Genomic DNA, 71,816 nt, shown 5'->3' with positions numbered 1-71,816 from the left:
CTGTATATTGATTCCCCAACATATTTGATTGAAATAGAAAACTTACTGTGCAGATCTTGGTGGATTTTTTTTCCCAACGTATGATCCATTCAGCCATCCAGCACCAGGATTCGTTGGTCAATATCTACCAGAATCTAGAAGCTAAAGGCACAGGCATCTGAGAATCCTTTCCTCCTTCATTTTGAGACTGCTCAGCCAGAACTTGACTCAGACCTGTTGGCTTTGCAGATGAGCTGGGTGTAGCTGGCGTTGAACATCACCAGCATTAAAGGACCGATGCTGCGGGAAGGTGATTTATTCATGTCATGTCCTAAGGGCTAGCGGGACTCACTCCCTGGAGCCCTGCACAGCTCAGCTGCACAGGCCCACAGGCAAGTGCACAGATGCCTAGGTGATAAAGGCAAAAGAGCCATTCTGATCCTCTAGTCTGCATCTAACATAGCACAGGCCTAAGATTTCCCCCTGGCGTTCCCTGATTCCAGCACAGCTTTTATGTTATCTGTGAGCGAGGATCACAAAGATGAAGACAGGCACCTACGGGGATTTATCAATGCTCCTAAGTGAGTTAGGTGGCCAAGTCCCATGGTCATTCAATGGGAGTGAGGAGCTTAACCTGCTTAAATGCTATTGTAAATCCCAATAGGCAGCTATCTCCTCCTTTAGGTCCCTAAACCCCTTTGTAATCCTGACCCTGTGTCTCTCGTTAACTTCCAAGGCCTGGGCTTCCCCTGAATTGCCGGAAATGGTGCCTGGGATTTGCAAAGGAGCCTATGGCAGTAAGGCATGTACATCTTGGGCTCCTAAATCCCTTAGACACCCTTGAGAATCACAGCCTGAAATGATAACTAGGACAGCCTGGTGTCTAGAGAAAGAAGGCTGAGATGCTAAGAACTCCTGTGATGGAAGCCCAGCTATGCAGCTATGTTACCTCAACTCTCTGTGCCTCACTTTACCAAAATCTGTGGGATAATAATTGAGACTGGATGAAAATTTTATGGAGAAGCATTTATTTAGAGATGATTCATGATTCACCCACTGAACCCATCTTACCCTAGACCCTGAGTGTTTCCCTCCCTCTCCCTCACCTAACCCAGACCCCCAAGCAAACACCCATAGCCCTTAATCTTCTCCCACCCTTCTCACAACCACCACCCCACAGACCCTGTCAGCCCGTTCTTTGAGATTCCCCCTCCCATGGCAGAGTCAATTCTCACCCAGAGTTTGTGACTCAACTTCCTCAGAGATCCCTGCTTAACCCCTCTGTCCACCAGTCCCCTCCTCTGCCCACCAGTTCTCTCCTCTCTCAGCCCCACTCCCTTGACATGGCCCAAGCTCCAAGGAACAGCCACTAACCCCTGTCTCCAAACACCTGCCCATTCTCTCCTCCTCCTCCCCATTAGCAAGCCCTGGCCACCACTTTCTTCCTTCCCCACTCTCCTCCTTCCTCTTCCTGGCCAAGCCCCTTTTCTGAAGAGTATTTCCAGGGTGGCCTCTGCTCACTGCCAACCAGGAACTCACTTCCACAAAGTATTGCTGAGACAAAAAGGTCAGCAGGGTGAGACATTGGTATGGATCACGAGAGCCTTCGTGGTTACATTAGATCAGAGAATGAAGTAAACTGCCATGATGCAGGTCTCCAACCAGCCATTAACTCACAGGGAACCTCCCTGAAATGGAGATCAGTGCAGAATTGTTCACTGGGGGTGTCCCTGTCCCTCTATTTTCAGCAGCTGGTGGTGGTCCCTCCAAGAGTCACAGCTCTGATCTGGGCTGTTCCCAGGAGCCTGTGGAAAGAGGCACATTTACTCCCATAAAGCTCTGCTGACTCCCAGGGCTAGATTCAAACACTCCAGGGCCATGCATGGAGGTGGAGAGTGCTTCAAAGAAAGGCTGGGACAATGGCATGGGACCCTGCTCTGTCCCAGAAGAGTATCTGGTGATTGTCCCCCAACCCCTTGGGACCAGCTCGGTGCCCACAGACAGGCAGAAGGCAGTCATGGTCCCCACAATCCTTACCCCCCAAGCCAGGATGTGTCTGCTACGGTGAGGCGGTCAGGACTGCTGTGCTCTTCCCCTCCCCTGCACAGAGAGCCCCCTGCATTGGTGGGGTTGTTGAGGTTCTCCAGAGCACAGGTACTGGGAATTCAAACGCCATGGACAGGGCCGGCTTTAGGCCGATTTGCCCGATTCCCCTGAATTGGGCCCCACGCCTGAGAGGGCCCCACGCCCACAACGTCTCTCCCGGAAGCAAAGTTCTGCGACTCCCAGAAGCAGCAGCTGTTGTTGCTAGGCAATGAGAGACGCTGGCCGGCGTAAGGCTGAGGCAGAGGCAGCCGCGTGGGTGTTGCAGGTCAGGAGGGGGGAGGGGGTGAGAAGGCACATGTGCTTTGCAGCCTTCCTTCCCCTCCCCTCCGCTCCCCCCAGCACTTACCTGGAGGAGACACCGAGGGAGCTTTTGGTCCTGTGGGAGACAGGAATCTCTGCAGTGGACCTCACTCACCTGAGCAGCTGCTGGGGCTTCCAGCGGTGAGTGTTTGACCCTGTGGTTCTCCCTAGGTTTGTAAGATTGGGTTGGTTTTGTGGTTTTTGTGGTGTTGCTGTTTGAGGGTGAGTTTGTGCCTGCCTGGGTCTGTTTCAAAACTAAAGTCGGGATCATGTCATGTAACCCAGGAAAAAAGCCCTGAGCCAGTACTTAGTGCTGTCAACTCCAGGTGAGAGACAGAGGGAGGTTTGGAGGAGGAAATCAAATACATGATCAAGAGGGGAGACTGCGAAAGGTCTGCAACATGGCAGGCTGAGACTTTTATCTACCCCATCCACCCACAAGAGGGAAACTGAGGCACAGAGTGATCTGATTCCCTTCTCCAAATTATTTTGCAAAGGAAGGAGATTGGGGCTCCTATCCAAACCAGTTCCCTTCCCATCAACTCTGCTTTCCCTGCTGCAAGACAGCTGTAGGGACTGAATATTTCCATTATACTATAGCTCCTTCATTTGCCCTACAACAATAAATTAGACTGGCTTGGGGGGGGGCTATTCCCCCCCCAAAGCTGTGTGGATATTAAGGTTTTTTTGAGGGGGGGCATGATAATATTTCAGATCGATTAAATGCCCAGCTCAGCTTTCTAGCCATCCAGCAGCTCTAGGGCAGGGAAGGAAGGTGCTCTTGGTGCAGAGTGGTTGCAAAACAGGGGTGAATTTAGCTGCAGGGGGCGTGGTCCGGTTGAAATCCCGCCTGATGCAGCCATACAGAATCACTGGCAGTGCTGGGAGAGAACAGGAGTGGAAACAGGTGGCCTGGAGATGTGGGAACATTTGCCCTCAGTCCTGGGCTCTGGGATGGACTAGGCTGGGTGGTGGATTCAGTCTAGTCTTCCAGCCTGTTGCTCTCACTGGGGTTTGTGGTTTTCATCTGGCTCCACCGAAAAGATCAAACATGCCTAGTAGAAAAGTGGGATGAGAGAGGCGGGAATGGGTGTGTAAGGGGTTAAAGTGAACCATCAATGAAAGAGTAAAACCAGTTTGACTTGGTTTCCCCCCAGCCACCACTCCTGCAAACACTGGGCAAGGGGCAGCTCCATTCCACACCGAGGCTATGGTGAGGGGCAGCAGAGGAGGAAGGAAACCACATGTGATGGCAGTCCCCTGCTCTTCCACCCCCCAAGCACCCACCACCCCCTCTCCGGCCCCCAAACTCTGTCCCAGAGCCTGCACCCACCCCTCTGCACTCCCTCCCAGAGCCTGCACCCCTCCACCCTTCCTGCACCCCATCCCGTGCCCCAGCCCTGAGCCTGCACCCAGCATCCAAACTCTGGCCCACTCAGCCTGGGCAAAGCTCTTCTTAGTCTGGGTCCCAGCTCCTCTTCAAGGGTTGCAGCTGTCTGGAGGTGCTGCCTTCCACACCTTCCTAATTCACACCTCATTCATTCAACAAGGCAATAGATTACAAAGTTGGGGGAAGATCTTATTCTACTCCTAGCAAAAAGACATTTTTCTTTTACCTTAATTACACTACCTTTGGGGCCTGCTATAACATATTACCAAGGTTCAATACAAAGTCATATAAAAGTTATACAAAAATGCATAATGCAGAGATTTATCTACAACTGCACTGACTGATTGCTGTGTGCAGTAATATAGTGACCCCTGGGTCTTTGAATGAGGCTTTATACTTCGGGGGGAGGGTGAGGGGGCAAGTGGCGGGTGGGCAAAGAGGCAAGCAGTGAGCCAGCAGGAGTTCTAGGGGCAGGCATGGGGGTTTCTGGCAGGGGAGGGAGAAGGTGAAAGGAGGCGAGTGGTGGGTGGAGGACTGACTAGGAGGGATGCAGCAAGCCAGCAGGGGGCTAGGAGGTGAAGAGGGGTGTGATGGTGGGGCTGAGCAGGGAGGGGGTAGGTCCTATTTTACTGCTGTGATCTGATAACCCCTGTGTGCGGTTTCTTCCCGCCCCCTCCCCCAACCTTGTTTTGACGCGGCGGAGCTGGGGAAGGAGGGTTTGTTTCCACAGGGCTGGGCAGAGCTGAGGGGGAAGGAGGGGACAATTTTATATTAATAAGGAAATATTTTATAAATTTTAATAAAATAAATATTAGTGAAGAAAATCAGTTGTACAACTATCAAAACAAATTATTTTCCTAATATGAAAGTGCAAATCAGTTAATTAATATATGATGCAAGGTATGTAATATATAATTTTGTTATTATTTATATAGTCATGGAAAGTAAATAATACATGGAAGAAATGAAAGGGTTTTTTAAAGTATTTTCTTGTTTTAGTCATCCCTGCTGGGGCCCCATCGAAACTGTTCGAATTGGGCTCCGCACTTCCTAAAGCTGGCCCTGGCCTGGAGATGCCTGGGGCAGTTCCCTTCTCCCAGAGCCATTGTCTCAGACTCTCTTCAGACTCAGGCAGACAATGCGGCAGCTGCTGCACTGGGAGCAGATCTCCCCATTCTACCCCTACTGTTCCAGGCTGTGGGTAGTGCAGCATCTGTTGCTGGCCCCAGTCAGACCAAGGGCACTGGACACCCCCACCCATCGTACCCCAGCATATCCCATTCCTGGTATCTAGCCATGCTGTCCTTGATGCGGTACTGCAGGCACTCTGATATCAGTGGGTGCTCCTTGAGATTCACCAGGTGGGGAGTTTACTGAGGCGGAGCAGAGGGATAGTGAAATAAGGTAGGAGACGCTGTGATTAGTGGGGGGCTGAAGGGCAGAACACCTCATAGAGAACGGCCATGCCCCATGGGATTCTGGGTTTGAAGGGCCCAAGACCACACAGAAGGTCCACACCTCAGCAGGGGCTGGAGTCAAAGGACATGCATCTCCTCTTCCTTTGACCGGACATACTCCATTGTAACACCCTGGGGTGAGTGAGGGGGAAATCAGCCCCATTCAGTACAAAGGAGTTACTTCTGATTTACACCAGGGTGAGTGAGAGGTAATCAGCCCTATCCACTCCAAAGGAGTCACTTCTAACTTTTCTTAATGTTGGTGTGTTTTGGTGCTGATTTATTGTGCACAGACAGAAATCAAACCAGGGCTCAGATCTTCATAGCAGGGGGCATTTCCAGTGCTCAAGGGCCACTCACCAACTCTTTGGAGGAAATAAAGTGACAGCGTTATTAGCCAAAGGGATTAGCTCTCAGTTAGGTCCGCCAACCTTCGAAGAGCTTGGAGTCGCACCAAATGGATTACGCTGAGCACGTGCATGGAAAGAGGATGAACAGGTTCAAAGCTACCTCTGGCTCACAGGCTATGAGTCTTTGAAGGGGGAATGTCCAGTAGTGGCTGACAAACCCGCATGCCATCTGGGCACTTTGAGTTCAGACCAAACCCTGAGCCGAAATCTGAACCTAAGAATAAGGAGGCACCTGGCTTTGTCTGAGGGTTTCTAATTGTAGGGCAATGTCACCTGGGCACCACAGGATATTTAGATGGTAATGAAACAATTTTTGAAATACACTTACCTGCTGGGAGAGGAGGATGGTGAGGGTGGAAGAGCTGGTGGGAATTGTGGGAGTAGGGTTTAGAGGGCAGAGAGGAGAGGGAGGTTATGGGGAAAGGGACGAATAGGGTGGTTGGGTAGGAGATGGGTTGGGGGTCAGGAAATGAGGGGGTGGGACACTGTGAAGAGGGGACATGAGGGTGAGTGACAGGGGACTGAGAGAACAGAGGGGTGTGATGTCCTATCTCTTTCAATCTTCAGAGGGCTCTATGTTCTCTTCCCTCCCCAGTGCAAAGCCTCACTTTCCTGTTAGGTCCAGTTTTGCAGCGTGAACAATAAAGCGAGCACAGCACCGAGCTGTGTTTCCATCAGCGCTCTCTGCACCTGTGTGCCTATCTCCTACCCTGCTGGATCCAGAACTAGAATGAGGAGCAGGGCGCCTGACAGCCCCACATTCACCTCCCTTGAGTGTGCCAGTATCAGGGGGCTCACAATGCATCTATGGTGTCGGAAACCCCTCCCTCTCCCTCTTTTGTGATCTTGGGGGCTTTCTCCTTCCCTTTTGACAGGAGGGGGAACTGAGCCTCTCCCTAATCACCCGTCCCAATGTGTGCCAGGGTCTGGGGAAGCACCGCCGCTCAGGGCGTGAAGCTGAGAGGAACCCAGAATGACCAAGTAGTGCACAGAATACAGCTCCTTTCTAGAAAAATGTGTTGCTTCTTAAAAGAGCAATTTACTTCACTCATCATCCATATCCACGGCCACCTGCAGCAGCCACAATAACACTAACTCCAATCAACAAGCTTCCTTTCTGTTGAAAAACTAGGAAATAAAATGGCAAAAAACATTATTAACACAGAGTTAACGTTGCCCAGTGACAGCTCGTGCTTGTGCAGAAGGTCGAGTTCAGCTAACTCATGCTGCTAACAAGGAAATGCAGAAATGAATTAAATGCCCTCATAATTTAGATAGATAGATAGATTCTTATCTAATTCACAGTAGAGTAATTCCACTGACTTCAGTGAACTTAGTCTGCATTATTACTACTGTGAACACATATTTGCATAAAAAGCCTGAACATCACATTCCCATGGAGACAATAATGTCATCAGTTGATTATATCTTTAAAGAAGCACAAAATAAAAACATGGTCATGGGAGAAATCTGGAAATTTTATTCTTTTTGGATAACTTCCCCTCAGTTAGTTTCCTCAGGGCACCTTTTATCTCCTTGTTCCTCATGCTGTAGATGGCTGGATTCATCACTGGAGGGATCACGGAATAAAGAACAGCCACTATGACATCCAGACCTGATGATGAGCTGGAGGTGGGTTTCATGTAGGCAAAGGTGGCAGTGCAAACTAACAAGGAGACCACAGTGAGGTGGGGGAGGCAGGTGGAGAAGGCTTTATTTCGACCCTGCTCAGAGGGGATTCTCAGCACGGTTATGAAGATCTGAACATATGACACAATTATAAAAGCAAAGCAACTTAAGCCTAAGAACAAGATAAAAGAAGTAATAACAACCTCACTGAGGTATGCGTCATTGCAAGTGATCTTGAGCAGTTGGGGGATATCACAGAAGAACTGATCCACTTTGTTACCACCACAAAAAGGTAATGCAAATATGTTCCCGGCCTGCATAGTAGAAATGGGAATTCCACTGATCCAGGCACTGGCTGCCATTTGGACACAAGCTCCCCTGTTCATTATAGTCTCATAGTGCAGTGGTTGGCAGATGGCAACGTACCGGTCATATGCCATGATGGTGAGAAAAGCAAAGTCAACAACAATGAAGAAAATGAAGAGAAAGACTTGGGCAACGCAGCCAGCATAAGAAATCGACCTGGTGTTCAACAGGGAGTTGGCCATGGACTTGGGGACTGTGACGGAGATGGAGCCGAGGTCTAGTATGGACAAATTCATCAGGAAGAAGTACATGGGGGTGTGAAGATGGTGGTCGACCACTACAAGGATGATAACAAGGAGATTTCCCACCAGGCCTGCCAGGTAAATCCCTAGAAACACCATAGAGTGTAAAACCTGCAGCTCCCGAACCTCAGAGAACCCCAGGAGAAGGAACTCGGTCATGGTGGTTAGGTTGGACATTTTCTTTCTCAGGACATCACGGACTGTCTGTGGAAAGAAGGGCAAGGGCAGTGGTCAGGCTAATGTCCTCCCACCTCCTCATCTCTGACAATCACACCACCAGTGAGGAGCATTGTCACACCAGTGTAAATTGCCACAGCTCCCTTACAGTCAATGGATGGCGTCCGTTTCCTCCATCTGAGGATCTGGTCCAAGATGAAGCTTGATAAAACGCAGTGTAAATATGGAACAAGTTATAACCCAAACCCAACAATCTTAGGAATGATGGTCATCCTATTGCGAAAATAGAGAGGTAGTTTAGGAAAGAAGAATAAGTCTACATCTAAACTATGAGCTAGGAAAGAGATTCTGAGATCACATACACTACTTGTAATACCTCAAGGATGACTAACACAAGTCTGAAAATCGTATAGCCAAGGCAGAAGGGGAAACTGTGCTGAATACAGTACATAGCCCCAGAGTTCAAGTGGGTTTGTATTGTGCATGCCTACCGCAGGTACACTGCTATTTATGCTCACAAAGCTAGCACACGAGTATGTCCATGCAAGCTGGTGAATCACAGCCCTAGCTTGCTGAGTAGATGTAGCCTAAAAGAGTTTGGCTGATTACCTGAGCAAAATGCCAGCTGAGAGGGGTTATGATCACTCTCTATAAACACATCGAGGGGGTAAACACCAGGGAGGGAGCAGAGCTATTGCTGCTAAAGGAGAATGTTGGCACAAGAAGGAATGGGGATAAATTGTCCTTGAATAAATTTAGCTTGGAAATGAGAAGAAAGTTTGTCCCCATCAGAGGAGGGACGATACAGAGCAACCTCCCAATAGGAGATATTGGGGACAAACAATCTAACTGGTGTTAACACTGAGATTTGTCTGTTTAGGATGGGGATTATATGACTGGGTTGCCAGTGAGAGCAGGGGATGTGACTCAGTGACCCAGGTCCCTTCTAGTCATATCTTCCTAGCAGAGCCAGCTCTAGGTATTTTGCCGCCCCAAGCACGGTAGGCAGACTCTCTTCAGTGCCTTGCCTGATGGAGGTCCGAGGAAGCCGCAGGACCAGCAGACCCTCCACAGGCATGCCGCCGAAGGCAACCTGCCTGCCGCCCTTGTGGCGACTGGCAGAGCGTGCCCCATGGTTGCCGCCCCAGGCATGCACTTGGTGTGCTGGTGCCTGGAGCCACCTCTACTTCTTAGGACAAACAGCAGGCTAACAACTTGGACAGGAAACTAAACTTCTAAACCAGCAGCACAGCCTGATCCCCTCTTCCCAGGGAACACGACACACACATACCCAATGGCCCGAGCACCAGCTCATCTGTGATGATTCCACACTGAGTTCTGTGCAGAGATGTGCTGCTACCTGCTTACAGATTGATTCATGGCCCCTGATATCTGCTGCACTTGTGTCTCTGTGTAATGATGGGACAGGAGAATCCCTCTGTTACTGCTATGGTTTATCATTTCCCTCTCTACCTTCATGTCTGCGCTGTGCAGGTCAATGGCAATCAGGAGACCTGGGTTATGTTCTTGTCTTTGCCACTGACCTTCTGGGTGACTTTGGGCAAGTCGCTTCCCCTTTCTGTGCCTCTGTTTCCTCTTCCCTACTTTCTCTGCCTTGTCTACAAGGACTATGATCTTGGTTAGGGAGGGGCTGAGTTTTACTATTTGTATGTTCTGTGCACCTGTTTACAGCTTTGGTGTTCAGGTGGCAGCAGTGTGGAACAAAGGGTATGAGGCTAGAGCAGGAGGTCTTGATGCTCTCCCCTTCATTTCCTCTGTGTCCTTGGGCAGGATTGAGACAGACAGGCTTCAGGTGGCTAGTGCAAACCTGACTGAGTTTACAGTTTACAGGTGCTAGAGTGTACAAAACACAATCTGCAGGCTTTGCTGCTATCCTGTTTTTGCTGCTGTGCTGTTTTTTTACCTTTCTATAACTATTCCTTTGAAACAGAAATAAACACAGTTGCAATAGAAAAAGCAGGTTTGAATTGGCTGTATTATTAAATATAAGAATAATGTTTCCCAACTTTGTTTAAAGCTTAATTTCCAATTAGAGGCGGTCGGAGATTTCCTGCCCATTTTTGTTTTTAAAAAATGTCCAGGTAAAATTTCTGCTATACTTGAAACAATTTTTTTAAACTGAAAACCACAAATTTCTTTTGTTGGCAATGTAACTTTTTCACTTGACACTAGTATTTTGCTAAAAACAAATATATGTTTGGTTGCCAAATCCTGATTTTTTTCTGACTTTGGGTATCTGATGCAAAGTCAAAGTTTTGCACTGATTTTTAATCTGACTGGCTCTAGCTCTGTGACTTAACTGATAGCTAAAGCCTTAAAGGGTTCAAATGATAATTTATGTTTAGTGTCTTACATTTGCTCTGTATCTTAAACCACAACTGTATTTAATTGAAATAATGAATTAACTGTGCTGTTCACTGATGATTTTTCCCCAACTTGTAATATATTCGATCTTCCAGCACCAGGATTCTTTGATCATTATTTTTCTATTTCCCTACCTCTGTAATATCTAGAAGCCAAAGACACAGCTATGTAAGAACCCTTTCACCCCTCACTCTGCATCGATGTACCGGGTCTGGTGAAGACACACCACATCAATGGGAGACCATTTTTCCGTCGAAGTCGGTAATCCACCTCAACGAGAGGTGGAAGATACATCGAGGGGAGAGCATCTGCCTTTGACATAGCATAGTGTGGACACTGTGGTAAGTGGATCTAAGCTACGTCGACTGAAGTTACATTGTTTATGTAACATAAGCAGTGTATCTCGGATTGACTTAGCATGGTAGCGTAGACCAGATTTAACAGTTCAGATTGTAATTTCACATTTATGTTCTTAAATATTAATAGCCCAAAATATGTAATTGAAATACCAAACTTACTGTGGTGGTCTTTGTGGAATTTGTCTCAGCTTGTGATGCAGACAATTCGCAGGCATCAGAATTGTTTGGACATTATCTATCTATCTATCTATCTATCTATCTATCTATCTATCTATCTATCTATCTATCTATCTATCTATCTATCCCTGTGTTATCCAGCAGCCCTTTGCTGTCCCCTTGCTGTATGTCCTGAGTTGCTGGCTCTCTCTGAAGTTCCTAGCAGATCAGGATCTATTCCACAGACGGGCGCTCCCTGCTCCCCTCCCAGGGTAGGCTTGGCTGAGAGGCAATGGACTAAATGGGACCAGGGACTGAAAGCCCCTTTCAGCTCTAGCGATTATTCCAGTTTGTGCAGGCTTCAGACGTGGTCACAGCCCAGAATGTCCCTGCTCTGGGGTTAAACAGCTGAATCCAGTCTGCAGGGCTGTGAGCCCAGCTCTGATCTCACCTCTGGAGCAAATCACCCTGACAACCTGCACTAGCTGATCCTAACCCCACAGATGTGAAACAGCATCCACCCTGGATCTCTCATGATGGCAGCAACCCTGGAAGAACCCTTGGCTAAAAACAAGGCAGGGCAGAGTCTGAAAGGGTACCCCCAAGGTGTTTGCAGAAATAAAATATATAGCACAGACATCTAATTTGCAATAGCTAAGAGCCCAGTGGCACCAGAGCCTCAGCTGGCCTAAAATACCCTCTTCCTTCATTAATCTCACAGAATTACCTCTGGGAGAACAGAGATATTTTTGTCTCTTGCATTGCACCAGCATCTCCTGGGATGCAGCCACCAGATGTACCTGCTGCTCAGGCTGACCCAGTTGCTTGAAGCAGATCACTAGGAGGTACCCAGAGGCAAAGACTAAAAACTAAGGGCCAGTTACAAAGCCAGTGGAAATTGATACAGTTCCATTGACTTTAGCGTAGTTTGGACTATTTACTCCAATTCGGAATCTGGTCCTGTGATTTGAATGGAGATATGCTGGTTTACACCAGCTGGGGATCTGGCCCACCACAGAAATTCAAATCTATATTCTTTTCATGTGAACCTGATCTGAAACTGATTCCAAAGTTCCTAACCTGTCTGCACTTTCTTAGCTCTTTGCCCCTTGGGATTAATTACAAGTGAAACTTTTAATGGCTATGGAGACTTTCATTTCTACTCAGGATAGAACTTTGGAGGAATTCAGTGTTGCTAAGATTTTCTGTATCTGATCTTCAGCTTCTGTTGGGATGAATGGCCCAGAATCTTTCTTTCTTTCTTTCTTTCTTTCTTTCTTTCTTTCTTTCTTTCTTTCTTTCTTTCTTTCTTTCTTTCTCAACATTTACATTGTTTTTCCTCTTACTGCAAACAGCACTAAACTAAAAGGCTCATTGGGCTGCAGATGCAACGCTGCATGACATTTTGAAAATCTGTAATTCATATTAGTTGCCCAGCATGTGTAAATTGGCTGTAGCTCCTTTGGAGTCTGCATCCATGATGCCTACTCTGCAGAGTCTTAATCACCTACTTCATGTTAATTATCCACTTCATTTTAAGTGGTCTCCTACAACATGTGTGATCTCATTAGTGTAACAATATATCCTCTCTTGTGTTTAGCTTGGACACTCTGGTTCTCTTCTCTAAGACCCAAGAAAGAGAGCTCTAAGAAGTGTGAAAGCTTATGCCTTCCACCAGCAGAAATTGTTCCAATAAAAGATGTTACCTCACCTACCTTGTCTATCTCAAAATCTTGACAAGTCTTGCCCTACAGGAAACCCTTTTCCCACCCAACTTTATTCTTCAAGTATTCTTCTGTGCTCTCTTTCTGGTCACCATGTACGTGTAGACAGCAATAAAATTTAGATGTCGATCTCAAAGTGATTAATCAAGCAGGGTCAGTATCATCAGTCACATTTTCCAGATTGCACAGAGAGGGGAAATGACTGGTCTGAGGTCACACAGTTGCTCAGAGGAACAGAACTCAGGTGTACTGAGTCCCAGTCCTTTAGTCATGTTGCAAAGACTGAGGAAGGATGGTGCATTCATTCGGATGCTAACCTGGAATCTGGGAGACCCAGCTCATTTCCCTGCTTTGCCACAAATTTCCTGTGTTATCTTGGGCACATCACTCTCCGGGCCTCAGTTCCCATCTGTAACATGGGTATAACAGCACGACCCTGCCTTATAGGGGTGGGCTGAGGATAAATATAGTAAAGAGGTGGTTGAAAATATTTGTTCTTTATGAAAATTTTGACTTTTTCTAAAACTGAACATTTTAGTCTGAAAATTGCCAAAAACTATTAAATTAATTTTTCAGCCAAAATGTTTATTTTTTTCATATTTCATTATTTTAAAGAAAAACTGAAAAATTACAAGCATAGAAGAAGTATCATTTAAAACCTCATAGTTTGTTGACCAGTAATATCATGGCAAAATGTATGTAGCAGTGTTATATGTGAAGTTATAAACATAAGATGAGCTCATGACTTAAAGTATGTTTTCTATATAAGCCTGAGGAGTGGACAAACCAGTTCCTCAAAGACCAAGAATAAGCCAACGCCTCAGCCAGGTGTCAACAAGGTTGATGGGCCATTATCTGCTAAGTGGCCATGCTTTGGCAGAAAAGGGGACAGGGGCAAAATTCTACATTTTAGCAAAGAAACAGCATGGAGTTCCTTTCCACAAAGACTGTCTGTTGCCTTGCTCCTGGATGGAAATGCTTCTCAAAAAGGGGACAGAACTATAAAAAGAAGGGTCAAACACCCCAAGATACCAGTCTCTCTCTCTCTCCCTGTCCATGGCATTCACTGCATCTAAGGAAATAAAGCAAGCTGCTGTTGGACTCTGGAGGACGGACCCTGACTTAAGAGGTTTGGTCATTCAAACTGCTGGAAGCATGTGATGAGAAAACTTTGCTTTGAATGTAATAAAGTTTGTTAAGTTAGGCAGCATATTATCTTTATTTTTCTTGTATCCATTTCTGACTTTTATACCTCATTACTGGTACTCACTTCAAATCTATCTCTTTGTAGTTAATAAATTTATTTTATTGTTTTATCTAATCTAGTTTGTTTAAATTGAAGTGTCTGCATAACTATTTAAAATAATAAGCTGATATATTATTCCCTTAAAGGAATAACCAACTTAATATATTTGGACTGTCCAGGAGAGGGCTGTGTTAAAGCAGGAGAGCTTGAGAGTGGCACCATGTAGCAGAAAAAAATGGTCAGTGAGGTTAAGACCACAATATGAAAGTCAAGCCACCCAGAGAGTGGGCAGAATCAAGGCCAGAAAATCCAGGTATCTGATAATCGCAGAGTGGTCAAAGGACATGACAGCAAGGATGAAAAACTCCATGGAGCCCACCAGGAAGAGGAAGTAGGCCTGAGCATAGACTCATAGACTCTAGGACTGGAAGGGACCTCGAGAGGTCATCGAGTCCAGTCCCCTGCCCTCATGGCAGGACCAAATACTGTCTAGACCATCCCTGATAGACATCTATCTAACCTACTCTTAAATATATCCAGCGATGGAGATTCCACAACTTCCCTAGGCAATCTATTCCAGTGTTTAACTACCCTGACAGTTAGGAACTTTTTCCTAATGTCCAACCTAAATCTCCCTTGCTGCAGTTTAAGCCCATTGCTTCTTGTTCTATCATTGGAGGCTAAGGTGAACAAGTTTTCTCCCTCCTCCTGATGACACCCTTTTAGATACCTGAAAACTGATATCAGGTCCCCTCTCAGTCTTCTCTTTTCCAAACTAAACAAACCCAATTCCTTCAGCCTTCCTTCATAGGTCATGTTCTCAAGACCTTTAATCATTCTTGTTGCTCTTCTCTGGACCCTCTCCAATTTCTCCACATCTTTCTTGAAATGCGGTGCCCAGAACTGGACACAATACTCCAGTTGAGGCCTAACCAGCGCAGAGTAAAGCGGAAGAATGACTTCTCGTGTCTTGTTTACAACACACTTGTTAATGCATCCCAGAATCATGTTTGCTTTTTTTGCAACGGTATCACACTGTTCACTCATATTAAGCTTGTGGTCCACTATGACCCCTAGATCTCTTTCTGCCATACTCCTTCCTAGACAGTCTCTTCCCATTCTGTATGTGTGAAACTGATTGTTCCTTCCTAAGTGGAGCACTTTGCATTTATCTTTATTGAACTTCATCCTGTTTACCTCAGACCATTTCTCCAATTTGTCCAGATCATTTTGAATTTTGACCCTGTCCTCCAGAGCAGTTGCAATCCCTCCCAGTTTGGTATCGTCCACAAACTTAATAAGCATACTTTCTATGCCAACATCTAAATCGTTGATGAAGATATTGAACAGAACCGGTCCCAAAACAGACCCCTGCGGAACCCCACTTGTTATACCTTTCCAGCAGGATTGGGAGCCATTAACAACTACTCTCTGAGTACGGTTATCCAGCCAGTTATGCACCCACCTAATAGTAGCCCCATCTAAATTGTACTTTCCTAGCTTATCTATAAGAATATCATGCGAAACTGTATCAAATGCCTTACTAAAGTCTAGGTATATCACATCCACCGCTTCTCCCTTATCCACAAGGCTCGTTATCCTATCAAAGAACGCTATCAGATTAGTTTGACACGATTTGTTCTTTACAAATCCATGCTGGCTATTCCCTATCACCTTACCACCTTCCAAGTGTTTGCAGATGATTTCTTTGATTACCTGCTCCATTATCTTCCCTGGCACAGAAATTAAACTAACTGGTCTGTAGTTTCCTGGGTTGTTTTTATTTCCCTTTTTATAGATGGGCACTATATTTGCCCCCTTCCAGTCTTCTGGAATCTCCCCTGTCTTCCATGATTTCCCAAAGATAATAGCTAGAGGCTCAGATACCTCCTCTATTAACTCCTTGAGTATTCTAGGATGCATTTCATCAGGCCCTGGTGACTTGCAGGCATCTAACTTTTCTAAGTGATTTTTTACTTGCTCTTCCCTTATTTTCTCTTCTAAACCTACCCTCTTCCCGTAAGCATTCACTATACTAGACATTCCTTCAGACTTCTCAGTGAAGACCGAAACAAAGAAGTCATTAAGCATCTCTGCCATTTCCAAGTCTCCCGTTACTGTTACCCCCTCCTCATTGAGCAGTGGGCCTACCCTGTCCTTAGTCTTCCTCTTGCTTCTAATGTATTGATAAAAAGTCTTCTTGTTTCCCTTTATTCCCATAGCTAGTTTGAGTTCATTTTGTGCCTTTGCTTTTCTAATCTTGCCTCTGCATTCCTGTGTTATTTGCCTATATTCATCCTTCGTGATCTGACCTAGTTTCCATTTTTTATATGACGCCTTTTTATTTTGTAGGTCACGCAAGATCTCAAGGGTAAGCCAAGGTGGTCTTTTGCCACATTTTCTATCTTTCCTAACCATCGGAATAACTTGCTTTTGGGCCCTTAATAGCGTCCCTTTGAAAAACTGCCAACTTTCCTCAGTTGTTTTTCCCCTCAGTCTTAATTCCCATGGGACCTTGCCTATCAGCTCTCTGAGCTTACCAAAATCCGCCTTCCTGAAATCCGTTGTCTCTATTCTGCTGTACTCCTTTCTACCCTTCCTTAGAATTGCAAATTCTATGATTTCATGATCACTTTCACCCAAGCTTCCTTCTACTTTTAAATTCTCAACAAGTTCCTCCCTATTGGTTAAAATCAAGTCTAGAACAGCTTCCCCCCTAGTAGCTTTTTCAACTTTCTGAAATAAAAAGTTGTCTGCAATGCAGTCCAGGAACTTATTGGATAATCTGTGCCCCGCGGTGTTATTTTCCCAACATATATCTGGATAGTTGAAGTCCCCCATCACCACCAAATCTTGGGCTTTGGATGATTTTGTTAGTTGTTTGAAAAAAGCCTCATCCACCTCTTCCGCCTGATTAGGTGGCCTGTAGTAGACTCCCAGCACGACATCACCTGTGTTTTTTACCCCTTTTAGCCTAACCCAGAGACTCTCCACCCTTCCGTCTCCTAAGTCCATCTCCACCTCAGTCCAAGTGTGTACATTTTTAATATATAAGGCAACACCTCCTCCCTTTTTCCCCTGTCTATCCTTCCTGAGCAAACTATACCCATCCACACCAACATTCCAGTCGTGTGTATTATCCCACCAAGTTTCAGTAATGCCAATAATGTCATAGTTGTATTTATTTATTAGCACTTCCAGTTCTTCCTGCTTATTACCCATACTTCTTGCATTTGTATAAAGGCATCTAAGATACTGGTTTGATCTTGCCTCCCAGCTTTGCCCTGACCCTCCTTCCTCTCTGCCATTATAGCCCGTGCTCCCTCCTGTTTCCAACCCATCTCCCAGGTCTTGTTCCCCACTTACCTGTGGGCTTTGCTCACCTGTCCCCGTCGAACCTAGTTTAAAGCCCTCCTTACTAGGTTAGCCAGTTTGTGCGCAAATAAGGCCTTTCCCCGCTTCGAAAGGTGAACACCATCTGTTCCTAGCAGTCCTTCCTCAAACGGCATCCCGTGGTCGAGGAAGCCAAAGCCCTCCTGGCGACACCATCTTCGCAGCCAGGCATTCACCTCCACGATGCATCTGTTTCTGCCCGGACCCCTACCTTCAACAGGAAGAATCGAAGAGAATACCACCTGCGCTCCAAACTTCTTAACCCGTACTCCCAGAGCCCTGTAGTCACTCTTGATCTGCTCAGCGTCACACCTCTCAGTATCATTTGTGCCCACATGGATGAGTAGCATGGGATAGTAGTCAGAAGGCCGGATAATCCTCGACAAAGCCTCTGTAACATCTCGGATACGGGCCCCTGGCAGGCAGCATACCTCCCGGGATGAACGGTCAGGGTGACAGATGGGTGTCTCCGTCCCCCTCAGCAGAGAGTCTCCAACCACCACTACCCTACGTTTCTTATCAGTGGTGGCAGCAGACCTCCCAGCCTTAGGGGTACGAGGCTTCACCCCCTTAACTGTTGGGGGTGATTTCTTCTCTCCTGTATCAAGAAGAGCATAATGGTTATCTTTTACCACAACAGGAGGGTTCGCAGCAGCGGTGGAGCACTGCCTGCTGCTAGAAGTAACCAGCTGGCTGTGTCCACCCTGAGCCTCCTCCTCCACTGGTGTGTCAGATACACCCTCAGGCATCTCCTCCTTCACTGGAGTGTCAGTAGTCCTGTCAACTGGGACAGCACCATCAGCTGTCTCCACATGGATACTGTCCAGGAATTGCTCATGGACATAGATGTTCCTCAGCCTGGCCACCTCCTCCTGTAGCTCTCCCACCTGCTGCCTGAGAGATTCCACCAGTAGGCACCTTTCACATTGGATGCCACCCCCAGCCTGGATATCAGTAGCTAGAGAAGGAAATTCACCATATTGGTCAATATCTTGGGGATGAGCATGCTGGTGAGCAGGCCCTCCAGGAGGGAGAAGTTGGTGATGAAGGGACATTATGGACTGGTCAGTCCGGAGAAGAAGGTCCAGAGATTCTGGCTTTGAGATTAACTTGATATTTTATGTTAATACTCCAGACTCCAGAAGGGGAGAATAATTTCAATGCATCAATTGTAGGGCTTTCTTTGACTGAGAAAGGAGAGAAACTGAGGAAGTGTCAGAGTCTGACACCTGTTTGGTATTAGCCTTAAGTTCTATCCATAATCCTAACCCATATACAGCAGGGATTTAAACATCGCTTTATCTTTAAATCTTCAGTGGGCCTACTCATGCATTTAATGTTAAGAATGTGCTGAAGCGGCTTGTGGACTCAGGACCTTTGTACAGAATATTCAAAGGAAGTGAGTTTTGTTCAGTGCAGATCCTCAGCTGATGTACAGTCTCAGATGTCTATTGACTTCAGTGGAGTTAGAACCACGTATACCTGCTGAGGACTGACTCCTTGATTTTTAAGGATCCCAAGTGTGATACTTTCATTTACTCAGAGAAGCGAAAGAGATCATATTAAAAATGTATACAGTCAAAACTGCTAAAAGTTCAAAACAACAAGTACTTTTGATAAGTTGTTTGCAAATGAGCAATGGTGTAAGAGATAGTCATAAAAATCTTCACTAAATAACATTTAATAAGGACTACTTATAGGACAATCATGCTCTGGACATAGACAATCATTAACAGGAAAAGATACACATTAATGTTCATAAATTATCTATCTACCTATCAATCTAGCTAGTTAGCTAACATAATTCACAATCAAATAAAAATCCATATCTATGACAAAAGGAGGTTGTGTGTTAGGACAGGGAATGGTCCTAGGGAAGGTGAGAGAGATTCTCAAACCTGAGCCATTCTTTTTGGGTGACAGATCTGAGGAACTGTCCCAAATTGAGGTGTCATTAGAGGAGGTTTTGGAACAAATTGATAAACTAAACAGTAATATATCTGCAGGACCTGATGGTATTCACCCAAGAGTTCTGAAGGAACTCAAATGTGAAATTGCAGGATTTTTAACTGTAAGCAGAATCATGATAAGCTCTACCCTGACATCTGGTGGAAAGAATTTCAGAGGGTGTATTTGCATAGGCACACCTACCCTATCCCAGACTGCTGAGCTGTGGGACTGCTCGGTGACAAATGACTCACCCTCAGTTGGGTGGTGCTTGCTAGACAAGGGACATGGGTTCCAAACCCAGTGAATTGAGAGGCTGGGGACAGGTATCTGTGCCTGGTGGTGCAGTCTCCTTGTGGAGCCAGAAGCACCAGTTCCACCCCCTTCTCTCTCTCCACTGTGGAATGTCAGAGTTGATTTTTTTATTCCCTCAAGAATCTAAATACAGGTTACTGAGCTGAATTCACTTTGGGCTAATGGTGCACTAGCACTGGGGCTCCCCTACTAAGAGCTGAGATCACTAAGAGTTGAAATCACTAAAGAGCTGAAATTACTGAGCTGAGAGCACTGAGTACTGTGCTAACTAGTGGGGGAGCCTGAATATATGCTGTGGAACAGAGCGGCTGGCGGAGTGGAGCAGTTGTGGGGACGGCTGGAGGGTGGCCGCGGAGCGGCTGGCAGAGCGGAGTAGATGTGGGACGGGTGGAGTGGCCCACAGAGTGAGCGGAGCCGAGCAGTTTGCAGGGAGAACTAGAGCAGCTGGTGGAGCGGAGCAGTTTCTGAGGACGGCTGGAGGAGCAGAGTGGAGCGGCTGGTGAAGAGGAGCAGTTCATGGAGAAGGCAGAAGCAGAACCCACGGAGAGGCAGGGCAGTTGGCCCTGGACCACGTAAGGTGCCCCTTTCTACCCAGGCTGGGGGGAGGGACCTCTACAGATAAACTCTCGAACTCGGGGGTGGCATTGACCAGAGACTTTTGGGTTGTTGGATTTTGGGGTGATTGGACTTAAAACCCTAAGGGGAAAAAGGACAGTGCCAAATGTACTTGGAGGTGGGTTTTTGTTTATGGTTTGTGTTATAACCCTGTTTGTAGTGTTTCTCCAATGGGATGCCACATTGATTTCTTCCTTTATTAAAAAGATTTTGCCACACTCAGACTCCGTGCTTGCGAGAGGGGAAGTATTGCCTCCTAGAGGCGCCCAGGGGGGTGTGATATGTGGGTGTCCCAGGTCACTGGGTGGGGGCTCGAGCCGGTTATGCATTGTGTTACTGAAACGGAACCCCTGGATACTGAACCCGGCCTTTGTTGCTGCCAACTCAGAGGAGCAGAAGGGTTACATAACTCTCATCTGTAACCTATCATTTAATTCAGCTTCTATACCAAATGACTGGAGGATAGCTAATTTAACACCAATTTTTAAAAAGGGTTCCAGAGATGACCCTGACAACTACAGGCCAGTAAGCCTCACTTCATTACCGGGCAAATTGATTGAAACTATCATAAAGAACAAAATTGTTGGACACATAGATGAACAAAATTTGTTGGGAAACAGTCAATATGTTTTGTAAAGGGAAATCATGCCTCACCAATCTACTAGAATTCTTCGAAGGGGTCAACAAGCATGAGGACAAAGGAGATCCAGTGGATATAGTGTATTTTGATTTTCAGAAAGCCTTTGACAAGGTCCCTCACCAAAGGCTCTTAAGCAAAATAAGCAGTCATAAGATAAGAGGGAAAGTTCTCTCATGGATTGGTAACTGGTTAAAAGATAGGAAACAAAGGGTAGGAATTAATCATCAGTTTTCAGAATGGAGAGAGTTAAATAGTGGTGTCTCCCAGGGATCTGTACTGGGCCCAGTCCTATTTAACATATTCATAAACGATTTGGAAAAAGGGGTAAACAGTGAGGTGCCAAAATTTACAGATGATACAAAACTACTCAAGATAGGTAAGTCTCTGGCAGACTGTGAAGAGCTACAAAAGGATTTCACAAAACTGAGTGACTAGGCAACAAAATGGCAGATGAAATTTCATGTTGATAAATGCAAACAAATTCTTTGGAAAACATAATCCTAAGTATATACATACAACGATTGGGTCTAAATTAGCTGTAACCACTCAAGAAAGAGATCTTGGAGTCATTGTGGATAGTTCTCTGAAATCATCCACTCAATGTACAGCGGCAGTCAAAAAAGCGAAGAGAATGTTGGGAATCATCAAGAAAGGGATAGAAATTAAGACAGAAAATATCATATTGCCTTTATATAAATCCATGGTACACCCACACCTTGAATTCTGCATGCAGATGTGGTCACCCCATCTCAAAAAAGATATATTGGAATTGGAAAAGGTTTAGAAAAGGGCAACAAAAATAATTAAGGGTATAGAACAGCTTCCGTATGAGGAGACATTAATAAGACTGGGACTTTTCAGCTTGGAAAAGAGGCGACTAAGGAAAGATATGATAGAAGTCTATAAAATCATGAGTGGTATAGAGAAAGTAAATAAGGAAGTGTTATTTACTTCTTCTCATAATACAAGAACAAGGGGCCACCAAATGAAATTAATAGGTAGCAGGTTTAAAACAAACTCAAGAAAGTATTTTTTCATGCAATGCACTGTCAATCTCTGGAACTCCTTGCCAGACAGTGTTGTGAAGGCCAATTCTATAACAGGGTTCAAAAGGGAGCTAGATAGATTAATGGAAGATAGGTCCATAAATTGCTATTAGGCAGGATGGGCAGGAATGGTGTCCCTAGCCTCTGTTTGCCAGAAGCTGGGATTGGGTGACAGGGCGTGGATGACTTGATGATAACCTATCTGTTCATTCCCTTTGGGGCACCTGCCATTGGCCACTGTCAGAGGACAGGATACTGGGATTGATGGACCTTTGGTCTGACCCAGTATGGCTGTTCTTATGGGCCTATCTGTCTGTCTGTCTATCTAATCACATGCTATTACATATATACTGGATTCATAGACTCATAGACTCTAGGACTGGAAGGGACCTCGAGAGGTCATCGAGTCCAGTCCCCTGCCCTCATGACAGGACCAAATACTGTCTAGATCATCCCTAATAGACATTTATCTAACCTACTCTTAAATATCTCCAGAGATAGAGATTCCACAACTTCCCTAGGCAATCTATTCCAGTGTTTAACTACCCTGACAGTTAGGAACTTTTTCCTAATGTCCAACCTAAATCTCCCTTGCTGCAGTTTAAGCCCATTGCTTCTTGTTCTATCATTGGAGGCTAAGGTGAACAAGTTTTCTCCCTCCTCATGATGACACCCTTTTAGATACCTGAAAACTGCTATCAGGTCCCCTCTCAGTCTACTCTTTTCCAAACTAAACAAACCCAATTCCTTCAGCCTTCCTTCATAGGTCATGTTCTCAAGACCTTTAATCATTCTTGTTGCACTTCTCTGGACCCTCTCCAATTTCTCCACATCTTTCTTGAAATGCGATGCCCAGTACTGGACACAATACTCCAGTTGAGGCCTAACCAGCGCAGAATAAAGCGGAAGAATGACTTCTCGTGTCTTGTTTACAACACACCTGTTAATGCATCCCAGAATCACGTTTGCTTTTTTTGCAACAGTATCACACTGTTGGCTCATATTAAGCTTGTGGTCCACTATGACCCTTAGATCTCTTTCTGCCATACTCCTTCCTAGACAGTCTCATCCCATTCTGTATGTGTGAAACTGATTGTTCCTTCCTAAGTGAAGCACTTTGCATTTATCTTTATTGAACTTCATCCTGTTTACCTCAGACCATTTCTCTAATTTGTCCAGATCATTTTGAATTTTGACCCTGTCCTCCAAAGCAGTTGCAATCCCTCCCAGTTTGGTATTGTCTGCAAACTTAATAAGCGTACTTTCTATGCCAACATCTAAATTGTTGATGAAGATATTGAACAGAGTCGGTCATGCCATATGGATGGCATATGGAACACCAAATCAGTGCATGTGATGGCACTTTTCTACTTACACTAAGATTAGAACAAAATGACCCCAGACAAGTTACTTACACCAATGTTCATACTACTACTGAGTGTAGCCCAGAGACTTGGGCCAGAATATCATCAGTATTATAGTGGTGATGTCAGTGGATCTACTCTGCATTGGTGCTGGTCTACCTGAGTTGGAAAATGTGACCCTTACATCTCTGTCACCCTCACTTTTTCCAGGATGCTGTCAGCCAAATCTGGATCCTTGTGTGTACTGGTCATTGGCCAAACTCTGATCTTTTTGAAGTGATGGCGAGACCCCAGTAACTTGAATGGGATCCAATTTTGGCCTCATTATCCTGAGTCAGATTTTCTTTAGGAGACACTGGAAAAAGTTTCTCTTCAGAACAGCCTTTCCACCACAGCACCAATGACACAGCTTTTAGATAATAATTTAAGTCAAAGTGATAAAAACATGCCTCCCTGAGGTTCTTTGTTCTCCAGTACATCATTAATAATACAATAATACCCCAACAATATAAACATAATCATTTAAGCAGGAATTCAACCATGCAGAAACCTCTTTTGCACCCTTTTATCATTGTGGGGAGCAAACCTTCAGTGTTCTCAGAAAAAAATGATCAAAGAGATGATATATGGGCACACCTGTCGGACCAAACACTCACTGTGTCCCTGGGCCATTCCACCTCCAAAACCACCTGGAACAAAGAAACAAATCAAACCACCAACCAACCAGCTAAACAAAAATAAATTAAAAAACAGAGAAACAAACAACATGTGCATTGATACCTCAATCAGAATTTTTAGTCCCTGAAATAAGAAGAGCCAGAGACCCCACTAGAGACTTTTGCTATGGCTACTGACATTATGTGCTAAGTGCTCATATAGTATGGTGATGGGTAACAGGATATAAACACTAGATAGATAGATAGATAGATAGATAGATAGATAGATAGATAGATAGATAGATAGATAGATAGATAGATAGATAGATAGATAGATAGATAATGATCTTATTTACTTTCGTGTATATGTATAATAACTCTTTTTTTCTCTTCAGTCAAGTTTGGATTTTTACTAGTGTAAATACCCAATTCTGCATGAAGAGATATCATGCTAAGTTCTCATGGAGACAATAATATTGTCAGATAACTATATTTCTAAAGAAACACAGAATGAAATCATGATCAAAGGATAAATATGGACATTTAATTCCTAATAAATAACCTCCAATCTTTCAGTTTATTCAGTGCACCTTTGAGCTCCTTGTTCCTCATGCTGTAGATGATCAGATTCATCATTGGTGGCAACGCAGAATAGAGAACAGCCACCAAGAGATTTTGAACTGATGGAGAGCTGGAGATGGGTTTCAGGTATGCAAAAATGGCAGTACAAAGGAACAAGGAGACCACAATGAGGTGAGGAAGGCAGGTGGAGAAGGCTTTATGTCGGCCCTGCTCAGAGGGAATTCTCACCACTGTTGTGAAGACCTGAACATATGACACAATTATGAAAACAAAGCAGCTTAACCATAAGAATAAACTAAAACTGAGAAATCCAAGTTCACTGAGGTCTGAACCAGAGCAGGCGAGTTTGAGGAGCTGGGGGATTTCACAGAAGAACTGATCCACCATGCTGCCGCCACAAAAGGATATTGCAAATGTGTTTCCAGTGTGCACTGCAGAATAAAGACTAACACTGATCCAGGAACTGGCTGCCATTTGGACACAAGCTCTCCTGTTCATCACAGTCTCATAGTACAGTGGTTGGCAGATGGCGATGTATTGATCATACGCCATGATGGTCAGTATGGCATAATCTGCTGAAGCAAAGAAGGCAAAGATAAAGACTTGGGCAACACATCCAGAATAAGAAATCCATCTGGTGTTGATGAGGGAATTGGCCATGGATTTGGGGATGGTGACAGAGACAGAGCCGAGGTCTAGGATGGACAGATTCATGAGGAAGAAATACATGGGGGTGTGAAGGTTGCGGTCGAGGGCTATGGCTTTGATAATGAGAAGGTTCCCCAGCAGGGATATCAGGTAAAGCAGTAGAAACACCACAAAGTGTAAAATCTGAAGGTCCTGAATGTCAGAGAATCCCAGGAGAAGGAACTCGGTTACAGCGGTTTGGTTGGACATTTTCTTCCTCAGTACATCGTGTGATGACTGTGGAGGGAATGAGAAGGACAATGATCAGCATTAGAGTGACAGAGAGAATGACCCTGTTTCTCCTTACCCTAATACCTCATTATATGAATGTCAAAGGTACACAGAACTCGTCACTTGCAGTGATTAGGTATTGTTAGTGCTCCTTGCCTCTGACACTTAATCAGTCTGTTATCGCAGTAATGTAAATTGGATCAGCTCCTTTAAAGTTAATGGAGCTTTGTCACTTTACCACATCTGAGGATTTGGCCCAAGGTGTGGTTTGATAAAATGCAGTGTGAAGGATGTAACAAAGCACACTCCAAACCCAACAGTTTTTTCAAAGAAGGTCCCTCTATTGCGACCATCACCAAGCTCACAGTTTGGTCTAGATATTAACAGATTAAAATGCCAACACAGCCTGATTCCCACTTTGCAGAGCAATATGACATAGACTCCTCCAGCATTGTAAGTAGCAGCTCATCTGTAATGTTTCTACTCCAAGCTCTGTGCTTAGATGGCTGGCTGGCTGCTTCCAAACTGATTTATGGCTACAACTCCCAGCTGCACTTCTGCCTGCATGTAACAATGTACTAGCAGCATCCCTCCATCATTGCTATAGTGTATCGTTTACTCTGTGCAGTGTGGTGCACTGGCTATCAGGACACCAGGGCTCTGTTCTTGTCTCTGCCAGTGACCTGCTGTGTGACCTTGGACAAGTCACTTCCCCTTTTTCTGCCTCTGTTCCCCACCCTCTTTTTTGCTGTGTCTGCTAGGACTGTAAGGGCTTTCGGAAAGGGGCAGGGGGGCAGATTTTCAAAGGCATTGAGGCACCTAGTGGGATTCTCAAAATATCCAGGCCCTCAACACCCTTTGAAATCAACGAGCTGTGAGCTCCTAGGTGCTTCTGAAAATCCCACTAGGTGCCGAAATACCTTTGGAAACATGGCCCAGTGTCTTGTTATGTGTAAGTTCTGCACACTCATTTCCACCATACATACTCAGCCAGCAGCAGTGTGAAGCTAGGCCAGGAGTTCAGGGTTCTACTCCCAGTGACCTCCCATATGTCCTTGAACGGGGTCAGGATAGACAGTGTTTGGTTGCTTGGTTCAGCTCTACCTCAGGGTTAAAAGGGGCTAGTCTGTATAAAACACAGTCTCTGCACTATCAACTTTACCAGTTATTCAATTGTTAACTTCTTGCAACTATCCCTTTGAAAGAGAAATCACACAGATGCAATAGAATAAATGGACTTGAAATTAATATTTTACCAGAGAATATTAATGTTCCACAACTTATTTAAAGTTTAAGGCTGCTTGGAAATTTTTAGCTGTGTCTTTTATAATGGAGATTGTTTTTTTCAGCTAAACAACAACAAATCTCAGAGTCTGTCTTCTTTTCTCAAACTTTTTGGGTTTATTGATTAAAGAATCTGAAAACTCAAAAAACAAACATTTTTGATTTGATTAAAAAAATCCAGTTTTCAGTAGAAAGTTTTCATTTGGCAAAAATTAAAAAAAAATAGATTTTGCATTTTCAGTGAAAAATCAACCTTTTCCTGAGAGGCAGAAAAATTCCTATCAGCAGTAGATAATTGATTAAACTGAGAGTAAAGTCTTAACGAGTTCATATTGTAATTCATATTTATCATCTTAATTTTCCCTTGTATGTTGATCCCCAAACATATTTAATTGAAATAATAAACTTACTGTGCTGATCTTTGTGGATTTTTTCCCCAGCATATGAAGCATTCAGTCATCCAGCACCAGGATTCTTTGCTCAATATCTATATACCACCTAGAAGCTACAGGCCAAGGTATCTGAGTGTCCTTTCACCCCTCACTCTGTGACTGAACTAGACTCTGATCTGTTGCTTTCTGCAGGTGAGCCATGTGTACCTGGCTTTGATTTGCAATAGCATTAAAGGACCCATGCTGCAGGAAGGTGATTTATTCACTTCTATTTTCTAAGGGCTAGCGGGACTCACTCCCTGGAGCCCTGCACAGCTCAGCAGCAAAGGGCCAGAGGCAAATGCATAGATGCCTTGGTGACAAAGCCAAAAGGGTCCTTCTGATCCCCTGCTTAGCACAGGGCCTACAATTTCCCCCAGGGTTCCCTGCTTCCAGCCCAGCTTCTGTGTTATCTGTTGGCCAGGATTACAAATAGATTTAGGCATCTAATTAGATGGAGACAGGCTCTGACTGGCATTTATCAATGCTCCTATGTGAGCTAAGTGCCTAAATCCCATGAGCATTCAGTGGGAGTTGGGTGCCTAAACTGTGGATGCTATTGTAAATCCCAGTAGACACCTATCAGCTTCTTTAGGTGCCTAAACCCCTTTGTAATCCTGGCTCTGCATCTATTTTGTTGACTTCTGAGGCCTGAGCTTCTCTGCAATTCCAGAAAATGACAGCAGGGTTTTGTAAAGGAGCCCAATGGAGTAAAGCATGTACATCTTGGGCTTCTAACTCCCTAAGACTCCAGTAAGAATTGCAACCTCAAATGATAGCATATAGAGCAGTCAGCAGTGGCTAGAGAAAGAAGGTCAAGACGCTGGGAGGTCCTGTGATCTAAGCCTGGGTATGCACTATATTACCTCAACTATATGTGCCTCAGTTTACCAAAACAATTAATCTGAGGAATATTAACTGAGATGGGAAGCACAATTTATAAAGAATCATTTATTTAGAGCTGATCCATGATTCAGTTTTGTTTGAGCTTTTAATGAATTTTCACAGATCTGGGTGAAATATCTGTCAAGTTATTTTTTTCAAACAGATTTTCCTTGTTTTCCACAGGAACATAGGAATTGCCAGAGACCAGTGCCCTGGGTCTGACTGGGGCCAGCCCCAGATCATGTACCACCCACAGCCTGGAGCAAAGGTCTGATCTGTCCCCAGTGCAGCTGCTCCAGCATTGACTACCTGAGTCTGCAGAAAGCCTGAGACAATGGCTCTGGGAGAACGGAACTGCCGCACACATCTCCATGGCATTTGAACTCCCAGCCCCACTTCTCTGAAGACCCCAACAACCCCACCCCATCAGGGGGCTCAGTGTGCAGGGGGAGGGGAAGAGCACAGCAGTCCTGACTCCATCACCCACGCAGATACACCCTGGCTGGGAATGTAAGGACTAGGGAGGCCATGATTGCCCTCTGCCTGTCTGTGGGCAACTTGCTGAGCCCAAGGGGTGGGAGAGAGTCACCCATGTCTCTTCTGGGAGGGAGCAGGGGTCCCATGCCACCATCCCAGCCACCACTGACATTCCACGTGAGCACAGAGTCAATGGGGTAGAGCCCCATACATGGCCCTGGAGTGTCTGAACCCAGCCCAGAGAGTCAGCCTCTTTCCACAGGCTCAGGGAAGTGACTCCTGGGGGGACCATAAGGGTGGTTCCCTGTGAATTAGTGGCTGGTTGGAGACCTGCACCATAGCAGTTTAATTCATTCTCTTATCTAATGTAACCTTGAAGATTCTTGTAATCCATGCCAATGTCTCACCCTGCTGAGCTCTTTGTCTCAGTGATACCTTGCGGCAATGAGTTCCCCAGGTCAATGGATTTATGAGCTCTTCAGGAGAGCTTCTTGAACATTTTCTATCTAAACGTTTTGTTGGTCAGAAAATGCCATTTCATCAAAACAAAAACTTTTCTCGGGAAAGGGTTGGATTCAATGAATCTTCTGATTTAATTTGTATTTGTTAAAGGTGCAAAAATGGCTGAAATATCATGTTCTGACATTTTCCAGCTTAAAATGTTTTTTTCATTTTGATGTCTCAGTTAATTTTTACTAAAGAAAAGGTGAAAATAATTAAAAAGGTCAAAATCAAAGCAAAACTTTCGTCTGGTACATGGAGCATGTTGCCTGGTGGGACGCACTGGCCATGCCTCAGCTGATCAGTTCCCTGCCTTGGACACTGGTGGCATCTCTGTCTCTCCCAGTCTTTGCCTGTGGCGAGAGTGCAGTCTGCTGAGGACTGAAATGCTTTAATTTAACTAAAGTCTTTGGGCTCAAGATGGAGGTAACTGAGTGAAGTTAAATGGCCTGTAATACACACAAGGTAAGAAGAGATGATCAAATGTCCCCTTCTGGCCTTAAACTCTGTGAAACTATGAAAATTATCAAAACAAAATGTTTCCATTGACTGAATGAATTTATTTATTTATTTTTAGATTCTCTCTTAATCACTTACTGCTTAAACATCCAGGGTAACAGTTCCCTCATCACCTAAGTTTCTGACTTTAGCATAAGCAATACCATCTCCTGCTAGGTGTTTGGAGTGATCCACAAACCAGAGAAGATAGGCATTCACCTGCATAGTGTTCATGAGGGGCCCAGTCTGGCAGATGTGCTTAGAGGACACCTACCAGATCTGGTCCCATTCAGACCCTGTCTGCCAGGGGCAGAGGAAAGGTTGATGAACTTGAAATCTTGCCCCATCCATCAATATTATATGGTCCAATCAAAGATATCACCTACCTTGTCTCTCTCTCATAAAATGTGTTTAGCTGGTCAAAAATTTTGTGGGATTTTTTTCTTTGAAAAACCGCATTTTAATTAAAGTTAAAAATATGAAAAAGTATTTTCAGAAATTGTGCAAACTTTTTTCAAAGGACAACAAAAAACTGGGGAAAACCACATTTTTTGTGTTCCCTCCAATGGTCCCCCTGGTCCTCTATGTTCAGCTCTTTTTATAAGGAAAACAATCTAATATTAATAATACTACTGATAATAATAATTAATAAGATTGAAATACAAAAACCTGAATATTTTCAGTTAAAATCTTCGTGAAAATTTTCAAACATTGGAAAAATGGTTCTTTTTCTAAACTTAAATATTAAAATATTTTTGAAATATTTCAAAAATAATTATAACAAATGTTTTAATTCCTGAACGACTCTATATTTTTAATAGTTGAAAGCTCGGTAAAGTGATTCAGTAAAAATGGCCTCTTCTTACTCAACGCACAGATCTACTAACCATGTGTAGCTGAGTAAGATTTTCAGCAACAAATAGAAATAAATAAATTGTAAGTACTGTTACTCCTGTCGGCCCTTCAAAGTCAGCACAGATCTGGGAAACTGGCTGGTGGCTATTCCTGGCTGGCATACTGGCAACAGAATTGTGAACTGGTTTTTCATCAATGACTCCTTTGCAAAATGACAGGAAGCAGCAGGAGTGCAGCGGGGTACATGACAGCAGGGTGTGAAGGATTCTGGCGGCCTGGGGCCATCGGCGGCAGGCGGCTCCGGTGGACCTCCCCCAGGCGTGCCTGCGGAGGGTCCGCTGGTCCCGCGGCTCCGGTGGAGCATCCTGCGGGAGGTCCACCGGAGGCGCGGGACCGCGGCGAAATGTTTAGAGCCGGCCCTGTTCGGCGGCGGGGGGCCCTTCCATTCTGGGACCCGCCGCTGACGTGCTCCGAAGACCCGCGGCGGGGCCCCCCGCTGGCGAATTACCACCGAAGCGGGACCCACCGCCGAAGTGCAGCCCCCTCTTCGGCGGTAATTCGGTGGCTGGGGGCCCCCGCCGCGGGTCTTCTGGGCACTTCGGCGGCGGGTCTCGGAATGGAAGGGCCCCCCGCCGCCGAATTACCGCCGAAGAGCGGGCTGCACTTCGGCGGTGGGTCCAGCTTCGCGGTAATGCGATGGCGGGGGGCCCTTCCGCCCCGGAGCGGAAGGACTCTGCCGCCAGCGAAGACCGGGAGCGGAAGAAGCTCGGGGGCCCGGTCCGCAAGAGTTTTCTGGGGCCCCCGAGCGAGTGAAGGACCCCGCTCCAGGGCCCCCCACGAGAGTTTTTAGGGGCCCCTGCGGGGCCTGGGGCAAATTGCCTCTTGCCCCCCCCGGGCGGCCCTGGTGTGAAGGAGATGGGGCTGCACAGGGGTACACGTAGGCAGGGTGTGAAGGAGATGGGGCTGCACAGGGGTACAGATAGGCAGGGTGTGAAGGAGAGGGGGCTGCACAGGGGTACACGTAGGCAGGGTATGAAGGAGAGGGGGCTGCACAGGGGTACACGTAGGCAGGGTGTGAAGGAGAGGGGGCTGCACAGGGATACACGTAGGCAGGGTGTGAAGGAGATGGGGCTGCACAGGGGTACAGATAGGCAGGGTGTGAAGGAGAGGGGGCTGCACAGGGGTACACGTAGGCAGGGTATGAAGGAGAGGGGGCTGCACAGGGGTACACGTAGGCAGGGTGTGAAGGAGATGGGGCTGCACAGGGATACACGTAGGCAGGGTATGAAGGAGAGGGGGCTGCACAGGGGTACACGTAGGCAGGGTGTGAAGGAGAGGGGGCTGCACAGGGGTACACGTAGGCAGGGTGTGAAGGAGAGGGGGCTGCACAGGGGTACACGTAGGCAGGGTGTGAAGGAGAGGGGGCTGCACAGCTTAAAGCTTGGAATTGCCTATAGAGCGTTTGTTGCTGGTGATGATGACAGAGAAGTTGATGATGACAGAGAAGTTGAGACACAGCTTCACGCTCAGGTCCCAGGCTGAGCTCACAGAACACGTAGGTAGGGAATTAAAGTTTAATTCTTAAACCGATGCAATGCCCAAATGGCCCGGATAAAATCATTTTACAAGCACATTTCAGAAAGTTGTACAACAGAGCCTAGAAGCTGTCCTCAGTGAGCAGAGGGTGGGATGTCAAAGGAGTCTGATGGATCTGAATATTTTCCCTTTAATAGCCACTCGTGATTTTTGTTGTTGTTTTGTTATGTTGGTGCTTTAGTGTTTATGAGCCCCAATCCTGGACCAGGACTCCGTTGTGCAAGGTGCTGTACAAACACAGAACAAAAAGACCATCTCAGCCCCAAGGAGCTTAACTCCATGCCCTTCAGGAACTAGCCTAGGACCCAGTAGGATTGAATCCTTTCCTCCTGCTCTAACCCTGGATCACATTTCTGTCCCAGTGCCAGCAATAAAACTCACTGGAATTCCCTCAGACTGGGGCCGCTCAAATGTTCATTTCTTTCCCTGCATCCCAAATACTTCCCTTGTGTCCACCCTGCCCAGCAGGGGAACTCCAGAGCAGACTGAGTTTGGGTGACTAAAATAAACATGTAACAGAATCTAACCACTCCAGGGATTTCTTAATGATTCCTCTTGTGGCAGACTCCCTAAATCTCCAAAGAGTCAGGTCTCCTCATCCTGCCAGGAAAGCAGAGGGAGATTTCAGAGACTCTTTCATCCTAGAGCCAGCCTTACCTCATGTATCAGCTATTATATCAGATGAAGATTTCTGGGGCTGTCTCATTTTTGGAACCAGGTCCACTTCCCCAGCCTCTCAGCACAGCAATGATCAACTCTGAGATGTGACTTCCTCAGCCCTTCTTGCTCATTTGGAGGCAGCTGGCTGAGACCATAACAGCAGGTTATACGAGGTATTGACTCTTGAATCCTAAACTGTGCAATGTGATATTAGGGATAAGTACTGTTACTCCCGGATAGGGGGACGCTCAGAGTCCATAGTGAGAAGGAAGGAGAGCTCTGGTTGGGGACTTCACACTGAGCACTTGTACTGTTTTCTGTTCAAAAGGATTATTACAGCTATTGGCAGGGCTGTCAGATAAAAAGAGTTTGGAGGATAATAGCCCACAGACCTATTCTTCTTCATCGGGGCCCAAACCCGCTCTCGGCAGCCCTGCCATTCTTGCTAGGATCCTCTGAAACCTTCCTGTGACTAGCTGTGCCCCAGGTTCTCCCACAGCAGAGAATCTGTGGAGCTCAGATCTCCAGGGCAGGTTAGAGCTGGGAAACAGACCCCAGGGAAGTGCCCAGTTTGATGGATAAAACCATAGTGAGATTCCCACAATGGGTTTCATTATTTCTTTCTCTTAGTATAGTCCAGGTTCTGTGGCTCTCCAGCAGCTGTGGACTGGAGGGGTCAAAGTAAACCCGCATCAGAACTGAAGGTGGAATTTGGCATCTAACTCTTCCAGGTTCCTTTCAGAATCCCAGCCTTGGAGCCCCAAAAACAGCCGAGATTCACACTCAGGGCCGGATTAAGAAAAAACACAGGTGCCTCACTGCTACTCTCAGAATTTAAGTCCAACATCTCGATGCTGCTGGCATTCACAACCCCCCACTTAGATTCACAATGGATCTGAGGTGCCGCACGGCTATTTTTGGTGCCAAAGTCCATCATTTTCTGCCACTCATATTCACAAACCCTGCTTAGCTGCCCCGTGGGCACCTAAACTCACTCAGCACCTAGATTTCTGCTGTAAAAGTTCCCCAGGTACCTAAGTTTACACCACTGGGCACATCCAGACAGGTCAATGCCTCAGCCCCAGTGTGTCCCACAAAGCAGAGGAAGGTGGGTGGAGGAACAGCTCTCCTCCTGGCAGCTGAGCTCAGGTGCTGGACAGGGGCCCATTCAGAATCAAGCCAGAGGAAGCAGTGTGGTGCAATGTGCTAGGGAAAAAAGGATTTGAACAGGGGTCTCCCACAGCCCACGTGAGTACACTAAGCCCTGGCCTAAACAGTATAAGCTGGTGGGTGCTGCTGCCTCCCCCTCTGGCATATCTTGCCAAAAAATGGTGTAGACACCTAGCTCCAGTGGAGGGGTCCTGGCTGTGGATCCTGTAGCTCAGAGTTAGGCTCCAAGCTCTGTGAGAAGGGTGGGGTAAAGCACTCACCCCTTTCTGTGCCATCTCCCATCGCAAACACAGGCAGTGAGCCCTTCAGCCTGCTGGCTTTTGTGAATCCCATTCTTAGACACCGACCTCTCGCCATTTGCTAGGGAGCCTGGGCACTGACCTCAGGCATTGTGAATCCCAGGGAGTTTTTTTAATTGTCTGAAAGCCAAAGTCCCATTGTGAATCCAGCCCTAAGGTCTTCAAATGATTAAAAATGGATTTTTTGGTAAACTGTGCACAAGCAAATATGCATTTTAGCACAGGTAAAATGTAAATGTATACATAAAGAATGCAGGCTGCACTTAAAGGGTGGGGGAGTCTATCCTGGGAAGCAGGGACTCTGAAAAGGATTAGGGGGTCATAGTGTATAATGAGCAGAACATAAGAGTCTAATGTGACACTCTAGACAAAACAAAAATGATCCTGGGATAAATAAACAGGGGAATCTAAAGCACTTATGCAACTTCTGCTGGAATAGAGAGTCCAGTTTTGGTGCCACAGTTGAGGAAAGATGTTAAAAAATGTGGAGAGGGTTCAGAGGAGAGCCACTAGAATGATTAAAGGATTAGAAAATGTACCTCTTAGTGATAAACTCAATGAGCTCAGTCCATTCAGTTTAACAAAGAGAAGGATAAGGGGTGACTTGATTACCGGCTACATAAGTATCTACACAGAGAACAAATATTTAATAACGGGCTTTTCAATGTAGCTGAAAAAGGTCTTACATGATTAAGTGTCTGAAAGTTGAAGCTAGACAAATTCAGACTGAAAATAAGGTGCAAATTTGTAACTGTGAGAGTTATTGACCCTTGGCATCTTCTTGATCAGGCCCGGCTCAAGCTCAGGGGGATTTCAGAGAGTCTTTGATGTTAGTGCCAGTCTCAGTGCATGGGTCAGATATGGTATAAGGGGAAGATTTCTGGGGCTTTCTCTTCTTTGGAATATGATTTCCCTCCCCTGTCTATTTGGAGAGCAATGATCAGCTTTGAAATATGACTTCCCCTGGTCATCCTTAATCATTAAGAGGCAGCCGGATCTGAAATCACCGGCACAGCAGATTGCAAGAGGTAGTGACTGTTTCTGTAAATAATCTACAAAGTACACTTAGCCATGGGCTTTGTTACTGAAGGGGGCAAGAGGTGGGTGGGAGGCTTTTCAAATGTAGGCTTGAGTATTAGGCCACGTCCACACTACAGAGTAAAATCGAAATTAATAAAATCGATTTTATAAAACAGATTTTATAAAATCGATTTTACGCATCCACACTAGGGCACATTACTTCGGTGGTGTGCGTCCATGGTCCCAGGCTACCATCAATTTCTGGAGCAGTGCACTCTGGGTAGCTCAGTAAAAGAATGGGACCAATAACTTCGATTTCCGTCCACACTAACCCTAAATCGATTTAGTAATATCGATTTTAGGGTTACTCCTTTCGTTTAGCTGGAGTACAGAAATCGATTTTAAGACCCCTTAAAATCGATTTTAAGTGCCTTGTAGTGTGGACGGGTACAGCGTTAAATCGATTTAACGCTGTTTAAATCGATTTAATGCTGTAGTGTGGACCTTGCCTTAGAGAAGTCTAAGTGATTTAGGAGTACATCAGCCCACTGAGCCTTTACTACCAAAACTATCTGACACCTTCGTAAGACTAACTCTGTCTGACAAGGCTTCTCCTTAAGCAACAGCTCTATGCTGCTGTGATCTGAAAGCCATTTTCTCTGGGGCTGGCTGGAGCTTGGAAGTTAAAACCAGAAAAAACCAAGGGAAGTGCCCATATCTGCTTATGAAACCTAAGTGAGATTCCCTGCGCCTAACTCTCTTATTCTGCTTTGATGATCCTAGACTGAGAAGTGATATGTGTTATGGAAGGCTCCAGAATGTGTCCATGGTAGGACAGAATTGAACCCAACTCCCTAGAATCCACAGCCAGTGATTTACCCATAAAGCCATCCTCCCCCTCTCCTCCCAGCACAGAGCACTGTCATTTAAGAATGAGATATTTATTTAGGGTTGGTTGATATTTTCAGCTCTCGGGATTTTCAAAAATACTAGTGTGAGTTGAGTGTCCATAATACCATGGTAGCTTTGAATATTTCTTTGTAGATGAATACCTGAAAATCTTTAAGTGTTCATAGTTTTTCAATGGAGATGTCTGAAGCTTAGCACTAGAATGCATGTGTACCAAAATACAGAGACGTGATTTTTTCAGAAATCTTGAGCAAAAGCTATTCCTGCTAAAGCCAATCAGACTTAATTCCTTTTCTTTATGTATCCACTCTAAGGGGTCAAAGACCATTGTTTTGTTAAGGCAGGATAGAGGAATTCAGTACCTCTGATGGGGTAGAGAACCCCAAGCTATCTGCCTCTCTCTTTCTTTCACCTAAAAAAGCGCCAGCACTTTTGGGCCTCTGGGAGAGATCCTGACCACATAAGAATCAGTCACCATCTTGCTGGAAGACAGTGTGTGAGAAAGGCCAACTTGAGCAAAGTTTTGAACCAAAATTTGCTAAATAAATCTTTAGACTTTTACCTGCATGTTCGCACTTTTATTTGCTGGTAACCATTTCTAACTTTGTGTCTTATACTTGAATTCACTAAAAGTCCTGTCTTCTTTTTTTTATAAATTGGTTTCATTTTGTAATCTAAACTAATCCAATGCTGTGTTTCAACTGAACTGTTTGGTAACTCCAGTTAAACTAGCAAAACTATTTTATATTGACTCTGTACAGAAGCAATGAACCTTTAATATCTGAACTGTGCAGAAGATGGGCAGGGCAGTGCAGAACACAGGTTTTTGGTAAAATTCAGGACTGGGAGAATGCTGGGGTTACCTGCAAGTAGTAATCAAGGCTGGTGGAAGCCAGGTTGTGACTGGTAGGTTGTTGACAGGCTGCTGAGGTCAGAGCTGCTGGTCCAGCACTGCAGCTCTACACAGACACTGAGGAGGTGACACCTACAAGCTGGTAAGCCGGTTGTGAGAGTCCCAGGTTGGGAGCTACAACAGCAAAGCACTGTAAGGCACCCAGGGTTATGGGGAGGGCTATGACACAAACCTCACTGGCCTGGATGGCACCCCAGAACGTGACAGACACCCCTGATGAGAACCCCTGGTCTATGAGTACATCCGCTTTGCAAATACACCTTCTTCCCAACCCTGAGCCTCTAGGCCACATGAGGAATCTGTGGCCCATGTGAGCTGTGCACTATCAGGGCTTCAGGAAGATGAATGGAGACAGTTGTTAGCAGGGGGCATTTTGAGTGTGTAGGTTGCTCCTGTTCACTCCCAAAGACCCCACATTGGAGATGACCACTGGTGGAGCTCAGAAGTTCTGCTGAAGCAGGGTACTCACCATTGGGGCAGAGTACACAGTCTGGAATTTGGTAAACAAAGAAAATTTCCAAGCAAGTGTATCAGTTAACATGGAGTTAATATTCTTTTAATTACAGTAATGTACTGGGATTGCATCATAATTATTATCATCACTGTTCCTTCTTTAGGCATATTTTGAGGTTAATAAATGGAGAAGAAGAACTTCACCACCCCAGTGACAGAATTTGTCCTCTTGGGCCTCACTCAGAGACCTGAGCTGCAGCCATTCCTTTATGTGACTTTCTTCATAGTCTACATAAACACCTGGCTGGGAAACTTCATCATCATCACCACTGTGATCTCTGATTATCAGCTCCACACCTCCATGTATATCCTGCTGGCCAACTTGGCTTTCCTAGATATCAGCAAATCATCAGTCAGTACTCCAAAATTACTCTCAGATCTCCTCTCACAGCATAAAACGATCTCATTCAATGAATGCATCCTTCAGATGTTTTTCTTCCACTTCTTTGCTGGCACTATGGGGTTTTGCCTTGTGGGGATGGTGGTCGATCGGTACATGGCCATCTATAAACCACTGCAGTACTTGACTATCATGAACCGGGGTGTATGCATGAGGATAGTGGCACTGGCATGGCTGGTTGGATTGGTTCACTCTGCTATTCAGACTGGACTGCTCCTCCAGTTACCGTTCTGTGGTCCAAACATCCTGGACAATTTCTACTGTGATGTCCCACAAGTCATCAAACTGGCCTGCACCAACACTCACTTGGCTGAAATGCAGATGAATTTCAACAGTAGGTTAGTGATCATAATACTATTCATCATTCTGCTTATTTCTTACACTGTCTTCTTAATCAAGATCAGGACACATGTCACGGAAGGGAAGCACAAGGCTCTGTCCACCTGTGGAACCCAGATCACTGTAATGTGTTTGCAGTTCATACCCAGCATCTTCATCTATGCTTTGCCCGTCAAGCAGTTCGCCCTGCATAAGGTGGTCTCAGTCATTTACTCTGTAATCACCCCAATGCTGAACCCGATGGTCTACACCCTGAGAAACTCTGAGATGAAGAAGGCCATTAGGAGACTATTGAACAGAATGCTGTTCTCACGGCGGGAAAGACAGTCATAGTTTATCTCTCAATGTCCATTTGTGTTAAAAACCTGATCTCAGTCATATATCAGAGATCAGACATATGTTGCACGTGAAATGTGTGTGTGGTCAAATAAGATCAAATCCTGCACACTCATGAGAATCTCAGTTCACAAATGCATAATAGATGAAGAGCCAGGCCCTCCATATAAGGAAGAAAAGCAGTCAGTGGAAATAAGACGTAGCTCCATATCGGTAAATAGTCCAGATCCCCAACTGGAGGAAATAGGTGCATCTCACTAAATGACTTCCACTACCTAGGCTTTGACACTGAGAACTGCTGGTCAAAATTATTCTAAGAATGATTTCAACTAATGAGGAATCCATGAAAATAAATATCTTCTAAAAAAAATCTGTTGAATAAATTTTGTATCATAACTAGTGGACTGATTGTGATGAAGAAATTACTATCAAATGTTCCAATAATGAATAAGGTCATTTTTTTACTTTATGGCTAATTCTGTTATCTCTTATACATATACAGAACTGATCTGCATTTATCGTGTGAAGTCTCATCAAAATCTTTTAATAATCTTCACAACTTACTTTAAAAAATACTTGGTTTTAGTTCTCTACATACTATTTCTATTTTTAACCCTAACTTCACAGGTTAAACTGAAGTTTTCTTTGCTTCCTTTTTCTGCTAATCCTGATACAGAATGGGAGTAGAATGGGAAACATTTCTGATGGATTTTTTAATAATTCTCCTTTTCATTCATAGTATACACATTTTGATTTTTCCACATTTACTCCTTTTCTATGAAAGAAAGAAGTTGGGCCATTCATCCCAATATAAATTGAAGATCAGATAGAGAAAATCTCAGCAACACTGAATTCCTTCAAAGTTCTATCCCTAGTGGGAATGAATCACACTGTAACCATTAAAAGTTCCACCCTTGTAATTTATCCCATGGGACAAAGAGCTAAGAACATGCAAATGGGTTCAGATTTTTTTTCTCATCTTTGGTTTAAACTCACAAGCAAAGAATATGGATTTAAAACTGTGTAATAGGCCAAATGCCCAGCTGATATAAAAGGGCCAGATCTCCAGTTGGTGAAAATAGGCCTAGGTACTATGAAGACAGTGGAATTGTATCAGTATACATTAGCAGAGGACCTGGTCCTTAGCTTTTAGTGTTTGCTTTTGGGTTCCACTTAATGACCTACTTCAACCAGTCAGGGCAGCCTGAGCTGTGGGTTCTTCTGATGGCTGAATCCCTAGAATGGTTAATGTGATGTGGAGCGGGGAGGTGGAATCCCTGCTCATCCAGAAGAGATTAAGCGGAGTTAATGGAGGAATAGGCTTTTTCAGGACAGATGAGTTTCTGGCACCACTAGGCTCTTAGCTATTCCAGATCACATGTTGGTACAATAAGTATATATTTTATTCTGCAAACACCTTGGGACACCCTTTGTGCCTCAGCCCCGCCTTGTTTTTAGCCAAGGGTCCTTCCAGGGATGCTGCCATTGTGTGAGATTTGGGCAGCTGCTGTTCTCCCTCTATGGGTTTAGGGTCAGCTAGGGCAGGTTGTCTGGCTGATTTGCTCCAAGGTGAGATCAGAGCTGAGCTCACAGCCCTGGATACCAGATTCAGCTATATAGCCCCAGAACAGGGACATCCTGGGCTGTGACCATGTCTGAAGCCTGCACAAGCTGGGATCATCTCTAGAGCTGGAAGGGGCTTTCAGTCCCTGGTCCCATTTAGTCCATACCTCTCAGGCAAGCCTGCCCTAGGAGGGGAGCAGGGAGCACCCATCTGTGGAATAGATCCTGGTCTGCTAGGAACTGCAGAGACCCAGCAACTCCAGCGAAAGGGCATGGAAATGGCTATGGGCTAATACAGCAATGGAGGCAAGAGAGACAGACAGATAAATTGTAACCCTTCTACCAGGCAGAGTTGATAGCAACAAGGTTTGGGTTCAGTACATAGAGGTTCCCTTTCAACAATACAATGCAAAACCGGCTCGAGCCCCCACCCAGTGATCTGGGAAAATTACATACACATCCCTGGGTGCCTCAAAGAGGTAATACTTCCTCTCTCGCAAGCACAGAGTCTAGGTGTAGCAAAAAATCTTTAATAACAGGAGGTAAACAACTCAGCATCAAATTGGGAAAACACCACAACTACGGTTCATAAACAAAAGGCATAAAGCAGAAGACCCATCCTCAAGTAGGCTGGGGCGTGTCCTTTCCTTTTGGGTTCTTGAGTCCAGTAATCCAAAAGCTACCCTACTCACAGTTGCTGTCCTTGGTCAGTGAAGCCCCAGAGTTAAGAAGTTCATCTGCAGAGTTTACCTTCCAGCCTGGGTGAAAGGGAGGGAGATACAGAGGCATCTTACAGCAGCGGTCTCAAACTCAATTTACCTTAGGGCCAGCGCCAGTCCTCAAATCCTCTCAGTGGGCCAATAATGTCACTGAAGATGGTGTTCATATCACCTTCCAGCCCGTTTCCCACCCTTTTCCCTTGCTCCTTTGGCCTCATGCCCCCCCAGCTGACTCCCAGGCCTATCCACCAGCCACCACACCTCTCCATTAGCCATTCACTAATATTTCTGCACTCGTTCCCCTCAACTCTTAACACAGCTCTCAGTGATTTCAGCTGTTAGTAGGGGAGCCTCACTGCTGGTGCATGTGGATAGTCTTCTTGTACCAGAACCACTAGCCCAAAGTAGATCTTATGCTGACACCTAGGCATCAACAACTTTTACAGCATGTAACAAGATTCCTAGTTGAGTTTAAATTAACTCTATTATTACAGAGCAGAATGATCAAATTGGTGCTTAAGACCTTCACCACCAGATACAAATACCTGTCTCCACCCTCTCACAAGTCCCTGGGCTTTGGAACCCATGTCTCTTACCTAATGAATGCTACTTAGTTGAGGGTGAGTCCCTCAGTCATAAAATGCTAAGTACAATTCTACTGTCCTTGATGCACATAACTGGGATAACAACTCTTTATTACTCCTGTCCCAATAACAAAGAGACTGGGGATCCCACAGTAGCCAAAATGTCTATTTGAGCAAGCAGTCCCATCATGCTAGGCAGGATTGGTGTGTCCATGCAAACGAGATCAGCCCCTGAAGTCCTTTTCCACAGCTCACCACCAAATGTCAAGGGAGAGCTCATTCTGATTCTGCTTACAAAATAATGACAAAATAGTCAGAATCCTGCTTCAGAGGGAATGAACAGAACAGGGCAATTATCAAATGATCCATCCCCTGTTGTCCAATCCCAGCTTCTGGCAATCAGAGGTTTAGGAACATCCAAAGCATGGGGTTGTGTCCCTGAGCATCTTGGCTAATAGCCATTGATGGAAGTATCCTCTATGAACTTTTCTAATCCTTTTTTTAACCTAGTTATACTTTTGGCCCTCACAAAATCCCCTGGCAATGAGTTCAATAAGTTGACTGTGCGTCATGGGAAGAAGTAATTACTTTTGTTTGTTCTGAATCTGCTGCCTATTCATTTCATTGGGTGACCCCTGTCCTTCTGTTATGTGAAGGGGTAAATAACACTTCCCTGTTCACTATCTCCACAACATTAATGATTTTATAGATGTTTATCATATCCCGCTTTCGTCGTCTCTTTCTAAGCTGAACAATACCAGTCTTTTTATCAATCCTTATATAGAAGCTGTTCCATACCCCTAATCATTTTTATTGCTCTTCTCTGTACTTTTTCCAATTCTAATATATCTTTTTTTGAGATGGGGCAACCAGAACAGCACGCATTTTTCAAGGTGAGCACTTACCATGGATTTATATAGTGGCATTATGATAGTTTCTGTTTTATTATCTATCACTTTCCTAATGGTTCCTAACATCCTGCTAGTTTTTTTCACTGCTACTGCACATTCAACAGATGTTTTCAGAGAACAATCCACAATGACACCAAGATCTCTTTCTTGAGTAGTAATAGCTAATTTAGACCCCATCATATGTATAGTTGAGATTATGTTTTCCAGCATGCGTTACTATGCATTTATCAATATTGAAATCCATCTACCATTTTGTTGCCCATTCATCCAGTTTTGTGAGATCCCTTTTTGATTCTTCACTGTCAGCTTTGAACTTAACAGTTGTGAGTCATTTTGTATTGTCTGCAAATTTTGCCACCTCACTGTTAGTTCCAAGATCATTTATTAATATGTTGAACAGCACAGGTCTCAGCACATATCCTCGGGGAATGCAGCTATTTACCTCTCTCCATTGTGAAAACTGGCTATTTATTCCTATCCTTTGTTCTCTATCTTTTAACAAGATACTAATCCATGAGAGAACATTCTCTCTTATCCCATGACTGCTTACTTTGCTTAAGAGCTTTTGGTGTGGGACTTTGTCAAAAGCTTTCTGAAAGTCCAAATGTCCTATATCAACTGAATCACCCTTGTCCACATGCTTGTTGATTCCCTGAAAGAATTCTGATAGATTGGTGAGGCATGATTTCCCTTTACAAAAGCCATACTGTCTCCTCCCCAACATATCTTGTTTAGCTATGTGTCTGATAATTCTGTTCTTTAAAATAGCTTCAGCCAATCTGCATGGTACTGAGCTTAGGCTCACCAGCCTGTAATTGACAGGATTGCCTCTAGAGACCATTTTAAAAATCAGCATTACATTAGCTACCCTGCAGTCATTTGTCCAGAGGCTAATCTAAGTGATGGGTCACATACCACAGTTAGTTGTTCCGCAATTTCATATTTGAGTTCTTTCAGAACTCTTGAATGAATATTGTTTGGTCCTGAAGACTTATTACTGTTTAATTTATCAATTTGTTTCAAAACATCCCCTACTGATGCCTCAATCTGGGACAGTTACTCAGATTTGTCACCTAAAAAAATAAAAGTCTCGTGTGGGAATCTCCCTCACATCCTCTGTAAAGAAGACTGATGCAAAGAATTTATTTAGATTCTCTGCAACAGCCTTGCCTTCACCGAGTGCTCCTTTAGCTTCTTGACCATCCAGCGACACAACTAGTCATTTGGCAAGCTTCCTGCTTCTGAAGTACTTAAGAAAAATTGCTTTTAGTTTTTGTGTGTTTTGTTAGTTGCTTTTCATATTCTTTTCTGGCCTACCTAATTATACTTTTAGGCTTGTCTTGCCACAAATCAATGAGTAAATAGGTAGCTGGCCATTTACGTGGTGTTGGGATGGAATCATTACAGACAAGCTGTCATGTAGGAGGCTGGGTGAATCAATGTTGTATTTCTCCAGAAAGTGAGAATCAATATTTTAGCGTTATCAATAGTATTAGCCATGTTAGTATTTAAATTTCATGCCCAAATTTAGAGCATGCTGTTTGACATAATTGGGTACCATATTGGCTAGAATTGTTGGATTTGGGTTGTACTTTGTTCCAGCCTTCATACTGAATCTCATCAAGCCACATCTTGGGCCAGATCCTCAGATGGTGTAAACTGACCCAGCTCCCTTAACTTTAGTGCTCTGACTGACAGGGGTGAGGAGTACTCCCAAATCCTAGTCAATGGAAGTGATGAGAGCTGTGCACCCTTGACATTCCCATCATGAGATATTATGGAGAGAGAATTAGGTCATTTTTTCTCTCAGTCTAATCTTGTCCATTGCCTTTCTCCTTCCATCCACAGGCAGGACATAATTGTCTAGTTTTGCAGATCTATATCTGTCTAGGGTTTACTACATAAAGTTTCCCTTTGCAAAACCCTTTGCTAAACCAGTATTCTTTGCCTCCCTGCCACATTCTTCTAAATGGGATTCAACTAGAAGCCTAGGTGAAGCTCTGGCCGAGTTCTAAGGCAGCTGGACAGTGGCATCCTATAGACAAAGGAAGGGTGTTAGAAAAGGGATCTGAGCTGGAGAGTGTTTCCTACAGCTCCAGAGCTAGAAACAAAGATGACACTCTACCCAGATGCAGTTATCTTGGAAGTACATGGCTCCCATTGATTGGACTCTCTTGTAAGAGACAGGTGACTATAATGCTGGATAAAGGGCCAGGTTGAAACACTTTGCTTATCTGGCTTTCGTTTTATTTTATCAGTTTGCCAGTTTGGTTTTAGTTCTTTTTTTCTGTTTTGAGGAGGGGAGGGAAATGTTTATTGCATGGTGGGAGCGTTGATATTCTGTCTTGTGTTTGAGAAGCCAGCATGCCATCACTTTGATGTTGTTTACTGAGTGAGCTTAAGGTTTGCTTTCCACAATGATCACGGGCTGGAAAGGAGTTGCTGTAGCTCTCTGGATGGCTGAGTTCCTGTTGAAAGGATTATTTTGATGGTGCTGGGATTGTATTGTATTAGTAATGACATGTTTGGGGACCTTGGGCCTTGGACAGGCGTCATCATCATTTTAAACCTAATACAGCCACACTCTCATGTATTCATTTAGATGGAATAAATGGGCTAAAGGTGTTAACATAATCTAGTCACTGTCCAACATTAAACAGTTTTAAAGAAGGTCTGGAACTTGGTGTACAGAGACCTCAGCTTGCTTCACACCATAGCAAACACTCCATTAAAAATGTGCTATTAAGCTATGTCCTCAGCTGATGCAAAGCAATGGAGCTGAAGTCAATGGAGCTATGTTGATTTACAAGAACCAAGGAGACAGCTCATTAACTTCATCAGCTCCCATAAACTTCAGATCATACACCATAACCTGAACTGCATCTTCTCAACCTCCCTTTCTTCACACACCCTGTCACTGGGTGAGCTGGGCCTTATGAGGGAATGGATCAAACCCATCTGTGCCTTATTAACAGTTTCTCAATGGGGCCTGATAGAGAGCAGCTGGTCTCTCTAAAGAGCCAGAGAGGAAGAGGAAATAGGAGAAGAAGCTGTGGCAGAGGCTGCAGAACTCAGGAGGCACCTACAGGAGACAGACCTTTGACTGAGGGGAGAGCAGAAGCAGATCCTGGGAAGGGATGAAAAGCTGTTCCCAACTTGGAAACTTGAAGATAGACAGGGAGACCTCAGGGAGGAGGGGCTGGGTCCAGCTTGAGCCCAGGCTGGAAGACTCTTTTGTGCTTACTTTGAATTTTATGTTAATAAGCCAGACCCTAAGAGGGGACACATGCGCCTTTGTGGAATTATTAAGGAGCTACAAAGAAGGAAATGGAGGCCAGGCACTGAGGAATCATCCCAAATCACGAGGTGGCATTCCAGAAGTGGCCACTCTATTTACACGTCCCTTTACCAAATTACCGTTTCCTCTCTTATCCAAATAATTTGTGGATATTGATGTAGTAGAATTGTGTGCAGGGAGGGGTTAGTTTGATCCATGGTGGAGACAGAAGATGGCCATTCCCAGAGGAGCAGAGTTAAGATTGCTAGAGGATATCTGCCTTTAGTATTTCCATTAACTTCTTTCAAGAGCTGTTTGGAATTTTTCGCATGAGAGATTTTTCCCTTGAAAAATGTGATTTCATCAAAATTTGCATTTCCTGCTGGACAGCTGGGAGCTGGGCAGCAGGGAAGCCAGACAGCATGGGCATCTTGGCATTTGAGGAAATGGGCATCAGTCAAGCTGAAGTCAACCAGGAGGCTGTCTGATTTCCACTAAAAGTTTCAATGGATTCAACGCATTCCAATGAAAAGTTCCGATTCTGTCAAAACACCATGTTCCAGTGGAAAATTATTCAATAGGATAATTTTTTACCAGCTCTAATAATTATATTTTAACGTATTTATCCCACTGACAGGAGTGATGTGCAAGTTATTAGTAAGGCCACTCAGGAAAAGAAATGGGACTCCGACTCAGAGATCGTCGTCTTCTCTTTTCAGCCCATTATGTGAGTAAGACTTTGGATGCAACGTTGCATACCAAGCTATAGCACCCAGTTTCTCACCAGCAAGGATCAATGGGAAATTTGGGTAAACAAGGAAAGCAGGATTAGGACTTCAGGACTTTACTGCTTGTAGTGATAAATTATTTATTGCTTCAGATTTACCAGAGCACTTATCCCTTATTAAGCCAACCACTAACTGATTAGGATACATGGGGACTTTCCATGGGGCCATAGTGTTCCACCTTTCAGTCTTATCACAAAGAAGACTGAGAGGTAACTTGATTAAAGCATATATGCTCCTTCATGGGGAGAAAGCACACGGTTCTGAAGGGCACTTTCAAATTAAATGGATAAGAACCAATGGCTGGAAGCTGAAGCCAGACAAATGCAAATTAGAAATAGGGCACAAATGGTTAACAGAGAGGGTTTGAAGGGGTACAATGACCCCACATTGTCTGGAAAGAGGCTAATGAGGGTCTGGGTGCTCAATCAACCCTACCCTGTTACACCCATGAGAGGGGTCAAAGCCTGGAGGGAGCAACTGAAAAAAGGAAAGCCCAATACAGTCGTGTCTCAGCAGGAGAAGGAGTGGACCTCTTGTGCTATCACTTTGAAGGAAGGCCTGACTGGGCTCAGAGAAAACCTATAGCTTCTGTGGAGGCAGGCTGGTCTGGGGCCAGGGGCTGTCCTGAGCCTGCTAAGTGCCAGATCCTCTTTGGGGCAGATAGACCCAGTGTGGGACCTATAGATTTGCTTTGTTCACCATAATGAATTCTCTTTCCTTCTGGGATCTGTGGAGGAGTGACCCTGAGAAGGGCCTGTAAGGCACACTGATGGTTGGGTCTGTTGGTCTAGGGGTAGGTGCAAGTGGTCCTGCGTTCAAATCCCCAATGAGCCCTCTTGAGTTTTCCTGCAGAAAAGGACCTGGGGATTACAGTGGATGAAACTCTTCAAAACTCAAAGAAATGGGTAGGTAAGGTCCCATGAGAAGAAAATGTAAACAAAAAAAAGAGTTCCTGAGAGTTGGCAGTTTCTCAAAGATACAGTCTTAAAGGTGCTACAGCAAACTATTCTGGTGTGGAAGAAAGATAAGAAGAATAGTCAGAAGCCAATGTGGCTCCATCAGGAGTTTTTAATGTTGTAAAAATGAAAAAGGAACAAAAAACGTGGAAACAGATTGCTAAGGTTGAGTACAAAAGAACAGCACAAGCATGAGGGACAAAATCCGAAAGGTTAAGTCACAAAATGAGTTACACCTAATAAGGGACATAAAAGGCACTAAGAAGAGGTTCTTTAATACTATATTAGGAGTAAGAGAAGGACAAAGGAAAGTTTAGTTCCTCTACTTAATAGGAAAGGAGAGCCAATAACTGATAATATTAAGAAGACTGAGGTATTTAAGGGCTGTTTTGCTTCAGGCTTCACTAAAAAGCTTAATGGTGACCAGAAGTTTAACACAATTCATACTAACAACAAGGGGAAAGGAACACAAGCCAAAATAAGAAAAGAACAGGTCAAGGAATATTTAGATATGATAAATGTATTCAACTCAACAGGGCCTGATGAAATTCATCCTCGGGTACTTAAGGAACTAAATGAAGCAATCTTAGAACCATTAGCGATTATCTTTGAGAACTCATGGAGGATGGGTGAGGTCCCAGAGGGCTGGACAAGGGCACACATAGTTTCTGTCTTTAAAAAAATGAGGACGAATGAGGACCCAGGGAATTTTAGATCAGTCAGAACTTTGGTACCTGGAAAGTTACTGGAACAAATGATTAAATAATCAATGTGTAAGCCGCTGGAGGATAACAGGGTAACAAGTTATAGCCAACACGAATTCGTGAAGAACAAATCATGCCAATTCAAACTCATTTCCTTCTTTGACAGGATCATTGACCTAGTGGATAGGGGCAAAGCTGTAGAAATTATATTTCTTGAATGTTCCATTGTCATAAGCAAAGTAAGGAAATGTGATCTAGATGAAATTACTATAAGTTGAGTACAATACTGAAAGACTGTACTCAAACAGTAGCTATAGGTGGTTTGCTGTCAAAGTGGGGGAACATATCTAGTGGGATCCTGAAGAGATCTGTCCTGGGTTTGGTATAATTCGGTAAAGAAAAGGACAAAGTACTATACGTCCTAGGAAAAAAAAATAATCAATTGCACAATTACAAAATGGAAAGCAACTGGCTAGGTGGTAGTTCTGCTGAAAAGGATCTGGGGGTTATAGTGGATCACAAATTGAATATGAGCCAACAATGAGATATAGCTGTGAGAAAGGCTTATATCATTCTGGGGTCGGTGTATTGACAGGAATGTTGTATGTAAGGCACAGGAGATAAATGTCCCACTGTACCAGGCATTGTTGAGGACTCAGCTGGAGAACTAGGTCAGTTCCGGCACCACACTTTAAGAAAGATGTGGACAAATTGGAGAGAGTACAGAAGAGACCACAAAATTGATCAAAGGTTTAGAAAACCTGACCTATGAGGAAAGGTTTAAAAAAACCCAGACATGTTCAGTCTTGAGAAAAGAAGCCTGGGGCGGTGGGGGACGGACCTGATAACCATCTTCAAATATATTAAGGGCTATTATAAAGAAGACAGAGATCAATTGTTCTCCATGTCCATTGAGGACAGGAAAAGAAGTAATGAGCTTAATCTGCAGTGAGGGAGATGTAGGTTAGATATTAGGAAAACCTTCCAACTGTAAGGTTAGTTAAGCACTGGAACAGCTTTGAAGGGAGGTTGTCGAATCTTTGTCATTGGAGGTTTTTTTTTAAGAACAGGTTAGGCAAATACCTCTCAGGGATGGTCTACGTATACTTGGTCCTTTCTCTGTGCAGGGGAATGGACTAAATGACCTTTTGAGGTCCCTTCCAGCCTTACATTTCAATGCTTCTATGATCATCTCCTGATCAAGGTTTTGAGATGCTAAACTTATTGAGCTCTTTAATTCTCTCACTCTACGGTATTTTCTTCGCCACTCAAATAATTTTCATGGTTGTTTTCTGCACTGATTCCAATTTTTCTACATGAATTGAGGGCAACTGTATGTTCATGAGCTCCAATTGTGGTGATGTGTCTAAAAAAGACAATATCTTCTACCATCAGGCATTTATAGACCATGATCAAATAATGTCTAAACCATCTCCTGAATAATTTAAATAGATTGATCTCCTTTGTTAGTTCATTGTAAAACCTCAACTTATTTTTGTTTCTCTTCTCTGAACCCTTTTCATTTTCTCAAAGTCCTTTTAGAAGTGTGCACACCAAACATGGAGAGTTAGTCTCTGCCATGCCATATACAAAGGTAATTAACCTCCTGATTTAGAGATAGCCATTTGATGTGACCTATCTACTGCTCTCACAACAGCGAATGCATTAATACAACTAACCTCTTTTGGGAGTGGAGGAGCACGTTGGGCTGGGGTGCTTAGGATAGTGCTGAAATGGAGGAATGAGAGAATTCAAGAAGACCATTGAAAGATTTTCCTCCAAAAATTAGCCTGCAGTACTCAGCAGAGTCCGAAAATTGCTAGTTCAATCAGTTCAATAGGAGATGCATACCACTGAAAATCCCAACTTCAATAATGTAACATGAGGCAGAACTAACACTTCACTGGAATCAGAGAAACACAGACATCTCTGCATCTTCACAGGATTCCCTGAACATCTTCAGGTGTTGCCTTAGTTTCCAATCATAAGATCTCAGCTGTGTTTCATCTGATAGAAGAGAATCACATCTATAGTGACAGTTTGTGAATTCTTTTACAACTTTGACTAACCTGTTTAAAAAAAACCCTTCCAATAACAGGGATATCACAGCCTCCCTTGGAAGCCTATTCCAGAGCTCAGCTACCTTTACAGTTAGAAAAAATTTCCTGATATCTAACCTAAATCTCTTTTGTTGCGGATTGAACCCTTCACTTCTTGTCCTACCTTCAGTGAACATGGAGAACAAATGCTCACAATTCTATTTATAGCAGTCCTTAACATATTTGAAGACTCTCATTGGGTGCCCCCTCAGTCTTCTTTTCTCAAGACTAAACGTGCCTAGTTTTAACCTTTCCTTATAGGTCAGATTTTCTAAATCTCTCATCATTTTTGTTTTTCTCCTCTGCACTCTTTCCAATTTGTCCACAAATTTCCTAAAGTTTGGCACCCAGAACTGGACACAGTACTCCAGCTGAGGCCTCACCAGTGCCAGGTAGAGTGGGATAATTACCTCTCATGTCTTACATAGGACACTCCTGTTAATGCACCCCAGAATGATAGCCTTTTCGCAACTGCTTCACATTGTTGCTTCATATTCAATTTGTGATCCACTATAAGTCCCAGATCCTTTTCATCAGTACCATCACCTAGCCAACTGTTTCTCATTTTGTAGTTATACAGTGAATGTTTTTTCTTCCTAGGTATCGTACTTTCAAGTTTTCTTTACTGAATTTCAGTTTGCACATTTCAGACCATTTCTCCAATTTGTCAAGATCCTTTTGATTTCTAGTCCTGTCCTCCAAAATGCTTGTGAACACCAAGATACGTGTCTATCCAGCTTGATGTCATCCAAGCTGGATAGACATCTATCTTGGATGGTTTAGAAGCAACAAATCCTGCCTTTTTGTAAGGGTTTAGACTCGATGACCCTTGTGGTCCCTTTTAAACCTATGATTCAAAAATGTTATAAGCATACTCCCCACTCTATTATCCAAGACATTAATCAAAAAATTGACTAGTACCAGACCCAGGACCGACCCAGACTCACAGATTTTAAGGCCGGAAGGAAACACTGATCATCTAGTCTGACCTCCTGCACGTCCCAGTCCACAGAACCTTGCCTACCCACTTCTGTAATAGACCTATAACCTTGAGTTGAGTTACTGAAGTCCTGAAATCATGATTTAAAGACTTCAAGTTATAGATAATCCACCATTTACTCTAGTTCAACCCTGCTATTAATCCACGCCTCATGCTCCAGAAGAAGGAGAAGACCCTCATTGTCTGCCAATCTGACCAAGGGAAAATTTCTTCCTGATGCCAAATATGGAGATCAGTTAGACCTTGAGCAAGTGGGAGAAATGCACCTGCCAGACACCTGGGAAAGAATTCTCTGTAGTAGCTTCGAGCCTTCCCCATCTAGTGTCCCATCTCTGGCTGTTGGAGATATTTGCTACTAGCAGCTGCATATGGGTCACGTGCCATCGTAGGCAGTGTCATCATACAACCCCCTTCATAAGTTAGGTTTTTTGTCCCCACTGCTCCCTTTGGAAGGCTGTTTCAGAACGGCACTCCTCTGATGGTTAGAAACCTTCATCTGATTTCATGCCTGAACTTGTTGATGGTCAATTTATATCCATTTGTTCTAAGGCCAATATTGGCCCTTAAAGACCTCCTCTCCCTCCCTGATGTATTTATAAATAACAGTATTTCTCCACAGCCTTCATTTGGTTAGGCTAAAAAAGTGAAGATTCTTAAGTCTTCTCTCATAAGGAAGGATCTCCATTCTTCTGATCATCCTAGTAGCCCTTCTCTGTACCAGTTCTAGTCTGAATTCATCTTTCTTAAACATGGGTGACCAGAATTGTGCACAGTATTCCAGATGAGGTCTCATCTGTGCCTTGTATACTGGTAATTACACTTCCCTGTCTCTCCTGGAAATACTTCTCCTGATGCATCCTAGGATTGCATTAGCCTTTTTCATGGCCACATCATATTGATGGGTCGTAGTTATCCTGTGACTAACAAGTACACCCAGGTCTTTCTCCTACTCTGTCACTTTCAACTGATATATCCACGGCTTATAGCAAAAACCCTGTTAGTCCCTAAGTGCATGACTTTGCACTTTATGCTATTAAATTTCATCCCCATTTCTATTACTCCAGTTTTCAAGGTCATCCAATCTTCTTGTATAATATTATTGATGTCAAAGTCTCATTCTCCCACCCTTTTATAAATCAATGGGATCACACATGAATGGATAGAGTCTGCAATTGTCCAACTTGGCCAAAGAGATGTGCTTTGTATTACAGCTGTAAGGAATAGCAGGTTAATTTGGCTGCTAGTCTAGAAAAGATGCCTTCCAAAAGAACAACTCAAATTTTATGAGGAATTTGTTTAACTTGGATTACAAGGGCCTTATCTGCTTACAGTCAAGTCAAAGGCAGCTTTGCCATCAAATTCAATCTATCTATGATAAGATTTTCAATAGAACTTTAGTGAATTAAGGACACAAATATTATAAAAAATCAATGGGGTGTTGGGTGGCTCATTTTGAAAATCACTCACAAGGTACTTTATCCCTTGCCACGGTAGCATTTGAGCAATTCCAAAATTAGTGATTTTATTATCACAACACCCTCTGAGTTGTGGAAATAATATTATCTTCATTTTCAGAGCTGGGAATTAAGGGACAGAAATATCAAAGCTGAGAGTTTTCACAAGAGCTTAATAGTTAGACCCCTGATTTTTAAAGATATTTAAGATCAATTTATGGCATTTAGGATTAAAGGTATTGATCAGAATGGCTGCTTCTGGTCTTGGAATCTATGAATCTAGGAGCCTAGTGAGATTTTGCAAAAGCATCTAGATGTCTAACACTCATTGAAATCAATGAGATTTTCGTGCCTTGGCGCTTCTGAAAATTCCACTAGGCACAGAAATGCCTTCAAAAATCTGATCCTAGGTGACTAAATCCTACTGAAATTGAATGGAATTGAATGCCCAATTCCCTTTGGCTGCTTTGGAAATCCCAGCCCAAGTGACTGGGCCAAGGCCTCACAGGGAGTCTGTGGCAGAACTGGAAAATGAACATTGATCTACTGAATCTCAGACCGGGGTCTATTCTACATGACCATCCTCCCTTTTTTCATGAAGCCCATCATTGCATCTTCTTCATTTGCCTCTTCTTTAAGCCTTATATCACACTTTTTCCAAAGGATTTAACAGCCATGGCGCCAATGAGAGAGTGGAACCACACAGCAGTCATGGAATTCATCCTGCTAGGGTTTGGAAACGGTCCAGGATGCCAGATGATCCCCTCTGTCTTGTTTCTGGTTATTTACACAGTAACCGTGCTGGGAAACACCACCCTGGTCCTCATCATTAGAGTCAACTCTTGCCTTCACACCCCCATGTACTTCTTCCTCATGAACCTGTCACTCTTAGACCTCTGCTTCACCTCCACCATCACACCCAAAGCCATGGCAAGCTTCCTATCAGGGAGCAAAGCCATTTCCTATAATGAATGTGACACCCAATTCTTCCTCTTCTGTCTCTTCCTCGCCACCGAAGGTTTCCTCCTGGCAGGGATGGCGTTTAATCGATACACCGCCATCTGCAACCCGCTCCTGTATCCCGTTACCATGTCCAAGTGGGTTTGCATTCAGATGGTGGTAGGGTCGTATATCTGCGGCTGTGTGAATGCTATGGTGCAAACAGGCTTCACCTTTAAGCTGCAATATTGTGGGCGTAACGAGATTGATCATTTCTTCTGTGATGGCCCTCCCTTGATGAGTCTCTCCTGCAGCGACACGTACGTCAATAATCTTGTGATGTTTACCTTATGTGGCCTCATCATAGCGAGCACTGCCCTGATTGTGCTCATCTCTTACATCTACATCATCTCCATCGTCCTCCGGATTACCTCTGCTGAGGGCAGGCACAGAGCCTTCTCCACCTGCACCTCCCACATGTTGGTTGTGACTTTATTTTATGGGACCACTGCTTTCATGTACGCCCAGCCCACTTGGTTATCTTCTCTGTACCCAAGGAAAGCAGTATCTGTGTTTTACACCTTCGTCATCCCCATGTTGAATCCCTTCATCTACAGCCTGAGAAACAAGGATGTTAAAGAAGCTTTGAGAAGGACTATGGGCCACAAATCCTTGACAAAATGAATCTTGCATTTCGACAGAGAGACAGAACACAGCGTGTCAGCATTCTTTTTAATTTGCACAAAGAACTGGAGCAACAAGAAAAAACTACAAAATTATGACACACTGTTTAAATGTTTTGAAATGAGTTTTGAAATGGCTTTTCCCCTGGTTACTTCCTCCATCTTTTGAAACAAAAGTGGTCCCTCAACCATTCCAAGAACATATTGACTATTTTGTGCTTTGTCATATTACTTTTCCAAAAGATGTCTTGGTAGTTAAAGTCCCCCATTATTATCAGGTCTTATGTTTGGGATAATTTTGTTATTTGTTCTAGAGAGTCCACATCCACCTCCTCTTCCTGATTTCATGATCTATAACAGACCCCTACCATGACATCACCACTGTATTTTCACCCTTTTATCTTCACCCAGAGACTTTCAACTGATCTGCCTCTCACCTCCTTCTGGACCTCAGAACAAATCTATGAATCTACAAATCTGTGTGGTCTCCTTAAGTCATAAAATTATTTAATTTAGGTCTGATTTAAAAATCTGATAAATTACTTGTGTAGGAGATTCAACCAGACACACTGAAACACATTCACACATATACTGCCTCCACCCAATGCTTTGCTGTTACAAAATACTTATTTGCATATTAGCATGTATCCCTGCTGACAAAAATAGAAAAGTAAAAGGATAAAGACTGCATACTTAATAAAGTCCTTGGAACTTTGCGTCTCTTATGGCATTTCTTCAATACTATTTGCCATTGATGGTGATTGTCTCGGCTCCGATGCTTCTTTTGCTAGCTGGCAGGAGAATGGTGACTCACCAATCTGTGAAAATTATTTGAAGTTGAGGATGCTGTTGGGTTCCTTCACCAACACAGGAGATGAAGAAATGCCTTTTCATCCAGTCCTGTGACTTCTGGAGATAAAGATACAATAGCATAAACTGATGATCCGTCTCTGACAAGGCTACTTAAAGTCTCATAGCTTTTTCTCTCTCTCCCATAACTCCACCCAGGGGCCCCAGGACAAATCAGGATAGAGCACTCCCCCTAGAATTACTTGGCATTTCACCCAACAGAGAGAGATTCAGACACTGTAATCAAAATCAGGATGGTGGAGGAAGATATCTCCATTTTGGAGAAGTCATCTGAAAACCCAGCAGCCTCAGCACTGTAAAACTGAACATTGCTGAGTATATATTTCCAAACAAGGAGATATGTATTAGAAGTGGCTTTTATTTTCCCCCTAAGAAATCCAACAGGATTTCTTAAAGTATCTTAAAGTAAGGAGTTATACTTTAAACATATGTCTTTCTTGTATACATGTAACAGATAAGGCATTGTAACCTATGTTGGGAGTGGAAGGGGGTGGTTTTCTGATTTACATAATGGTGGGAATCAGCTCCATTGACTCCAGTGGAGTTACTCCTGATTTTCATCAGGGTGAGGTGAGAGGCAAATCAGACCCTCAGTCTGTAGCCAGACCCTGGAAAGTTCTCTGAGTGTGTCTGAAATTAGACTGATTAGATTTGATTGGGCCAGCAGGTCAAATGGTATTTTTGTCTACTCCCTGAAATGATTAATTTAACTCTGAGACTCAGATGTTGGGTGTGACTACCTGTACTTATCAGTTTAACATTTCCCTGAGAGGTGTGAGTGTATCCCACAATTAATTGTGAAAATGTCCCCCAAGATAGCATGCCAGAAGGTGGGGAAAAGGACAATGGGATTGTAGTGGGTTGGTTACTCGCTCCTGCCCTTCAGGGCTTAAAGCAGCCCTGGAGACAGCTGCAGCTCTAAAAGCTGGGCTGACTGGGGAAGCAGCCTCAGCTGGGCCATGCCCCAATCAGGCCACAGCTGGTCCCTGTAAGAGGCTGCGAGTCAGAAGCCCAAACAGTCTCCCTCTGCCTGTACAGGAAGAAGGGCCTGGCTGTAGGGAGCTAGAGACAGGGTACCTCAGTGGAGCAGGGCTGGGGAAAGGCAGAGGAGCTGGGGAGCTCCAACCTGGAAAGGCCCAGGCTGCGGCCTAGCATAAGGCCAAGAGGTACTGGGGATTGCAGAGGGCAGCCCAGGGATAGGCAAAGGCAGCAGGTATAAACCCAACCTTGCCGGTGATGAGTAGCTGAAACTGCAGCCTGCCCCAGGGCGTGGGCATAGACAATGACTGGCAGTAGCCATATACTTAGGTGAGGTGGAGGTTCCCTGGGGAGGGGGAGACCCAAAGAGAAAGGGCTTACTGCTCAGGGGCAGCACCCCAGCTAATAGGGCACCAGGGTCCTGAGAGGGACCTGGGGGCCAGAGGAAAGGCCAATCACCAGCCTGCAGGGGGTGCTCCAGCGCTGGCACAAGCTGATTCCTGGAACAGACCAGCAGGAGGTGCCACAGGGTTGAGTCCGCATGTCTACAGGGATGCCTATCCTTATCCAGATGGGCACACATCTTTTGCCTGATGCTATGTGGACACCATGTTCCAGCACAACTGGCCAAGTGTGAATGCACACTGCTGAATTTGTTTTGTCGGTAGTGGAACTGGCTGGAAACTCAAATTGACATTCTGTGGGAAATTCTGAAATTTCAAAAAGAGAAGTTATGCTGAAGAAAAAAAATAATTTCCCACAGACCAGAAATTCCCAAATTTTGTTTAGAATATTTTGTTTTGACTTTTCAAAACGTTTCCACCTCCTCACAAAGTGCTCAAAGACCCAGCAACCTGCCAGGCAGCAAAGTGGGAAGTTCTGGGGTCCTGGAAGCCCCATATTCTCTTTTTACAAGCACTTAGATGCCTTATTTCCATTGAAATCAGTGGAAGTGAGGCACATTTGTAAATGCCACTTGGTCTAAAAATCTGTCCCCAAATCTATTAAGGACTGTGAAGCACTCAGATACTGCAGTGATGAGCTAGAAAAGTATTTAGAGAGTAGAGCTGATCTAAAATTTACCCATGGAACAACTTTTTCTTCAAAGAAAATGCTGTTTTGTTGAAATTGAAACTTTCCATGGGGAAGTGTCTATTTCTTCAAAATTTCATTGAGAAAAAGGAAATGAATTTTTGTGACAAGATTTGCTAAGCATTTCAACAAAAGCTCCATTTCAACCTTATTGGAATGTGATGTTGCAATTTTTCATTTCAAAAGAAACTTTCTGTTTAAAAATGTATTGTATTTTAGCAAATACAATATAAAATTTTAAAAATGCAGATTTTTATCCTAATGGAATATTTTTATTGACCCAGAAAGAGGTTTTATCCAAAAAATTGCTTTGTAAGAATTTTTGAGATTTTGGTTTTGTTCCAGTTTGTTGCCCGATACTCGAATGGTGTAAATTGAGAACTTCCATGGAAATCAAGGCTGCAACTCCACTGACCAGCTCTATATTTCAATCTAACCCCCTTTAAACTAAGTGATAACTAAGGCCTCACATGCTCATTTGAACTAATCAAAAACTGGTAAATATTTTTTTCATGAAAACTCCTGAAAATGTGAAATAATGTACAAGTATCAGAAAGCAATTTTTCCTTAATTCACCATTTTTCACAAAAATGTGTATTGAAAATTTTATTTTCAGTTTTTTTCATTTTTTGGTTTCCTCTTTTTCCTTACTTTCTCCTCTCCCCCAGCCTTTGCTTCATTTTCCATTTTTGCCACTGAAAAAAAGAAAGGAAAGTAGAAAGGGGGAGGAAAAGTTAAAAAAAAAACTGAAAAGCAAAATGTTACATTGTGACACAGAAAGGGATGATATATGTCACACATATCAATGAGGTCATGGTGTTCGCCCTCTGCAATGTCATCATAGCTGTCACTGTGGTGTCCCCTCCTATGCCTTCATCCCCTCCACCATTCTCAAGACCTGCTCTGCAGTAGGTAGGTATAAAACCTTCTTCACCTGTGCCTCCCACATGATGGCCATGAGTCTGTTCTATATGACAACCTTCTTCATCTATGCCCAGCCAGTCACTATATCCATTCCCAACCAGAGCAAAATGGTGTCCATGTTCTATACCCTGGTGATCCCCATGCTAAACCCTCTCATTTACAGCTTCAGGAACAAGGATGTGAAAGAGGCTCTCGGGAGTATGATGAGGAAGAAGAAGGTTTTTTTTTTCTTTCAATTAACTGAATAGAGTCCTGGATCCAGTGGGCTCACAGTGGGGGTGCACACCACCCTATTCTGGAGCAGAGCAGGTCTAAGGATGGGAGTTCAGTCTAGTATACCAGCTGAACGTGTGGTCCTTAGGCTTTAAGGCATCCATTCCATCTCTGCTATATATCAGAAAGGAAAAAAACATTCCTGTCCATCATTTGCTAATCGCCTTGTGCTATAAAACATGTTGGTCGATAGCTCCTAAATACACTGGTTTGGTTCAGTTCAGGTGCTATTTCCACCTTGCAACATATTTCTTACCGTCTCGATAAGCCATTGACCTGTATGACATCTTCAGTTAAGGATGTACTGAGATGAAGTCGATTTCACTTACTCCCCATTTAAACTTGTTTTCTGTTTTCTTATTTTCCTATTTCTTGCTCTTGGGAAAGTTGGCCAGCTCTGGCCAAGTCCTTATGTTATATGTGTGGATGGTCAAAAACTTTCTGCTGAAACTTCTTTTGAAGAGAGAATATGATTGTTCAAGTAAATAAAAATTTTCAGTAAAGTTTCTCCTTTCTTTACAAAATTTCTCTTGAAAAAACTGAACACCTGAAAACATATTTTTTTTGATTTTCTGTTGACTAGTGAAATATTGCAGCCAAAGAGTGAAATGTTTCATCCAAAAATTGAGGTCTTTTAATTCTGAAATGCCACTGCTGTGCCTTGTGGGAGTTATAGTTCAGGTGCCTCATGTCCCAGGTATCCTCTGTGAACAGGTCCCCAACTGAACTTCATTTTCCATGATGTATCACAGCCATGTGACTTTCATGATGTACTACCTTCACTCACCAGGACCTGATCCTGCAAGGTAGTGAGGCTGGAATTCTCAAAGGAGGCTGAGGGAGTTAGGCACCTAATTCCCTTGGAAATTCAATGGGAACTGGACACCTAACTCCTATAGGAAATCTCCTTAAATCTCAGTAACAAGAGTTCTCAGAGGGAGTTGGGAGCCTTTAAAGGCAATTCCCAGCACCTTGTAGGATTAAGTCCTATACAGTCATGGTGTTTTCAATTACTCAGGCTGGGACTCTCAAAAGAACCTAAAGGAGTTGGGCACCTGACCTTCACTGAAATTCAGTAGAACCCCAGCTCAACAAATGAAAAACCAGCTTGTCCAACCAAGTATGATTCAGGGGAAGAAGAGTTTCATTTCAAAGCAGAAGCAATGCCTCTTCCAAGAAGAAGGCATCAATGCCACTATTGCTGATTTACACCAGATGGGGATCTGTCCCCACTGACTCCAGTGGGGCAATGCTGGGCATTTGATCCCATTGATTCCAACAGAGATGTGCAGATTTACACCAGCTGGAGATCTGGCCCCATTGACTCTGATAGAGCAATGCTGATTTATATTAGCTGGGGGTCTGTCCCAATGACTCCAACAGAGCTACATTGATTTATGCCAGCTGGGGGTCTGACTTGAAAACTTTATATGGCAACAAACTCATAAAGAAGGCCAACAGAGTGTGGTTTTGAGAATTTCTGAACATTACTCTTAGCTCTGAGGAAACTGAACTATGAGATGAATTGTGTTTTCTACCCACGTTCCTATATTAGCAGAGGAGCATGGTGTGGACGCTTTGGAAGGGCTGGTTCAGGAACATCTAGGCACCCCTTGCAAACAGGGGCGGCTCTATGTTTTTTACGCCCCAAGCACGGCAGGCAGGCAGCTTTCGGCAGCGTGCCTGCAGGTGGTCCGCTGGTCACGTGGATTTGGCAGCATGCCTGCAGGAGGTCTGTCCGTGCCGTGCCATCGGCGTCCCCCCTGAATTTCTGCCAAAGCCGCAGGACTGGTGGACCTCTGGCAGGCATGCCACCGAAAGCAGCCTGACTGCCATCCTCACGGCGACCAGCACGCTGCCAACCATGGCTTGCAGCCCCAGGCACACGCTTGCTGCACTGATACCTGGAGCCACCCCTGCTTGCAAAGTTATTTTTTTTAACATCCCCAGTCCATATTGCAAAAGAAAGAGTGGTGTTAATCTTCCCTGCTCTGAACACAACCTAAGCTCCACCCATTCACAATTCAAATTAAAATGTCACAAACAAGAGACTGCCCTCTTCTTGCTTGCTTGATTTGATCAGCAGGAAAATAGTTGATGTCTTTGACATTTATAGCATCACCATTAAGTTTCAGGATGAACAACTTACTGGCCAAAAACTGGGTTTGCAACAAAACAAACATTTTCCCCCAAAATCTCCTTCCTACAAAAAATGTTTTATTTTCCATCTGAAAACTGGAAAACTGAAAATTTTCATCCTCCTTAACTCTCCAGCCTGGGCTGTCTCTCATGATGCTTTCCTAGTGACAAGCAGCTGTTTCCACTCAGGTGCTGTTATCACTCCATCTGCTGTTATCACTCAGCCACCAACATACAGAGACTCACCCAAGGAAGTTGCATTAATGCTTTCTAAGTCACTCATGAACTATATAGAAGGAGACACCAGCAAATACCCCCAGGCTCCAGTCTTGCACCCCAGAAATGCACCATCTTACACTGCTCAAGACCTTCTCTTGAAGCTCATTAATTAGTTTGCCACTTTGTCAAAGGATAGTGGACATGCACCAGCCTTCGTAATCTGAGCAAATTCCCCAAGCACTTTAGACAAACTCACTGGTAAAGAGAAAACATTCAAATAAATTGAACTACAGAAAGACATAAGGCATAAAGGTCAGAGATAGTTACCAAAGAAAATAAAAAGTAAACACACATTCTAAATCCTAAACTCTATTAGACTAAACAAGATTTGGATTTTACAGCTTTTCTCACCCCACTGGATGTCACAGGCAGGCTACAATTCTTAATACACAGATTGAATTTCCTTCTCAGCCTGGGACCAATCTCCTCAGTTAAAAGTCTTTGTCTTCCCAGCATTCTTGTTACCTTCAGCATAGGTGCGGGAGGAGAGTGGTGGTCTCAGGATGCCACTGTTCCTTATTTTATACTCTCAATTCATCTCATGTCCCAGAGAAGATACTGGCCTAGGCATGTCCTGGTGGGCGGTTGCACAACTGAGTCATAGAGTTGAGCAATCCCCATTGTGTGGTGCTTGCACAACTGTCTCTTACAGAATTGTAAACCTCTTGTTTACAATTATCTTTCTAGTCAATGGCTTGTGATGGTCGCTTAATGCCTGTTTGGATGTGGGTCACCTCCTTTGTTGCCACCGGATAGCTAGCTGTGGGCATCTCCCAGACACACAACACATTTCATATCAGCCATATAGCAGAATATCATAATTCCATATACAATGATGATACAGATATTTTGACAGAACAGTGAGTTTCAACATATGACCTTTCATTGGATATCTTACATGGCATCCTTTGTACAAAATATCATAATCATATACAAATTATGAGTGTGAGGGTTACAGGGTGCTATTTTAAGGTACAGTGCATCACAAAGTAAGCAGTGATAAATTTAAAGGAAGGGGAGTTCATAGATATCTATATTCCAAGGCCAGAAGGGACCATTGTGATCATCTAATCTGATCTCCGGTATAACACAGGCCATAGAACTTCCCCACAATAATCCCAGAGTAGATCTTTTAGAAAAACATCCAGTCTTGATTTAAACATTGTCAGCGATGGAAAATCCATTACCCTTGGTAAATTGTTCCAGTGGTCAATTATTCTCACTGTTAAAAATGTGCATCTTATTTCCAGTCTGAATTTGTCTAGCTTCAACTTCCACTCAGTGGATCACATCATACCTTTCTCTGCATCACACCTTAACCTTCTCTTTGTTAGACTCCAAGAGCTCAATCTATTTAGCTTATCACTATAAGGCAGGTTTTCTAATCCTTTAGCCATTCTTGTGGCTCTTCTTTGAACCCTCTCCCATTTCTCAGCATCCTTCTTGAATGGTGGAGACCAGAACTGGTCACAGTATTCCAGCAGCAGTTGACCAATGTCATATACAGAGGTAAAGTAACCTCTCTAATCCTACTCGAGATTACCCTGCTTGTGCATCCCTGGCTCACATTAGTCCTTTTGCCTACAGCATTGCACTGGGGGCTAATGTTCAGCTAATTACCCCCTGCCTGCCACTCGTGCCTCCAAAATCTTTTTCAAAATCAATGCTTCCCAAGACAGATCCCCCAGCCTGTAAGCATGGCCTCCATCGTTTCTTCTGAGATGTATACATATACATTTAGCCATATTAAAACACAACAGTTCTTCCACATTTGTTCATCAGTTTCTTGGAAGAGATTTGCATCCAATTTGTAAACAGGCTGAGAGTAATTGTCTAATCTGGGATTTTCAGTGGATCCCATGGGAGTCAAGTGGCCAAATCCCATTGAAATTCATTTGCCTATGATCCTAATTTTTAATTATCTCTGTGCTGTAACCCTTTGGGAATGAGACCTGTTTGCATGAAAATGTTCCAAAGGTTTTGTTTACGTAGCATGATAGAAATGTAGGGATGGAAGGGACCCCAAGAGGTCATTTTGTCCATGCCCCCATGCTGAGGGAGGAGTAAATATACTTAGACCATCCCTGACCATCTAACCTGCTATTTAAATCTAATTCTTGCAGGGCAGATTTATTTTCTATGCTGGAAATGTAGGCTGGACTTTTCAAAAGCGGCAAAGGGAGTCAAGTGCCCAACTTCCATTACCACACTTTGGGAGTTTGGTGCCTAATTCCTTTAGGCTCTTTGGCTCCTGCCAGGCTCTGTTTCAACCTCAGCACTAGAGCTGGTCACTGTTTTCCATCTAACACAATTTGGACAAAAAATGACTTTTTTTCAAAAACAATGTTGGGAAAATTTTATTTTCTGCAAAAACTGAAAAATTGTTGGTCAAAAGCTTTTCAGGCTTTGGTGGTAATATTCAGTGTTTGAAATATGATTTTTAAGAGAAAGCACTGAATCTCTGTTCAGAGCAGCCCTACACCACTGCTTAATGCAGGGGTTCCTAATTTTTTATCCCTGAGGCCCACCTGTGCTGCTGATGGACGCAATCACAACATTGTCCCTGGTAGGCCTGTGGGGCTGATGATCCAGAAGGCCCGGCAGCCCTGGATTGTGGGGGGCGGTGACTCAGAGCAGAAATGACTGTGAACCCTCCAGCCTCCTCCGACTGCCATGGGAGTCGCCACCTCTTGGGGATGGCCCCTTCTCGTCGCCCTCCACCCAGCGTCATCGCTTCACCCTCACCTGCCCACCGGGGGTGCTGAGCTCTGTCGGCTCTGGGCAGAGTCCATTGCTGGCCACCATGCCGTTGCTGTCCGCTTGTCAATGCCCCCCATCCTCCCCATGTCTGCGCCAGCAAACCACTCAAGAGTATGGCACAGCCCATCTTTGGGCCACAGCTCACATTTTGGGAACCCCTGGATTAATGGAATAACAACAGCTCTGCTAGCAAGGGAATCTGCACAGTTGCATGCACATCTTATAAAGCACTTTAGAAAGATGGTACAGCACCATTAACTTAATTCTTCTAAAGGGAAACTGAGGCACAGGGGATGTGACTTGTCCAAGGTCACACAGCAGGCCACTGGGAGAGCCAAGAATAGAACCCGTTTCCTGATTTCTTGCCTTCTTCAGTAACTAGGGATAAGCTTTTCAAAAGGTCTTAAGTGACTTAGGAGCAAAAGCCCACTAAAAGTCAGTGGGATTTGTGCAACTGCATGACCTCAATGTTCAATAGCTTCATCAGTGAATTAGATAATGGCATAGAGCGTACACCTGTAAAATTTGAGATCTAGATGACCTCTCAAAGTCCCTTCCAGTCCTATGATTTTATCACTCTATGGTGCCTCACAATGGGATTCAAAAAAGTCAGCATGATAGCTGGCTCCTCGCCTAAGCTAGCCAATGGGAGATTCCAAGAAGAAGGTTGTGTCCTAAGCCCCGCACCACTCCTAGAGATAGGCGCCTATGTCCAGGATGTGGGAAGGTGCCTCCCTCTGGCTGGGATTCTCAGCTGCAAACTCTCTCTCGGTGTTTGGTGCCTGTTATTGCAAGAAGCTGGGGTCCGGGGGGAGAGTGGAGGGAGAAAGAGCTCCGTCATAACTTTTAGCTCAGTGGTTAGGATGCTCATGTGGGATCTGTGAGACCCCCATTTCAAGTTCCTTCTCTACCTGAGGGAGAGTAGGGGATTTGCTACCTCGTAGGTGAGTGCCCTAATCACCAGGCTGAAGAGTTATCCCCATGCTTGGTCTCTCTCTCTCTCTGGCCTACGGATTCTTTCATTATTTATTCACAGTGGAACAGCTTATATAGGAGGGACTGAGGAAGCCCAACATCACAATATACCATAACCCTTCAGAGGTGATAGATCCCTATCAAATCCTTTCTACCCCTCAGGCAGAGGGGGGATTTCAACTGGGGGTCTCCCACATGCTGGATGAGTACCATGACAACTGGTCTAAAACTTATCAAGGGAACTCATCCACCTTTGTGTTTCCAGCCCTGTCCCGTTTGTTTTGTATAAACTTGCCTAAAGGAGCCTAATCTGGTAGGTGAGCTCTGAGCAGGCTTACCAGATCAGGCTCCTCAGGCTGCTTAGATGAAGGAACAACTATCTTCCCCTATTTTCTGCATCACTTTGGGGCTTAGATGTCCAGATACCTGGCATGGGGCTCCAATGGTCATGGTCAGAGGAAGAATCATAGGTGCCTAGGGAACTCTTTCCTGAAAAAATTAGGTTCCAAGAGAGTTGAGGCACCCACAGCGTTTGGAGGCAGCTGAGCAGGGTTTTGTGATTCCCAGTGGGGCCTGATTCTGGGATTTAGGTGCATAACATAGCACCTAAGTTCTTTAGTATATCTAGCCCATGGTTGCCTAATTCTCATATTTTCCTTTGAAACACTTTACTTTGGAAGGTCTCTAGGGAGCAGGGACTGGCTATCACTATTTTTTTTAACTTTTCCAAGTCGTTGGGGTTCTGATCTCATTTGATGCCTAAAGTTGTTAAAGTAATAATAATAAATATTAATTACTAATTCATCTAATGTTGCCTCACAATTAGTAGAGATGAGAGAGTCTTGCTATGACATTTGTTCAGCTCCTTCCACCCATTTTTGCCATTGTGAGTTCTCCTGTAGAATCAATCTTTCAGTGGCTAACACAGATTGTTCTCCCACATTATACAGTTCATTGCCAACTTTTCGTTATGTTCAAGGGCCAGGATTGTCTCCTGCAACCTGTTTTTCATCGTCCAATGCAGACTGGCTGCTGCAGTTATATATTCCATTTCCATCTTCCCTTTGCAAGTATCACACAAAATCGGTGTTAAAACAGAGATAATGTTTTACATCAGTAAATTTGGGTAAAATGCACTGCAGGGATATTGTAATTATACAAAATGAAGTGTTAAAACCCAAGAACTTCCAAGTTAAGGTTCAACTTAAATCCAAACATATTAAGGAATGAAAATGCACAGTTAAGCCACCAAAATAACCTTAACTCTACCCTATCATAATTTTTTCCAACGTCCCATCTAGCTAAAACAATGAAATTTTGCATATAGGAACTATATGAATACTCTTTTTGGTATGGTTCCTGGTAATTTCCTCCCCACTATCCTTCAAAGTTTCACTACCAGCAGTCATAAAGATGGAGTCCAGGTTTAGAGAACATGTCCTTAATTTAGGGTAGAATACATTATGAAGGTGTAATTCCCCCCCAAAAGCCCACAGGAAATTCAGAATGAAAGTTAAACAATATGCATACATGTTACAGCAAGAAATGATATTAGGGTACCCAAATAAACTTAGCACTGCCCTATGGTGACACCTTGAAGGGTAAAAAAATGAGAGGAGAGAGGGAATCTAATGTGTACTTAAAAATCTTGGAGTCCAAAAAGACTAAAAGGTTTTAATCATAATTTTAAAGGGTTTTATGTGTCTTTTTTTTATTCAGGTCCTTTCATGGAAGAGTTTTGTATTCAGCAATTTCTACAGGGCAAATTTCACCTCCTCCTTCCTGAGAGATAGATCAAGGGGTTCAGAACTGGGGTAATGACATTGTATATGTGGATGGCTATAATATTTCTTTCAGAGGAGACCCCAGGAGAGTTGGTACATAGCATGGAGACACCATCATGGGCTGGGAGGTGCAGGTAGAAAAGACATTGGTCCTGATTTTCCATGACTGTCCGGAGGAAGGAAATTAAGTAGAGGTACAGCAGGAAGTTGGGGACAAAAGAACCCAGTGTGAAGCTCCTAGTGATGATTTTGAGGAGGCTCAGGTTGAGGAGGGTGCTGCAGCAGGCCAGGCTCAGCAGGAGCTTGATGTCACAGAGGAAGCCATATAAGCAGCTGAGGCACTAGAAACACAGCAAGGAGGTCATGACTGTTGCATCAGCATGTTCAGGGATGAAGTGGCCCAGGTGGCTGCTATCAGCCACAGGCAGGCCTGTGGGTTCCTAACCAGTGTGTAGTGCAGCGGGTTAAAGAGGGCCATGTAGCACTCACAGGCTATGACAACTGGCAGAATGGCCTTCCTGCTGCCCAGGAAGTGGAAGAAATGGAACTGGGTGAGGCAGCTGGTAAAGGAGATGGCCTGGTGCCCTGAGAGGAAGCTGGACAGCATCTTGGGTATGGTGACTGTGGAACAGAAGATGTTTTGCCCAGGAAGAAGGACATTTGGGTGGAAAGTTGGGGCTCAGCCACTGTCAGAAATTTCATACAGATATAGACATTTCATAAGATCAACCCCAATTCTTAAGTGTACCAAGACAGATACCACAAATAAGCACACAAGGTGTATTACATGCACAGTTGAGGCATCCAAAAAATCTTAACTCTCCATTGTTGTGACAAGAAGAGGGGTGTAGGGAAAAGATACAAATCAATGGGGCTTTAAAAATTAGGTTCATTTAAGCTGGCTGCACAGACATTAAAATACCTCGATCACAATTGTAGGTTTAGTTGCCAGCTATGAATACAAGCCAGAGAAGAGATTTATAGTGAAAGAAATTTCATTTATAATGAACAATGGGAGGAAACCAGAATTACAACTAATAAGTCAATAAATATTCAAATGGGACCTATGTACCAAATTTCTAACAATTAGAGATGAAGAAATCCTGGGAGGACATTTTTCCATCTCCATCTTGCTTACTGCAAGAATGTCACCTACAGTCTATTTTTCCAGTGGATATTGAAGATAGATCCCCTACATTATAATTCCCTTGGTCAACATCTCTCCTTTTCACTTCAAAACAAGAAGCAGTCATTTTACTTAGTTCCGTTCAGGGAAGAGTTTTCTAGTGATGAATTTCCTGGTGGCGTATTTCACCTCACTGTTTATCAGGGTGTAGATGACGGGATTCAGAGCTGGGGTGATGACACTGTACACTAGGGTGATGATCATCTCTTCTCCCTTGGAGCTTCCTGAAGAAGGACGCAAGTAGTCGAAGATCGCTGTCCCATAGTACAGTGCTATCATGGTGAGGTGCGAGGTGCAAGTGGAGAAGGCCTTCCTCCTGCTTTCCCGTGACCGGACCTTCAGGAAGAGGAAGGAGATGATGTAGAGGCAGGAGAGGAGCGTGAGGATGAATGGACTCACATCAATAATCCCAGTGACGGTGTGGAGGAGGCTCAGGTTGAGGCGGGTGCTGCTGCAGGCCAGGCTCAGCAGGGGCTTGATGTCACAGAAGAAGTGGTGGATACTGTTGGGGCCACAGGAGTGCAACCAGGAGGTCATGACCGTGTGCATCAGGGCGTGCAGGAAGCCAATGGCCCAGGTGACTCCTGCCAGCAGCAGGCAAGCCTGTGGGCTCATGACCAGTGTGTAGCGCTGTGGGTTGCAGATGGCCATGTAGCGGTCGTAGGCCGTGACAGCCAGCAGCATGGCCTCACTGCTGCCCAGGAAATGGAAGAAATGGAGCTGTGCCAGGCAGCTGGTGAAGGAGATGGTCTGGTGCCCTGAGAGGAAACCGGCCAACATCTTGGGCACAGTGACTGTGGAGTAGAAGATGTCTAGGCTGGAGAGATTTCCCAGGAAGAAGTACATGGGGGTGTGAAGCCTGGGCTCGGCCAGTATCATAGGCACAATTACCTAAAATGCTGGCCATGTAGAGCAGCAGGAAGAGGGCAAAGAGATAGCACTGAAGACTCCTCACATTGGTGAGGCCCAGGAAAATGAACTCTCTCACCTCTGTCTGGTTCTCCATCCCTGCAGGAGGAAGAGGACAAAGCAACAGAAAGTGAAAGCAGCGTAAGGTTCCATCCCCTCCCCCCCATGTTGCAGAACCTGATCCCAATGCAATACATTGGGTTGGAGTCAGACATTTTGTGATAGAGAGTTTTCTTTCTGCAGCCATAGGTACATTGTGTACCCAGATATAATTGTATAGTAAAAAGAGGCAAAATAATTACTGATTTTTCATTTCTTTGTGAAGCTGAGATAGATAGATAGAAAATCAAATCTATCTATCTATCACTGCAGTTATAAGAGTTATGTATAAAAGTAGACATATTAATCATACTACTTTGCAGTTGCAAAAGCATCTTCAATCCCATGTTGAAGTGGGACTCCAAATTGCCTTACACTTGCTCATTAAACCTGACCATAGTCCTTGATGAATTTATTTTCAGCAGTTCCCAAGAGGTGAAGAATTCTTCACAGATCAACACTATGCATATCTGATCATGGGAAAGAGCCGCATGGAAAGCAGTCATTCCAGCAAAGCACAGTCTCAGAGTGTTTTAGGTTTTTTGCAAAAGGGGTCCTGAAAGAAACAGAGCAGACTCCAGTGAAAACTTTAGAGTGCTGATTTTCAAACTCTTATTGTTCTCTCTTTATCAGCCCAGTTTGCCATGAACAATCCAGATATTTTCATTGAACCAACATGAAACAAAATCAAATATTGTTCTGAGTTTACATCCCATTGGTTTTCATTGCCCCTTCTGTGAGATTTTTAGGGGGGAAATGTTTAACGTTCCTGTTGTTGTTAATTTATTTCTATTACCCACCACTCTCACTGGAACGAAGGGGAGTGGCACTTAGACACAAATGGACATGCTCAGAGTAGAACTGGGGATCACCCGTAGCATCTGATAGTCATTGTCACAGTTCAAGGCAACTGCACCTGTATTCTCCCCGGTGGTCCGCTGAAGACCTCATTTTAGGCTAGTAGCTCCTCAGCCATCCCCTTTCTTTGGTAGAGGCCCATGTCTCTCCCCCTCCTGACCAGGCTTTCTCTGGGCTGCACAGTTCTCTGCCTATACTGTTTAGCCAGACTGCCTACACATGCCAGCACCCGTGCTTTGTTTCCTCTCCCAAGGCTATGAACAGCTTAATGGCTCACAGTTATGTTTCCATGCAGTTCTTTATAAGCAAGGACATTTATTGTAGGGTGAAAGCATTGTAGAAAAAACATATTAAAAATAATAAAATAGCCTACATACATGCTAAAAAGACTAACAGAGGTCACCTAACTCCAGCCTCAGGCTCTGGTAAGTGTCAATCCATCAGATCCACAACTGGGTTTTCCCTGTGGTTACAAGTTCATAACTGATTCAGAACCAGAACAACCATGAAAAGTTCCTTCTTTCCTTTAAATATCTTGGGCCTTTGATCTTATCATCATGTAACATGTCATCAGCAGACAATGACCCACTGCTCAGGGTGCAGCTACAAATGGCTGGGATTTTGCATAAGCATAGGTGGGGAATGTGCATAACCGGAGGTGGGGAATTTGTATTCACCTCCCCCTATAATCGTCCTCACAGATATCCCCCACTTTTGTCTCAAAAATCTGTTCTTGTCTGGCACATTTTTCAATATCGTCTGTAGAACCCCCTACGTCTCACACCTGTCATATCTCCCCCATTGAGAGGTAGCATACAATTCTGATCCACAATAATACAGAAACCATTCATTGAATACAATGGACTTCCAAAATACTTAAACTTAATCCAGTAAGGTATCCCAAGGATATTGCATGAAATTGCCATGTCTGGCACACTCATAATGAGCTTAGACTGGAGGTTATCTGTTTAGAATCCTAGGACATTAACAGGAAGCTACATCTAGGGATCCATAAGCCTAATAACAATTCAACTGGGCAGTTCCCATCATGTCCACTATGATTTGTAATACTGTAGCAATTAGAGGTGACAACTGAGATTATAGCCCTGTTTACACTATACAGACACACAGCAAGAGATAGCCCTGCCCCAGTCCAGCGAGCTCACAAGCTAAATAAAGGGTGTGTGGTGAAGCAAAGGGAGGAAACCGTCTACCCAAGGTCACACAGCAAGTGAATGGCTGAGCTGGGATAAAGTTTAGGTCTCTTGAGTCTTAGTTGGTCATTCTAGCCACTAAACTAGGCTGGTTTTTTAAAAAAAAAAAACCTGCATTGCTATCTGCTATATCTGACATAAAAGTTATACAGGAATCATTTGGTGGGATTCTTTGGCATATGGTATACATATGCTTGGAAGCATTTGTTTTTTATCAGTAAATGTCAGTGAACATTGATTTCAATGTACGCACGCAAACCAGCGGAAAAAATATTGCCATTGATCCTTGAAGTTTAGAAATAGGCAAAGGTAGAAAAATGCTGTTGGAGCACTTATTAGAGTCAAACCTTAAGGAGTATAAAATGAGCTGTAATGACTGCTGCATAAGCGGACTTCGAGGTATCAGCTTTTTATCAGTAAATGTCGGTAAACATCAACTTCACCATACAAACACAAAACAAAGAAAAAATATTTCTGTTGATAATAGAAATGTATCGCTCAGCAACATAATTAAAATGTTGCTTGAGAACTCATTTGAGTTTAATTTAAGGCTATTTAATTCGTATATTTTGACGTGTGACATTGACAGTTTGTGTTGTAAGGGTTATAAAGCTTAAACTTTTTGAATCTCAATGTCTACTGTCATTACATAATTATTGTCTGACCACTACCCCCATATAAATTCCCCACAGCTGTGAAAATTTAAATTGATAAAAATGTTTACAAATAAACACTGATATTATCCATGAAAAATATATTTTTAAAAAATTTGAATTTTTCCAAGCCTAGTTATAGAGGATGTCAGACTAGATCATAATAATGGTCCCTTCTGGCCTTGAAATTCATGAATCTAGGAAACCTATGCCACCTTCTAAATGTGCTGTGTTTTGAAACTCCTAGTCTAGAAGCCCACCTGAATTTTGGGGGTAATACACATGTTTCCGAAGCACTGGCTGTTAGGGCTACTTGTATTTCCAAAATCAGGAGCTTTTCAAAAGGAGTCTGAAGCTATTTGAAACTCCTACCCTTGGTGACTCTCGCATGCTGTTTCCTCAAAACTCAGCCAGGGGCCACGTTGGTCATCCTTGTAATGGAAACAATAACAATGACTGGTGTTAAAGGACGCTGAAGAGAAACAGCAGGAGTATCTGTCTGTTCAGAATGGAAGCGAGATGCAAGCTCCTATTGAATGAACTTCTGGATGGTGTGCTGAATCTGTGGAACAAATGAACCTTTTTATCATATTCACAGTCTGAATCACAGGGGGGGAACCAATTTCCATTCTCTAGATGTCTCCTCTGGGGCAGAATC

General features: G+C 44.1%; 4 protein-coding genes and 1 pseudogene across 4 annotated transcripts; 2 read left to right on the top strand and 3 right to left on the bottom strand.

Moving 5' to 3' along the window:
• Positions 1 to 6,693: 6,693 nt before the first annotated feature.
• Positions 6,694 to 8,038, bottom strand: LOC115639788 (olfactory receptor 14A16-like). The gene is made up of 2 exons (XM_030542761.1): positions 7,480 to 8,038; positions 6,694 to 6,770 (listed from the first exon to the last, which is right to left on the bottom strand). Exons 1-2 carry the CDS (start codon positions 8,036 to 8,038, stop codon positions 6,694 to 6,696), a joined length of 636 nt encoding a protein of 211 aa, XP_030398621.1.
• A 16,407-nt stretch (positions 8,039 to 24,445) lies between these two features.
• Positions 24,446 to 25,381, bottom strand: LOC115639787 (olfactory receptor 14I1-like). The gene has a single exon (XM_030542760.1). The coding sequence runs from the start codon at positions 25,379 to 25,381 to the stop codon at positions 24,446 to 24,448; it is 936 nt and encodes a 311-aa protein (XP_030398620.1).
• A 12,156-nt stretch (positions 25,382 to 37,537) lies between these two features.
• Positions 37,538 to 38,485, top strand: LOC115639784 (olfactory receptor 4D1-like). The gene has a single exon (XM_030542758.1). The coding sequence runs from the start codon at positions 37,538 to 37,540 to the stop codon at positions 38,483 to 38,485; it is 948 nt and encodes a 315-aa protein (XP_030398618.1).
• Positions 38,486 to 53,218: 14,733 nt separating this feature from the next.
• LOC115639786 (olfactory receptor 12-like) lies at positions 53,219 to 54,166 on the top strand. Its single transcript, XM_030542759.1, has one exon. It carries the CDS (start codon positions 53,219 to 53,221, stop codon positions 54,164 to 54,166), a length of 948 nt encoding a protein of 315 aa, XP_030398619.1.
• A 13,331-nt stretch (positions 54,167 to 67,497) lies between these two features.
• Positions 67,498 to 68,490, bottom strand: LOC115639783 (annotated as a pseudogene).
• Positions 68,491 to 71,816: the final 3,326 nt, after the last annotated feature.

The sequence above is a fragment of the Gopherus evgoodei genome, unplaced genomic scaffold, assembly GCF_007399415.2.
Source record: "Gopherus evgoodei ecotype Sinaloan lineage unplaced genomic scaffold, rGopEvg1_v1.p scaffold_123_arrow_ctg1, whole genome shotgun sequence".
NCBI lineage: Eukaryota > Metazoa > Chordata > Testudines > Testudinidae > Gopherus > Gopherus evgoodei.
The sequence above is the reverse complement of the archived record's forward strand: the minus strand, read 5'-3'. Positions and strand labels throughout refer to the sequence as shown.

Excerpts from the sequence above, each read along its gene's own strand:
- LOC115639788 (XM_030542761.1), bottom strand. The coding sequence starts at position 8,038 with ATGACCGAGTTCCTTCTCCTGGGGTTCTCTGAGGTTCGGGAGCTGCAG. Across the intron at positions 6,771-7,479 it reads TTGCAATGACGCATACCTCA|TTTTTCAACAGAAAGGAAGC; the intron begins GTGAGGTTGTTA and ends TTTATTTCCTAG.
- LOC115639787 (XM_030542760.1), bottom strand. The coding sequence starts at position 25,381 with ATGTCCAACCAAACCGCTGTAACCGAGTTCCTTCTCCTGGGATTCTCT.
- LOC115639784 (XM_030542758.1), top strand. The coding sequence starts at position 37,538 with ATGGAGAAGAAGAACTTCACCACCCCAGTGACAGAATTTGTCCTCTTG.
- LOC115639786 (XM_030542759.1), top strand. The coding sequence starts at position 53,219 with ATGGCGCCAATGAGAGAGTGGAACCACACAGCAGTCATGGAATTCATC.